Here is a 72,089-nt window from a genome sequence, read left to right as displayed (position 1 = left end):
TTTCAAGTGTGGGATATGCAGAGCTTTCTTCCTTCCTACTTCATCCATTTATTAATTCTTCAAGTGAAATAATTTACATTTTTAAGTTTTAAATTAATGTACATAAAACTGATCTTTTTGGTCTACAGTTCTATAAGTTTTAACACATGCATAGATTCCTGTAATCACACCCAGAATGGAGACAGTGTGTGTGATCCTCAGGTGTCATATTTGTCCAGGTGTAAATCCTAGCTCTGTCACTCAGCTGCTGTGCAAACTTGGAAAAGCCCCCTCAGGATCCTGAGTTCATCTGTAAAATGTGAATAATTAAAGAATCTTCCTCACAGGGATATTGAGAGGATTACATGTAATCATGTTTAAGAAGTACTGAGCACAGAGGCTGCCGCATTGTAGGTGCAAAACAAAGGCAACTATTTATGTTATTAATAATACTCAATGTTCAACTAATCATGTCCAAAATTTTCAGGAGTAGAAAAAATTACTGCAAAGATAGAATGAAACCCATGAATCTATTACCAGATATAGCCGACTGTTAATATTTTACTATAACTCCTTTGCAGCATATTTCTTGGATACACAAACACATAAAAACACACACACATGCACAAATGCCTACACAGAAGCAAAATAGAAACATATATTTCATTTTACTTTGTAACCTACTCTTCTTCACTTCACAAGCTAGCACTCACATATTTGCATATAAATGAATCAAATTTACATAAACCTTGCAAATCATGTTATATTCCAAGGCATCAATTGGTGTGTCATGGTTTATTAATTTAATCCCTATTTTTGAAATTTTATATTATTTCCATTTTTAATTGCAACAAGTAATACTTCTTTAAGCATTATGATATATACATATTTGCACACTTCTAAGATTATCTCCTTAAGATAATTACCAAGAAGTGAAATTCCTTAGCATATGATAAGGCTAGATATTTAAAATAATATTAATAATGAAGTGGGGATATAAAGGAAATCTAAAAGAAAAATAGCAAGTCCTGCCTTTCACTCATTCATTCATTCCGTCAACAAGTGTTTATTACACATTTCCGAGAGTCTGTTCTATGTATATGGATAAGTAATAAAGAAGTTAATGTGCCTGAAATCAAAATAATTCCAGTTGGGGTGGAGACAAGGATATAGACAACAAGCATGTAAATAAATCAACAAACAAACCCTCAAACCCTGCGGTGGGCTATCAGGGGAACTGAGGACGAAAGGTACACAGACAGTGCTGGTCTCTTTGTCCTTGATGAGGAATTTGAACATCCTTCAGGAAAAGCGTTCCCAAAGGGGCTGATCATGGCACCTACATCACAGGAAGAGTCACCGTGCTCTGGAAGCTGGTGTCACCATCACCAAGGCCCCTCACTGCTCGTGGTGTCAGCTCCTCATCTGGGAAATGGGAAGAATCTCCCCCACCATGTGGTGACATGAGTTGGGGGATCGAGTGAGAGGAGAGCCGCGAGGCAGAAGACTGGCTGAGTGCATCCTGGATGCTGAATAACACAATCTCCTCCACCTTTCTCTTTACCAACACAGGGGATCCCACAGCTCTTGGAACATCCAGAGACCTTGCTCTGTTCCCACCGTGCTCCTTTCCCTGGCAAAGCAAATCTGCATGTGTCCTTTACCAAGTTCTGCAACTCCTAGGAATTCATCTTACAGATATGATAGCGTGTAAAATGAGAGATCAACAGGACTAGTTTCAAACACGTTTTAAAAATATAAGTACTAGGTTATGTTCTAGAAGATGGAAAACTATCTCAATGTCTGTAAATGTGGGACAGGGTAAAAAAAAAACTATGATCCATCCATAACACAGAATACTATGCGGAAAGGAAAAGAATAAGGCAGCTTTTTATACTGATATACCTAGATTTCTAATATGTTGCTAGATGAAAAGGAAAGGAGAGTGAGTTTGGTGGCGGTAGAAGGATAGGGGCAGTGAGTATGCTGCAGTGCGGGAGAGAACAGTGGGCCGGCTGCAATTGTTTTTTAAATGGGGAAGAATATGTGTGTATATGTTTATCTCCTCCTTTGACCTGACACCCAAATTGAATGCTGTCATTTGAAGGGATGAGAGAGGACAGGTGTGTAACTAGGATGAGACAGCACCACATGGGAACACTATCGTATCTGCCTGGCACTAGTAGGAATTTGAGTTTCTGACATGAATGAAAGGGACCGTGCCCTAATCTGAGGGTAAAGAATGCTTCCCAAGAAAGTGATTGAAGAGTGTTGGAAGAAAAAAATGACCGTATTAGCATGGACAAGAGAGAGAAGGAAGAGCATGCGAGGCAGTGGGAACAGGTTGGACGGATGGGTGGGTGGAAGGATAGATGGTGGATGAAAGTATGGGATGATGGATGGATGGATGCATGGATGGATGGATGGAATTTTGGATGGTGGATGGACGGAAGGATGGATGAAGAGATAAAGCTGTATCAGGTGGAACATCCTCTCTTGACTCTTCTCCCATACCCAGCCAACACCTGGAACCAGAAGGGTCTAATCCAGGAACTTCACCCCTTCCTTCCATGAAGAGACCACAGACAAACAGGATCCATGCTGCTCTCGAACTTAGGGGAGAAGAAGAAAGTAACTCCTAGGAGCCCATGTACAAAGCCTTGGATCCCAGCACTTGCTCAAGCAGTATCGCTGAGAACAAGGACGTCCCATCTCCCTCTCTCTGTATCTTCCCTTTCAGTCGCCAACACAGTCTCCTGAAAGTCCAGGGGGAATGGATGGAGCTGAGGCAGGGGAAGAACTGAGGAAGCGGAGAAGCTGAGTAATTGGAAGCCCCTTCCCCTTGCAGTCTCTGGAGCTTCCTGGGCACCACCTGGGGCATCGTCGCTCGTTAGCAGAAGATTGAACGGGGATGTTGGAAAAAAGAAAACTTTCTGGATCCCTCAGAATCATTAGAGGAAAAGTTTGGTGTCGGGGGTTCCTCCATTCCTCCAGAATCTGTGACACTGTGAGTGTGGCGGTGACTGCCAATGGAAACTCACAGCCTGGACGTGTGGATGTGATCCCAGCTACACCACGGATTGGTTACATGGCCTTTCTGAGAGTCGCACTCCTTTTATGTGAAATGGACAGAGGATCTCACTTGTTGTGGCCCCAGGAGGACTCTCAGACTTGGAGTGAGAACACTGTGGGCAACTTTGATCTGAGAGAGAGAAGCAGCCTTGGACACACAGGGGCTGGCCTGGCACTCACAGCTAGGCCTTGGTGTTCTCCTGTGGAACATCCACAATTTCACAGCATGCTGACATCACACAAGGCTATTCTGTGACCGTGACAGGGTGAGACACAAGCAAGACCACCCTGTGAACACACAGACAACAACGTGCATTGGCCAAACATAACCAAGGCCTCTCCAACTGTTATGGAGACTGATGCATCCCGGTTTTCCCAAGCCTGTCCAGATTTTAGCATTGCAAGTCCCTTGTCTCAGAAACTTCTAGGTGCTGGGCAAACCAGGAGGTTGGTCAGCCTACCTGGGACCTTGAGACGGCACATCGCTGTCCTTGAGCTTCAGTTTGTCCAAAGCAATTGAGGGGCTTGGACTCTATGACTGGTTTTCAAAATCCCTTTTGGTAGAAAGTAGGTTTCTGTTTGGTTGTTTGTCAACCACAAAGAAACAAAGGCAAAGTTTTCTGGGGAGGGCCGGCCCGGTGGTGTAGCGGTTAAGTTCGTGTCTTCCGCTTCAGTGGCCTGGGTTTCAGAAGTTCAAATCCTGGGTGCAGACCTACTCACCACATGTCAAGCCATGCTGTGGCGGCGTCCCACATAGAAGAGCTGCAACTCCACAACTATGCTACACCACTGTGTACTGGGGCTTTGGGGAGAAAAAAAGAGGAAAAATGGCAACAGATGTTAGTGCAGGACCAATCTTCCTCAAAAAAAAAAAAAAGCTTTCTGGGGCAACCACACAATCTCACTTATATATGGAATATAAAACAGTGAAATACATAGAAGCAGAGAGTGGATGGTATGACCAGGGGCGGGAGGTGGGGGAGGGGGAGATGTTGGTCACAGGGCTCAAAGCTGCAGTCACGTGGATGAAGAAGTCTTGAGATCTAATGTGCAGCTTGATGACTACAGTTAATAACACTGTGGAGAATCCCAGAAACGTGCTGAGAGAGTAGATTTCAGGTGCTCTCATCACACGCAAAAAAATGGCAAGTATGTGAGATGGTATGATAATTAGCTTGACTGTAGGAATCATATTGCTATATATATATATGTATATATATATACGAAATCATCCTGCTGTACACCTTAAATACAATTTTTATTAAAATTTAAATTTTTATTAAAAATTAAGAATTTAAAGAGGACCTACATAAATGGAAGCATGTTAGGAATTTGAATAGTCAATCATTCTAAGTTTTCGTTTTTAACGAAATAATACTAACGTATTAGTTTACAGATTTTTTGTCATCCCAGTCATTGTGTCATCCCAGTCAAAATCCCGTGTGTGTGTGTTTTCAGGTGTGTGTGTGTGTGTGTGTGTGTGTGTGAAACCAAACTGAATCTAAAATTTATGTGGGAACATAAAGGACCAACTCTAATGGAAGGCAATGCTTATCTCAAAGCTACAAAAATTAACAGTAAGGAAATATGACCCATGAACCAACCAAGAGGGCAAATAACAACGCACACAGATTTACTTTATTTATAGCAAATAATGGCATTGCCTAGAGGTGAAGAAAGAACAGTGTCTTCAATAAACGGCTGTAGTCCAAGCCACCAGTAATTAAGGAGAAAACATGAAATTTTCTCAAACTCTTCTTAGAATTAGTTTCCCTCTAAAGAAAAAGGTAAAACTAAAGTAAAATACAATAAATGTCTTAGAGGATAGTATGAGACACACTGCTCTGGAGAATGGTTACACTTCTAAACCAGGGCAATTGGTAACATCGACTATATTAAAACTAAGCACTCTATTTATCAAAAAACATAGGGCCGGCCCCGTGGCTTAGCGGTTAAGTGCGGGCGCTCCACTATTGGCGGCCTGGGTTCGGATCCCAGGCGCGCACAGACGCACTGCTTCTCCGGCCATGCTGAGGCCGCGTCCCACATGCAGCAACTAGAAGGATGTGCAGCTGTGACATACAACTATCTACTGGGGCTTGGGGGGGGGGGGGGACATGAGAGTCAAGATACAGTGTGGGAAATTATTTGCAAAATATATATTTGAAAAGAGCTCATATCCGAACACAGAAATAGCTCCTATAAAGCAAAGAGAGAAAAACAACTTCAGTAAAAAAACGTTGGGGAAGAAATTTAAACTAACACATCAGAAAAGAGAATATGAACGGCCGGCCATTCAGTACATGAAAAAATCCACAAGCTCGATAGCAACCAGGAAAATGCAAAAGAAAACGCCGTGAGATAGCACTGCAAACCCGCGGACAGCTAACATCAAAACGCCGCGAACTGCTGAGCTTTGGGATGGAAGATCTATGGCGATGTTCATTCACTATTGCTGGAACGGTGAGTGGTCAACTCTGGCAATAAATTTGGCAGTATTTACTAAAGGTTAACATATAAAAGTCTATGGCAGCAATTTCGCTCCCACGCGTGCATTTAACGGTAGTGCGCGGACCTGAGCGCTGAGGCAGGTGCAAGAGCGTTTACAGCAGCGTCACACCAGGAGCCTCGCAAATGTCCATTAACATGAGAGCTTGTGGAACATTGGACCAAAAAGAAGCAATAAAAATGACCTACATGCAACAACATAGTTAAATCTCACAAACGTGTTGAACAAGAAACCCAGGAATCTCTAGTGTAGGAATTCATGTGTATCAAGTCCAAAAACAGCTAACACGGAATGAGACTGTCAGACGCCGGGATTGCGCCCACGTTTCGGGGGAAGAGCGAGGGTGCTGATGGAGAGAAGCATGAAAGAGTCTTTGAAATACTAAAATACATCATTTTACTAGACGTGGGTACGGTTGTATATGATTACTGTTGAATAAGTCAGTGCACTGTCAAATATCTTCCTGCGCACTTTTTCTATACGTGTTATATTTCACGATAGAAAAGTTTGAATTAAAAAAAAAAAAGACATGACCATTTACTTTTCCGTGACTCAAGAGCGCCACCTAGGGACCGTACAGGTACTGGATGAACTCGGAGGCATTCCCCCAAATTAGAACAGAGAAAAGAAATGAGGTAATTTTATACTGAATATGTTCATCTTTGCTTGGGATTTTTTTAATAAGATTTTTTTCCCAAATTACGACCTTTGCTCACAGGTCCAGGGAAGGCTGCAGGACTCTGGACACGTCAGTTCATGTTCTGGTGGGATTCCTGCAGCCCCAGTGGGGACACAGCTTGGTGAGCCTGCGACACCAGATGTCACATCCGCTCATCTCCTGGAAGGGAGCCTTAAGAGCAGAGTGAAAAGTGCACAGACACACCCAGACCCTGTCTGTGAGAGAGGTCCTAGGAGGGTCTGCACTTGAGTGATGGGAACACTGGGCTCAGAGAGGGGAGTCTCCTGGTTCTCTAGCCCTGAGCCCACGTCTCCCTCATCAGCACCCCGTCCTCTCTCTATGAACATCCAAGGAATGGTGTCCAGGGCCACCTCCCAGAGGGGACATTCCAGACCCGGCTTCTATCTCCTCCCCTGACTTGAGTATTTGGGGTTTGGGTAGGGTCCTAATAAAGCAGATATGGCCCAGGGAGAGGGGCTGAGACTCAGATTTGGTTGTCCATGGAGTAATCTCCAAACTCCCCTTCAACCACACACACACACACACACACACACATACACATACACACATAGACACACACACATACACACGGATGAAGAGGTGTCTCTGAGTTCTCAGGGGCTTGCACAAATGGGCTTCATAATTGCATTAATCTCACAGTTTCACTCACACTCATGTGGAGTCAATGAATTTCTCACATCATCTCCAAAGTAGGCACATTTTCACAGGCAAACACACTGTTATGGGCTGAACTGTGTTCCCCCTAATATATTATGTTGATGCCCTAACCCCTAGACTTAAGGATGTGGCTGTATTTAGAAATAGGTCCTTAGAGAGGTAACCAAGTTAAAATGAGGTCACTAGTGCGGGCCCTAGACCAATCTGACTGGTGTCCTTAAGAAGAGAAGTTTGGACACAAAACTTGATCCCACACAGAGGAAAGACCGTGTGAAGACACAGCAAGAACACAGCCATCCACAAGCCAATGAGAGAGGTCTCGGGAGAACCCAGACCTGCTGACAGGGGAAGGGTAAAGGGAACAGCAGCTTCAAAGGTCCTGAGGTCAGCTATTTGAGGGGCAAAGAATGACCAGTGTGGCCGCAGCCCAGTGACTAAGGAGGAGACAGTCAGCAAGGGCTTGAAGACCTCATCAGGGCCTGGCAGACAACAGAAGAATTTTTGTTTATTCTGACAGAAAATGGAAGCCAGTCTGGATTTTCATCAGGAGTATGCCTAACTTCATACACTCTGGAAGGTTTCCTCTGGCTGCTGAGTGGAGCACTGAAAGGGACTGAAGGACAGAGGAGGGAGCAGGAGACAAGGGAAGAACCTGTGGCCACTCAGGTGAGAGATGGAGGCACTTGGATGAGGTCATTCTGAAGGTGGAAACCCCAAGAAATCACTGTGTGAGGATCCTCCTTTCTCATTTCCCGGATCCTTTCTCCGTCAGGAGTCTGCTTCTCTGCTGCAGGTTCCCATGGCAACCAGACCTTCGCCTTCCTGACACTCTATCCAATTTGAAAGATGTGATTCCTCCACTTATATCGTCATCTGGAAAACACAAAACTACAGGGATGGGGAACATTTTGGAGGTTGATGGGGAGAAGGAGAGAGGGATGCTGTGACTATAATTGGGAGGCATGAGGGAGCGTGATGTGGTGGCGGAAATGTCCTGTATCCTGATCATGGGGGTGGCGGCTACACAAATCTAGAAACGTGTTAAAATTCACAGAACTGTGCAAAGAAGTTAAGTAAACATTCTTATAAGCACTGTTTCAATGATAGCCAACCATTGAAAACTATATTGTACTGGAAGACATAATGACAAAAAATGCTTGCTATGTGTTGTTAAAGGGAAAAAGCAAGATTCCCAACCCTGTCCTTGGTATAATCTCTTTCATGCCTAGAAGATAAACTTAGGAAGAGCACATCCCCGCGGTTCCCAGACACTGTGCTGAGACACCCTGGCTGTTTGGAATCTGCGAGAAGCAGACATCTGTGGACACCACACAGACAACCGGGTCCAGCGCTCACACTTTCGGCATGAGGTCTCCCTACAGTCCAGTCAAGGACCTCCTCCTGTGTTTGTGGAGCTTGTTTTCAGTGACTGCTGTAAGGAATCAAGTACCATATGCAAATCCACCTGGAATTGGAAATGAAGGGGCCATCCAGTCTGATTCCCAGGTGTGAGAGGTTGTCCAGTGCCCAACATGCACGCACAGCATTATGTGAGCATCACCTGCCACCACATCCCTGTTCCTGCCTCAGTTTCCTTTCTTTGTCTCTCTGACACACGTGGTCACTCCCTGCATCTCTCTAGGTTTCCTCCACTCCCTTTCTCTCTCTGATTTTATCTATTTCCTCCTATTTGTTTCTCTCCCAGAATCTCCTTCTATCTGAATGCCTTGTTCTCCCTCTCTTTCAATTTGTCTTCATCCCTATTTTCTCTCTCCTTCTGCCATAGTGTCCTCTGTCTTCTTTTCTCCTTATCTATCCTTCCACAGAGTAAGGTTGTTATCAGAGTCTCAGGAAGCCAGTTATTTAGCAATCAACACCCATTATGCACAGGCACTGCTCTAGAGCACTGGGGAAACAAGCATATGATCATTGTGATAATCAGTTAATTACCGACAGACACCCCACAGACTGGAAGGCATTTTGGATTCAGGGATCACACATCCATTATCTGCATGTTCTCATTCTCTACACGCTCTGTTCCCTCAGCAGCCAGCGTGGCTCCTCCCATGTGCATATGCTAAGTGACCACGGAGTGATGGGATGAATACACACCCAGACTTTGTGTGTGGCTGAAGGCACATCATGTCCCCAGTTGGGGCCTTTCATTCTTCTTTACAAAACAATGGAGCTTGACCTCACTTTATCTCATAAATATGTTTTGAGGTCATCTTTGCACAAGTTAGTTAGCATCACCTGCCTCCCTTAGCCGTCGCTGAGTCCACAAGCTCAGTGTGATTTCAGAACCACGGACAGATCTCAGACAATGGGGGTGCTGGGCAGATTATGTCAAAGGCTTAACCAGGGAAATACGTGCCTGCTGTATGGGTGCAAAGTTAGATATTATCTAACTTATAGATAAAGAAACAATGCAAATAAAGTAATTTGGAGAGTTTGGTACACAGCAGTAGTTGAACAGCCTATCTATGATTATGATTTTCACAATCCTCTGCAAAGTGGAGAAGTATGACACCTCTCTCACAGGGGAAGGTCTAGGTCAGCCAGGCCAGGATAGAAGGGAACCACAGCCAGCTGATGACTTAATATCCAGCCTTTTCCTTGCCATATTTTCAGCATTGATGTGATGCAAGGGGGCATCACATCAGATGAACTAGTTTCCATCTTGCCTGTACCAGTGTCTAGTGGTGGGTCTTGGGCTAGACACCATTACTCTATGTGTTTCAATTTTCTGCTTCTACCAAATGGGACCACACTAGAGAGCACTAGAGAGGGAAGAGAAAGTGTTGGGAGAAGCAATCATCACTGGGTCCTGAGTGTCCATGCACCTTCTTTCTGGGTATTCCAGGACTGCAAACCTGATGACTCCTTACCAAAGACACTTCTCAGGGTTGTGTTTGCAGTGAGAAACCTTGAAGCATGACAGAAGATCTTCTACACAGAGAAAGATCAGACTTGCTTCCACTAACCATAAAAGCAGCGAATCCTCCAAGTTCAGTGTTTCTCTCTTGTACACAACCAACTGTATTGATGGCATCCATCACAGGCCATTTAGGTCACCCCTATGGGACTTGGAGGACATTGAGAAGTGAAACAGACTAACATGAAGTGTTGGCTACTACTAAACCCATTAGTAATAAAGTCATTTGTCTCTGACTGGGAGTTTTCTTGTCTTCTGCCAGCATCCATGTAACAGGCTAGTTTGTATGTAGAGTGAAATCCCAGATCTTTCACAGTTCTTCACAGGGAGACACTACCCAGGCAGGAAAGTACAAGCTGGCAGAGACCACTAAGACAGCAATGCCAGTGCCTCTGCAACACACACGCCATTTGTGGCTTCTTATGCTGAGCTTGAGGCAGCAGATGAGGCTACAGTCAGTTCTTGCTAGAGGCTGTACACTGAGGTCTGAAATCACATGTAAGAGGAGTAGGTCAACATGTGAAGGGGACCTCTATGGATGTCTTTCTCCCCTCCGACTACAGAGAACTTCTGAGGTGCACCCACACACACTGGACATGAGGCTCCTTCTTCTTCTAGCTGCCTGCTTCTTCCTTTGTACTACTGTTTGTTCTTCCTGGTAGAGGCAGTAGCATAGAACCACTATTTTAAAATGTGGGGTAGTGTGTGTATGAATAACTCACCTTCCATACAATTGTTGCAAAGAAATAATTCACAATTCCAAGTGCTAAGTAGACCCTGTAGCAACCACAGTTTATTTCATTTCCCCTCATCATCATACCTTAAAGGTCAATCTTTTTCTCCAGGATTGATTTTATTATCAGGATTTTAACTGGAGTGTCCCTCCGAAGACTTAAGACCCTCCTAACGCCCCTTTCATGTCCTTGTTTCACAGGCTATAGATGAGGGGTTTCATCATGGTAGTGAGGATGCCATAGGATATGGAGATGTTCTTCTCCCAGTTACGGATGGTCTTGCCCTGAGGCATCATATACATGGAGATGGCGGAGGAAGCCAGCTTAAACCAAAGCTATGGATCTCTGAGACCTCCTTCCCCTAATCTCTGTGGAATTAAAGAACAGATGGGAAAGACTTTTTTCTGAGTCTCAACTGGGCTTGAGGGAAGAGGGTAAAGGCATCCCTAATTAGGAATCCATCTTTAGGCCATGTCAGTAAGCATTCATTGATAACCTACAGTGTTCTACAATATGTTTTGTATGCTAGGAACACAAAAATAAATCAGACTTCCCTTCTGCTTCCCAGGTCTGTGGTAAAGGCGCATATTGAACTACATGAGGGCCAGAAACTGGGGAAGCAGAGAGGAAGAGACTAGCCTAGTATGGGGACTTACAAGAGACTTTCAGGAGAATGTGGTAACAGAATTGAAGGTTCAGGAAGACTTCTAAGATTATCTCCACTCAGCACAGTCAGGAAAGACTCTGTATGTACAGCAGACACATATTAGGTCATACGCAAGATATTTTTAAAGCCCTCTCTTCTTTGTATTCTGTATGAACTAAAAATTTCTTAGTGTGATATTTCAGGCCCTACGTTGTGTGTACCCAAGCAAATTTTCCTGCCACATTTGCCATGATTCTCCACTGTCTCTGACTCCTCCCCATGCCTGGAGCACCTAGTTCCCTTTCATATTTCTCCATCTTGGCTTATTCTGATCCCTCTGCCTGGGGTCCCCTCTCCTGTCTCCTTTTCTCCTGTAGAAATATGATTCATCCTTTGAGGTTGAATTATTTTGAAAAGCTATCACCAGCCTCCTTTATCACTGATCCCAACCCCCTCTTTTTTTCTTTATGGACTTTTTAATTGGTAAAATACACTTAACATAAAGTTTACCATTTTAACCAGGTTTATAAGTGTCCAGATCAGTGACATTAAGTACATTCACATTGTGTAATCATCACTGCCATCCATCTCCAGAACTCTTGTCATCTTGCAGAAGAGAAACAGACTAACATGAAGTGTTGGCTACTTCGGAACTCTGCACCTATTAAACACTAACTACTGGCTCCCCCTTCTTCCTTCCCCTCGAACCCACCATTCTACTTTCTGTCTGTATGAATTTAATGACTCTAGGTACCTCATATGAATGGAATCATACAGTATTTGCCCTTTTGTGTCTGGCTTATTTCGTTTAGCATAGTGTCCTCAAGGTTCACCAACATTGTGACATATGTCAGAATTCCTTTCCTTTTCAAGGCTTACTAATATTCCATTGTGTGTATACATCACATTTTGTTTATCTGTTCATCCGTCAATAGACACATGAGCCCATCTCTTAGCTATTGTGAATAATGCTGCTGTGAACATGGGTGTACAAATATCTCTTTGAGACCCAACTTTCAAGTCTTTTGTGACCCCAACCACCTTTTGTTCAATGCTGCCTGGGGCTAGTTGGATGTCTTTAAATCAGGGGCCTATAGGGCTGGACCCAGATCTAGTTAGAGCTCATGGACACGAGACTGGCTTCCAACACCTGATGAGTTCTGATGAGGGGAATTATGGTGCCTGTTACTATTCAAAGAAGCTCAGCTCAGCAATTTGGGTGAATAAAATGGGTATTCTTAGGGCAAACCACATCTAAGTCAGGTAAGCATAAGAGTGAGAGTCTTAAGGCTTTACGTCCATAAGGCTTTGGAGAGAGACTCAGGTTAAAATCCTGATAATGCCAGATACTAGTTGTGGGAAAATATTTCCCCTATAACTATATCTTTTGTGTTAAATTTAGTTGATATCTTCATGCTTTAGTAGTTGAGGGCTTGGCATGAATTTTCTACCAATATAAAAAAATTGAATAGGTGTCCACATACTTGGATGAAGTTTATAATTGTTAAAATTATGAAACAATTATTTGCTTTTTATAAGAAGTTTGAATCTTATGAAAGTAAATACTCCATTTCCAATTTCAAATCAGATTTTCATAGGTAATATAAGAAACAGTTGTTACATATCTTTCCAAAAAATTTTCTATACACATATAGATATAGATAGATAGATAGATAGATAGATAGGTAGATAGATAGATAGATATGCTTCTGTTTTTCACAAATGGGATCATACTATGCATACTCTTTTACAATTTCTTTGTTTAACCCTATATCATGGCTCATCTTTCTATATCAATATATATAGGTCTCCATCCTCATTTTTAACAGTTGTATAGTATTCCTTTATATATTAGGCACCATAACTTATTTTATCAATCCCAATGGTATAAATTTAGGTTTGTTCACATATTTTACCATTATAGACAACTCTAAATGAAAATTCATGTACAAAAATCTCTATGTATTGGTACAAGTGAAGTTGTAAGGTAAATTCCTATATGTGGCATTTTTGGATAAAAAGAAATATAAAATATAATTGTTGAAGGATACTACCAAATTGCTCCCTAGAAATTTGTTCTGGTGTACCCTCTTATCAATAGTGAATGAAAAAAGAGAATATTCTTAATAAAGACTTATTAGAGAAGCAGCAGATAAGGAATTTAGTACTACACTGTAAGATCCTTGAAGACAGGATGTGGTCTTATTCATCTTTCGTCCAATGTGTGCAGTACTGGGACCACTACATAAATACTTGCAGAAAAGAAAGAAGGAAGGAAGTTATTCTGAGAGCAATGTGGAGCAGAGTGAGCAGGACTTTCAGTATCATGACATGGATTTGAAGGATGAACACCAATTCCAAACTCTAGCTGTGCCCAGCTGAGAACAGGCCGTGAGCTGGGGCTATCGTAAAGGGCAGGGAGGAGGATGAGTCAGGCATTCGCTGAATTCAGGACTCGGATAGCTTATTTGATATCTTGCCTCTTTCAGTTGCAAGCAAAAAAATCAAACTCAAAATTGATTGAGATCAAAAAGTGGAACTTATTGACTCATGAACTGAACATCCAGGGTAACATGGCACAGAGAAGTTCAGATACTATAACAGTGATGTCAGGATTCAGTGTCTTCCTCCAGATTATGAATCTTCTTGCTTTTATATGCGTTTTAGTCCATACTCCTTCTAGGTGCTTCTTGGCAAGTCCAGGTCTACATCCCCCCAGTTTCAAGTACAAGACAAAGAGAGCCTGTCTTGCCTCAGTGGGAGCAGCACAATTATTGAGACTTATTTTGACTGGACTGAGTTGAGTCCTGTGCTAATCTCAGAAAGAAAAATCACTCGGGTAAAATACAATAGTGGCTCCAGGGAGGGGTCAATGCCAACTGAAGCAGCTAGAGTGGGGAGCAATGGCAGCCCCCTAAAACTGGTCAGGAGAAGGGGAAGTGGGTGATGGCACACATCGCTGCAGGTGTCTTCCCCCTCAGCTGTCTTAGGGCATCACATCAGTGCTTGCCGTCCTGTTGACACTCTGGAGGGAGACTACAGGCCTTTCAAAGAGATAAAGTCCTGAGCAGCCTATCTGAATATCATTCATTCTTTATTCATTCTTTCAGCAAACATTTAATGAGTGACTATGTGTCAGACATGGCGCCAGGTGTTGAGGATTAAATAATGAGTAGAATCAGACACCATCAACTTACAGTCTAGTAGGGAAATGACAGATATTAACCAAGTCATCACACAGATACAATTAAAATTGGAGCTGAGTAGACATGTTTCCAAAGAAGACACACAAATGGCAGACAGGTGCATGAAAAGGTGTTCGACATCACATTACCAGGGAAATGCAAATCAAACCACAATGAGATATCACCTCGCACCTATTAGAATGGCTATCATCAAGCAGATAAGAGATAAATGCTGGAGAAGATGTGGAAAAAAGGGAACCCTTGTGCACTGTTGTTGGGAATGTAAATTGGTGCAGCCACTTTGGAAAACAGTATGGAGGTTCCTCAAGACATTAAACATAGAACTACCACGTGATCCTGCAATCCCACTTCTCAATATATACCCAAAGGAAATGAAAACAGGATATCAACAGCCAAGACATGAAAACACCCTAAGTGCTCATTAACAGATGAATGGATAAAGAAGATATGGTATATAAAGAAGACGTGGTATAGATACACAATGGAATATTATTCAGCCATGAGAAAGAAGGACATACTTATACTCAAAAATAATTGGAAGAAATATTGCATGTGACATACTTAGACTCAAAAATTATTGTTTATCTGAAATTCAAATTTAACTGAGTGTCCTGCATCTATATTTGCTAAAGCTGGCAACACCACTTCCACAGGAACTGTGCTATCGCCACGCTTTTAAACACGGATACAGCTCATGCTCCGCTACCAGACACAGAACCCTAACATGCTCAACAAACTGAGTGTGCCTGAATGACGGCTGGATTCAAGACACCCATTAGGGAAGTGTTGGTGCCATTTTCAAAAGAGGGAATCATAGGAGGAGAATCAGCAAGAATTCAGTTTAGTGCACACTGAGGCACCTAAAGGCCCCTCCAGGTAAGGGAGTCAGGAAATGGCTGGATGAATGGTTCTGGAATCACGAGGAGGTCATGGAATATGGGATCCTCGTCTTTGAACACACACGCGCCCCAGGGCAGCCTTCACCTCCTTGTTCCGAAGGCTGTAGATGAGAGGGTTGAGCATGGGGGTCACCAGGGTGTAGGAGAGGGACACCACCTGCTTGCTCTCTGGGGAGTAGCTGGCCTTGGGTCGCAAGTGGATGACCCCCGTTGTGCCATAAAACAGAACCACCACCATGAGGTGGGAGGCACAGGTGGACAGGGCCTTGTGGCACCCTGTGGCCGATGGCATCTGCAGGACAGTGGCCAGAATCTTGGTGTAGGAAGCGACTATCAGACAGAAGGGAACAATCATAATCATCACTGTGGCCACCAACACGTTGGCCTCAAAGACCCTGGTGTCCACACACACCAGACTCAGCAGAGGGGAGACGTCACATAAGAAGTGGCGGATGACACGTGGCCCACAGAAGGGGAAGTGGAACAGCCAGATGGTGAAGACCAGCGACACGGGGACTCCACCTAGCCAGCACGTGGCGGCCAGCAGGCGGCAGAGCCGTGGGCTCACGATGGCGCCATAGCGCAGGGGCCTGCAGATGGCCACATAGCGGTCCCAGGCCATGGCGGTCAGGAGGAAGCACTCGGACGTGACACAGGACAGCAGGAGGAGCAGCTGCAGGGCGCAGCCCGCGGGTGACACGCCCCGCCCGGGCCGCAGCAGCGTCACCAGCAGCCGGGGCACGATGTCCAGCGAGAAGCAGATCTCCACCAGGGCCAAGTGGCGCAGGAGGAAGTACACGGGCGCGCGCAGGGCCGGGTCCAGGGCGGTCAGCAGCACGACGAGCGCGTTGCCCAGCAGCGCGAGCAGGAACACGGCCAGGAAGAGCGCGGCCAGCAGCGGCCGCAGCGCGGGCACGTGCGCGGAGCCCAGCGGGACGAACTCGCGGCCGGAGCTCTGGTTGGCCCAGGGCGGGGCTGCGGGGGCGCCCGGGGAGCCCAGGGCCACCGGCATGGACCTAGGGGGGACGTGGGGACCGCGCCCGGGGGGGCGAAGAGCCTGGGGGAGGGGAGGAGGTAAGAGAAGCCGTGAAGAGCAGAATCGCGCCTGCCTCGCCTGTGTCCCCCACAGCGCACGCTGCACAGAGCAGCGGAGGGGTCCTATTAAAAGGCAAATCAGATCACACCACACGCGGGACCCTCCTTGCACGCCCAGTGAACGTGGAGTGAGAGCCAACGGCCTTACCAAGGCCCACGAGGCCCTGGCGGGCCCCGCCCACCTCTGTGACCTCGTCTCCACTGGGCTCCGTCCACGATGCCTTGTCCTCCCTCAGGACCTTTGCACTGGCCCGTCCCTTCCCTTTAGAGGCTCTTTCCCCGGATGTTTGTATCACTGTTTCTCCTTTACAACAGTGATACCAGCCTGTGTGGAGTGGCTACCTCCCCATCCCCGTCTCTTTCTGATCCTCTCGCTCACTAAATCCAGCTTCAAAGACTTCGTTTTCCGTGATATCTGCCATTTCTTTCCCACCTCAGGGCCCTCCGCTTCAGACGCTTCTCCCCGGGTGTTTGTATAACTGTTTCCTTCTCCTCCTACAAATATCAGCTAAGATGCCCATCCCCCTGAGAGAGTCCTTTCCCAGGGACCTGCCCCCCAACTGTCCACACACTGGTCACTCTCTGTGATATCATCTCTCCCCTGAAAGCGCATTGGAAGTGGCCTGGGTCATCTGCTTACTTGTTTATCATCTGTCTGCCCCACTAAGAGTGTCACGTCCATGAGGGCTTTTCTGCCTGGTTCACTGCTGTGTTTGTGGCACGCAAGAGTGCCGGGCACACATTAGGTGCTCAATGAAGTTCAGTCCATTAAATGGTTGAGTCTGTTTTCCAGTAGACAACAGACAAAATATGTACTTTCTCCCCACACGCTGTTTTCTGTTCTGTTTGGTTAAAATCTATTCTGTCTCATTTTAAATGTTGGTTTTGACCATCTAAATCAGTGGTTCTCAACTGGGGATAATTTCGCCCCCAGGGGACATTTGGCAGTGTGTGGTAACATTTTGGATTGGTACAACTGAGATGCTGGGGGCATCTAGTGGTTAGAAGACAGGGATGCCGTTAAACATCCTACAGTGCACAGGACAGCACCCCCTCTCACACCCAAAATGATTCTAAGAACTGAGGCTGAGAAACTCTGATATAAATTGATTTCAGGATCCACTAATGGGTCATGACCTGCAGTTTGAAAAGAAAAACACCAGGCTAGCAGGAGATGCTTGGCCAGTAAATGAGAAAGTACGATACAGTGATTTTAGGAGGCAGGAGAGGGTCTTGAGTGATAGAAAACTCAGGCTTCTTCCCAGCCCTGCCACGCGAGAGCTGGGTAAATTCAGACAGGTGTCATCACCTCCAAACCTGTTTTCTTATCTGTGAAGTGGTGACAGCAGGATTTCCTCCACTTTCATTGCATGAAAGAATCCTACTAAAGCACCTAGCGCTTCATCTAAAAACACGAAGGCAGCCCAGGTGATCCTTTTTAAAAATAAATAAATAAATCAGATTATGCCATGCTCCTCTTCAGAATGATGGCCATGATGAGAGATTTGGATCTTATTTATTTTATTCTAAGTGCAGTGGGAAGTTATTTGAAGGTGGTGGAATTATGGCAGATCTACATGGAATATTACGCAGCTGTTAAAAAGGAATGCTGTAAAAGTCAAGGGGAACTTTAGACTTTTCCTTATTAAGTTTTGTTAAGAGAATGTATTCATTAATTACTGCAAAATTAAACACTATCAAGTCTGATCTCATCAACTCTTTATGAAATTGACCCACAGGGCTGGATTCAAAGACATGTGGAGCAAGGAGACCCCATCTTCCTTAAATCCACGTTCACCTCTCGGCACTTGCTGGGCCTGCCCAGGTTCAAGGATGCATTTATGCAGCAAGTTTTAATCATAATTTGCTTTGCCAGCTGGACTCACTAAACTAAGAACAGGTTGCACATCAGGGCACATTGCTGCTTCACGCTATGCTTTCTCACGCCTTAAATTTCCTGACACCCGGAGAACACAGATCCTTTCTGTGCCACAGAACAGTCCTTTCCAAAATGCGAGTTTTGACCCACTAGTGGATCATTAAATAAGTTTAGTAGGATGTGACTGACATTCTTTTAATGAGTAGAGTAGATTTTTTTTAATGAGATCGTGGTATACAATAAGGGTGAGAATGTTTTATGAAACTTTCATTTCAGTTGTGTGTGTGCTTATCCAGAAAGTAAACTGTATTTCTTCCTAGTTATCATTGTCAAAAGAAATTTGAGAAACACCACTATGGACATTGCTTTTTATTGAAGAAGAAATGCGCACTAGGACCTCCTTTTGTTTGAGCTACATTTAAGGATGAGAAACGTTGTTTTACAACATTGCAAAAAGTAACAAAACACTGGAGGGTGAGAAAAATCTATGGCAGCTCATAAATTGTATCAGTTTGTTTAAAGGACTCAGCAGTTTATCAAATTCCTGTCTGGGGGCGCTACCTCTCAGATCTATAGAAAGCTCCAATAACTCTTGGAGGGAAAGCAGGGCAGTGCCATCGGATCCTCTTCCTGCTGCAACTGGACTCTTGGTTTTCTTTTTAATACAATAATGCCTGACAGTTTTAGTTTAACCTTCACATATCTTTTTAGAAATTCTCTTCCTCCTGTAGTGGGTAGAAGACAGGAAGGCTGCTGACAGCCTACAGTGCACAGGATAGCCCCCCAAGAGCACAGAATGATTCTACCCCCAACGTCAGCAGAACCGAGGCTGAGAAACCCTGGGATAAATTGATTTCAGGATTCACTAATGGGTCACCTCCTGGACCATTTCTGCAGCCTCCCCATCAGCCTTCCCATCTCCACTCTCTGCCCAGCATTTATTGTATCCACACTCTCCTCCCATGAAATCCCTGCCATTTTCTTTGCCCTCTTGGGAATGACACAGATAAATGATCGGGCTAGCAGTCATGCCCAGGGAGGGAAAGAGAGGGACTCAATCTTATACATGTCAAGCGCTTACACAGGACTTATTTTGTACCAGGCATTGTTTCAAGCATGTTACTAATGCACTGACTCCTCGCCACAGTCTTAGGTACTGTCATCACCAGGTAACAGTGCTGGGAACCGAGACTCGAAAGTTAAGTAATTTGCCCCGGGCCCTGTAGCTCGTACAGGGAACATGTCAACCAATGTCCAAACCTTGGCCAAAATGATTCACTGTTGTTTCCCAGGAGGCTGTCCATGCCCTCGGTCTTATATTCAAGGGCTTCCCTGGCCATGTTAGGGATGACCTGAGCATATGATGCAGAATGACAACCACCTCCATTAATGACCCAGCACCTTCCATGCAGCCCTAGACCCATGTAGGGTGCTCTGGACAGGAAAAGAACCATCTGCCTTGAAATTACTCTCCTAAACAGAGGTTTAGTGCAAACAGCATTAATGGTGGAATGCTTGCTATGGGGAATGGAGTTAGAGCTCAACTATCCCACCAAATACTGGGGTGAGAATAGCCCAGAGTGAGAGCTCAGAGCAGCTGTGCAACCCTGGGAAAGGGGCTTAACCTTGATGAGGTCTCCATTCCCTCATCTGCAAAAGAGACATAACAATACCTATGATTCAGGGCTGGTGGGAGGAGAAAGGCTTGGCAAAGGGCAGGCGCCCCCAAATATGTCAGGGAGCCGCCTTAAAGCCCAGCAGATGGAAACTTAAACCCAAACTCTACCACCTACTAGCGTGTGACTTAATAAACCTCTCTGAGCCTCTGTTTCCTTGCCTGCAAACTGATGATAATAATGGTGTCTGTTCCATAAGACTGCTGTGAGAATTCATTGAGATCATGTACAAGCCTTGGGACACAGTAAGCATTCAGTTACTGTTAGCAATAATCACCAACCTCATCACCACCGTCTCATCACTACTCCCACCACCACCAGCTTCATCACCATTACCACCATCATCACCACCATAATCAACATTTTCATCGCCATCATCACCATCATCATCAACACCACCACCATCATCATCACCGTCAAAGAATGACAACACCATGACCCACTGTTACAAATTATCATCATTGTCTCGAGAGGGGCTGTGGCCATCCCAGCATCACACAGTCAGACAGAACCCCAGACTCCTCTTCCCCTCACATCCTGGAGCCCTTCCCCTTCATGAAGGACCCACTTACCTTCTCCTTGTTCTTTCTGGAGACAAGGACAAAGCTCTGACTACTCCCTTGATCCAGGAGCTCCCAGAGCTGACTGGGATCACAGGAACAAGATATTTGAGTCTTTGCTTCTAGTCACAGGATGAGAGCCCTGAGGACTCAACCCACAGAGAATTCCATTCATTAGCAACTCTGTGCCTGTGTACCCACATGAGGGCAGAGGGAGCTGGGGAGTGTGGAGCCTCTGCTTCCCTGGAGGCTGTGGTGCCCACCACATTCCTTCTTTCTGGGCTTCTCCATCCCATAGTCCTTCTGACCTCCTGCCTCCAAGGTGTCCCAGAGGGGCTGGATTCTGTCTGCTCCTATCACCACATAAAGAAATCCACAATCTTCACCCTGGGATTCCAGGGCCCCTGAAGTTTACCTCTGCCCACCTCCCCATCCTCACCACACTTTGCCACACCCCATGCCTGCTGGTTATGTCAGGGGAGCTGAAATAAGCTCTGTGCTTATGATTTGTGCTCTTTCCTCCATGACTGCCATGCTTCAATCACAAAGGTAAAAATAGCCATTTTAAGCCCCTTATTGTAGAAAATGAAAAAACTAGCTGTTGACGACAGGGGTTGGATGTCTGCGCTCCGCAATTTTTCCCCACTTGCTTGCTTGGACAAAGGGTTTGAACACCATGAGCTGCAGTTTTCTCTTCTGTAAATGTGGCATAAAATAGTACCTACCTCCTAATGTTGTGTGTGCGTGTGATGATCAAAATAAATCATGCTTCTATGTGATTAGCACAATGCCCGGTTCTTTCCATGCCATGAATAAACGCTCACTAGAACCACTATTACCACATCCTTAACCACCTCTCCAGGGACTTCAATAGTTCTCCTCATGTTGCAAATGCTCAATATGTGTTTGTAGAATGAATGAATTAGTAAGCTAATGACCATTGCCACTTGTTGAATGCCTATTGTATGCCAGATACCTGCTTAAGTGTTTTACAAAGTGTGAATCAGTTTAGTAAGTCACAAACAGCATTAAAAATGGAATAGAGCAGAGAATATCACCATCTCGGGACATAAGGATAAATGAAGTTCCACCCATGTCTGTGTCTGTGTCTATACCTCCACCTATGTCCCTTTCTCTCTACTTATATCCATATCCATTTCTATATCTATATGTACGTCACATCCATGTTGAAGTTGATGTTGATGTATCTGTATGTCTATCTCTATGTCCATGTCCCTATCCATATTAATTTTAGAATCCACATATAAGTGAGATCTTACAGCATTTGTCTTTGTCTGGCTTATTTCACTTAGCATAATGCCCTCCAGGTCCATCTATGTTGTTGCAAATGGCTCTGGAACCTGACTGCCTGCACTTGACTATCACTCATCACTCACTAGCCATATGTGTTACCTCATTTATTTTTGCCTTTGTTTTTCTCACCCGTTAAACTTGTCGAATGAGAATCACAATACTATCAACCTCATAAGTTATTCTGCAGCTTGAGTTACAGCACATAAAGGCCTTATAAAGATGCTTGGCACATACAAACTCAATATAAAGTGCAACCTATTGTATCTGGGTGCCAACGAATATCTTACACTGGATTGGGGGCCAAAAAAACTGAGAAAGCCCATGCCTGGCATATCTTTTTTATTTTATCCTGACAATGATTCTGTTGGGTCAGTCTTTTGTCCTACACCAGGGGTCGGTGAACTATGGCCCTTTGCCCATTGCCTATGGCCCTCAAGCTAAAAACAGTTTTCATGTTATTAAATGGTTGAAAAGAAAACCAAAAGAAGAATATGTTGTGACATGTGAGCATTACATAAAATTTAAATTTCAGTGTACCTAAATAAAGGGTTTCTTTGGAGCACAGCCACGCTCACTCATTCATGTATCATCTATGACTGCTTCCCGGCTACAATGGCCGAGCTGAGCAGTTGCAACAGAGAGCACATAGCTGGAAAGCTGAAAATAGTTACTATCTGCCCTTTATAAAAAATGCTGGCGGCCCCTGACCTCTGCACAGAGATTCAGGGAGACAGAAGGCACTAAAAGGTGCACGGGGATTCAGAGAGCTAAAGGGATGTGTACAAGATCACAGGGCTAAGTGTCAGAGCCGGGCGGGAGCTTCCAGCTGTGTTTCCAGCTCCCCGGGTCAGCTCAGCACAGCGCGCCACCCTCGGAACCGGGCAAGGGCGTGGCGGGCCGCCGCATGCACCTCGCGGTTCCGAAGGCTGTGGATGAGCGGGTTCAGGACGGGCGTGATGACGAGATAGAAAACAGCCACCAGCTTGTGGCGCTTGGCGGGGAGGGCGCTGGAGCCCCGGGGGCGCAGGTACGTGGCGGTCACCGTGCGGTAGAAGAGACCCACCACGGCCAGGTGCGAGCTGCAGGTGGACAGTGCCTTCAGGCGGCTCTTGGCAGAAGGCAGCTGGCCCACGGCCGCCAGAATCAAGGCGTAGGAGGCGAGGATGAAGGCCAAGGGCACCAGGAGGATGGGCGTGCCCAAGCCGGAGACCAGCACGTGATCGGCGGTGGTGTCTGCACACACCGTCCTCAGCACCGCGGGCAGCTCGCAGGGGAAGTGGTCGACCGGGGGCCTCCGGCGGCAGAAGGGCAGGCGCAGCGCAGCCGCGGCGTTGGGCACCGACAACAGGAAGCCCAGCGCCCACGCGGTGGTGGCCAGGATGGCACAACGCGCGGGCGTCATGATCGCCGCGGAGCGCAGGGGCTGGCACACGGCCAGGCAGCGGTCCAGCGCCATGGCAGCCAGGAGAATGGCCTCGCAGCTGCCCAGGGAGATCCCCAGGTGGATCTGGGCTCCGCAGCGCGCCGGGGAGAGGGTGGCTCGGCGCGCCGTCACGTGCACCAGCACCTGTGAGAGCGTGGTGCTCACATACGCGGTGTCCAGCAGCGCCAGGTGGGCGAGCAGGGGGTACATGGGCCGGTGCAGCCGCTGGTCCAGTGCGATCAGCCCCACCAGGGTGCCGTTGCCCAGTACTGTGGCCAGATACGCCGCCAGGAGGGCCGCCCATAGCAGGGGCCGCAGGGGTGGCGGGGCCCACAGCCCCAGCAGCAGGAAGTCAGAGGTCCCCGTCTCATTCCAGGTGGCCGGGTCCATCCTGGGGAAGAAACGCAGCTGTGAGGCTCCACTCACAGAGGTAGCCACTTCTGGGGCTGGGGGTGTTGGCACTGATTGTTTTCCTCTGTCTCTTTGCTTTCTCACCTCTCCCTTCTCCCTCCTTCTTCTCTCCCTTTCTCTTTGTCTCTCTGTTTCTCTTTCTCTCTCTCTCCCTCTCTCTCTCTCTTTCTCTCTCTTTCTCTGCCTCTCCCTCTCTTCCTTCCTCTCTCTCTCCCTCCCTCACACCCTCTCATCTCTCTAGTCCTTCCAAATTCTCTGTTCTCTTTCCTTTTCCTTTTGCAATATGTTTTTCCTCTAGCACTCCCTTCCTCTCTCTCAACTTTGTCTTTACTGCTTGCCAGCCATGTGACTTTGGGGAGGTAACTCTTGACCTTTCTAAACCTGAATTTTCTCTCTTTTAAAATGACAATCAGTGTATGCTGGTGGGAATGCAAACTGGTGCAGGCACTATGGAAAACAGTATGGAGATTTCTCAAAAAATTAAAGATAGAACTACAGTATTATCCAGCTATTCCACTTCTGGGTATTTATCCAAAGAACATGAAATCACTAATTTGAAAAGATCTATGCACCCCTATGTTCATTCCAGCATTATTCACAATAACCAAGACTTGGAAGCAACCCAAGTGCCCATCAATGGGTGAATGGGTAAAGAAGATGTGGTATACTACTCAGCCATAACAAAGATGAAATCGAGCCATTTGCGACAACGTGCATGGCCCTTGAGAATATTATGCCAAGTGAAATAAGTCAGACAGAAAAAGACACATACCCAATGATTTCACTCGTATGTGGACGATAAACAAACACATAGATATGGAGAACAGATTGGTGGTTACCAGATGGGAAGGAGGTGGCGGGAGGGTGAAAGGGGTAAAGGGGCACATGTGTATGGTGATTGTTGGAAACTAGATATTTTGTGTGTGTGTGTGAGGAAGATCAGCCCTGAGCTAACATCTGCCAATCCTCCTCTATTTTTGCTGAGGAAGACTGGCCCTGGGCTAACATCCATACCCATCTTCCTCTACTTTATATGGGACGCCACCACAGCATGCCCTTGACAAGCAGTGTGTAGGTGTACGCCCGGGATCCAAACTGGCGAACCCCGGGCCGCTGCAGCGAAGCACACGCACTTAACCACTTGCACCACTGGGCCAGCCCCGGAAACTAGACTTTTGATGATGCAGTCTGTACAGAAATTGATATATACTAATGTGCACCTGAAATTTACACAGTGTTATAAACCAATGTGACCTCAATAAAATAATTTAAAAAATAAATAAAATAATGATCACAAAACTCATCTCACAGGATTGGGAAGGTTGCATGAGTGGATACACCCAGCACAGTGCCTTGTGCACGTTATCATGTTTTTATTCCTCTCCTCTCTCTGATTTCTCCATCTGTCTTCCCACACCCTTCACCCTACCTGGTCTTCCTGTCATTTCTAATGTTCCTGGCTTCCTCTCTTCTCCGCCTCTTATCTCATATTTCTCTGTCTCCACATCTTGATTTCTGTTTCACAGTGATAATACCAGCAGCTACCATTGTTTGAGCACCATGTGTGGGCCAGACATTCCTCTAAGCACTGTGTACACATTAACTCATTTATTCCCAGCAAAAGTCGTATTATTATTTTTCCCATTTTACACACGAGGAAACAAATTCTGAGACATATCTTTTGTTAAAGTCAAACAGAGGAAGAAATAAGCAAAACACCAAACCAAGCCATGCCTGACTGCTAGCCTAGGCTTTTAACTATTACATCCAACTTATTCTTCCCTCCTTCTCTCTCTGCCTTTTGAATCCATGTTCCTCTCATTTCCTTGTCTTGTCTTATTGCATTGGCTGAGAACTCGAGGACAGTGTTGAATGGTGGCGATGATAGCAGGCATTCGTGCCTTACTCCTGACCTTCATAAGGATTCAGTTAATGTTTCCTGGTGCCTTTTCTTTACACTCTTTGTCAGGTTAAAGAAAGTCACCTTTTCTTCTAATTTATTAAGATATTTGTTTATTTGAATCATGAGTAAATGCTGTATTATATCTAATACTTTTCTGTCATTAATTGTTTTTAATTATCACACATCTTTCTTCATTCTGTTAATGTGAATTACAGTCATGCACCACATGATGTTTTCGTCAAAACAGACCACATATACTATGGTGGTCCCATAAGATTAGTACCATACAGCCTAGGTGTGTAGTAGGCTAGCCCATCTACGTTTGTGTAAGTGCACTCTATGATGTTCATACAATGACCAAATCACCTAACAACACACTTCTCAGAATGTATCTCCATCATTAAGTGACACAGGGCTGTACACTGATTTACATTCTAACAATTATATCTAACAATTTTTCAGCACCAATTATGTCCTAGGAAATACTTTAAGAGCTTTTATATGGATGAATAAATTTCATTCTCACAAATACTCTGTGAGGTAAGTTTTCTTCTTAGTGTTTTTATGATATTATTATTATTTTCCTCTTATTACTACCTTATATATGAGAAAACTGAGGTAAAGATAGGTCAACTAATTTGCCCAAGTTAATATAACCATATAAGCAATCAGATTGGGGTTCAAACCTAGACATTCTCACTTTGGAACCAGTAATCTTCCTCTCTGTGTCATTCCAGTTATAGTCAATATTTCTTCTTTGCATTCCTGAAATAAACTTTCATTGTCTCATGCTGCATAAATATTTTGATAGAATGATGGATTTGTTTAATTAAAAGTTTATTTAGATTTTTTGTTTCATATTCATTATACTTTTAGAGTATGTTTATTATACTATTTTCTACCAGTTATCAGATCAAACTTATCCATGCCTGATAAAAGTTAGATCAACTATCAATCTTTTGCCCAGCTATCAATCAAAGTTATCCGTGCCTGAAATAAGCTAGATAGGATTCTCTCTTTTTCTATTATCTGTAACGTCTTGTATATAAGAATTGCTTCATCAATTACTTGGGAGATTTGGTAAAAGCTCATTCTGTTCTCTCTCCATTTCTCTCTCTCTCTCCTATTTTAGTTCCTTTCTTTTCCCTTATCCATTCCCCTGCATTTCTGTCTTCCTCTCTCTTCCTAGTCTCTATCACTCCCTCTCTCTCACCCTGTGGCAGGGGTTTGTGTGTGTACACGGGGGCCACAGGAGCCCATTCTCCCCAGTGGATCATGACCCCCATCAGCAACATAAGCCCTGGGGTTGTTTACACACCACCCAGTCCACCCATTCTGCCAGCTTCTTTTCACCTCTTCTGCTCTCCCTTCATTTCTTTCTCCACTCTCCTCTCATCTTCCTCCCTTTCTGAAAGCTCCTTCTTCCACACCATGGACGAAGCACTGTTACTCTGAGGTCCATGGCTGTGCTTCAGGAGTCTGCAAACCCCCAACATTAAATCATGAGTTGTGTTTGTCCATTTTGCTGGGAGGAGAGCGAATTTCTCCAAGAGCTTCATCACCCACACAAGGGTAGGGTCACAGTCAGCACCTCCTCTGTCTCTCTCCTCCCAGCTCCTCTTTCCCTCCCCACTATGGGGTTGTCTTCTTCCCTGACCAATGTTTCCTCTGGGTCTGTCACAATCCATTCATTCTCTCTCTCTCTCTCTCTCTCTCTCTCTCTCTCTCTCTCTCTCTCTCTCTCCTTTCCTCTCCCTATCTCTCTGCTTCTGCATCCCAGAGTTTGTTTCCATTTCTATTTATTCTGTGTCTTATTTTCTCTGTTTAGTCCCACATCTCATGCTATGGATCCTCCAATTGGGTCTTTCATTTTCCCTCTCACTCTCTCTTCCTTCCTTTCCTTCCTTAGTCTCTATTTCTCTTTTCCCCTTTTCTTCCTTCTTTCCAGCTGTATTTGTCTCTATGTCTTTCTCCTTATTTTCGCTCTGCTTTTCCCTTATTTTCATGCATCCATCTTGTCTCTTCTCTCTTTTCCTTCCGTCCCTCCCTACCACTCTCACGGTTCCCTGCAGTCTCAATTTCCCCCTCTCCCTACAGATTTTTCTTTCTCTGATAGTCTCTTTCTTCACTTCCCCTCATGCTGTCCTTCTGCCTCATCATTCTTCCTCTCATCTTCCTGCTTTTCTCTCTCCTTCATCCCTCAACACCCTTCCCAACTTTTTCTCTGGCTTACCCCTCCTCCCTTTCCCTCCTTCTCTGCCTCTTCTCCCACCTTAGTACCAGTGGCTGATGTCAGTTCGTTGTGGGGACAGCCAAGCTCAGGACTCTGGTCTCCACTCCTCCTCTCTCAGCACCAGGGCCTGGAATGGACAAGCACAGGGCAGGCCGTGAACACATGAGAAATCTGGCCTGTTCCTCCACCAGAGGAAGACCACTCCTGGGAAGTCAATAGAGGGCACCCGTCCTCCAAGAGTCACAGGGACCTTGTTGGTCTTGTTCTCAGCTGATCACATCCCCAGGGCTGACCCCAGAGCCTTCATTGAAGAGGTGTCCATATATATTTGTTTAAAAAAATGGAGGATAGTAGTTGAGAGTGTGAGTCTCTGTAATTGATTTGTTCTGTAAATATTCTGCCTTGTTCGTGGAGTACTGATGTAGACTCTCTGTGCCTCAGTTTCCTCATTTTTAAGTGAACACAGGTCTTATGTATACACAGCTGTGCTCACAATTTGGTGAATGTAATGAACCTGAAGTTAAGAATCCTTGCTCTGCAAATACTCCAATACATTTTGGAAGGCAACCTGATCTCTTGAACTTATTGGTTTTTAGGGCTTTGGGAGGGGGGCAAAAAAAATAGTATGTCCAATAGGCAGTTATATGTGTGACTCTGGGGCTCAGGAGAGGGATGATGGATGGAGACTGGGATTTGAGATGATCAAAATCCTCAGCATTTAAAAACCAACTGAAGTCATGGGTGCAGGTGAGGCCATGCAGGAGAGGTGCATGCAGAACTGGTGTGTGCCTTTTGGATCATTAAGGTCTTTGAGGAGAAAAATCACCCTCATAAACACAGTCACACACAAGTAATTTTGTACATTGGGATCTCTGATACACAAAACTGTCTCCATGTGGGTCTCCCCAAGAATCCATGACACGCCACAGACTCACCTCCACCCAGAAATCTCCTGCTTCCTCCTTCACCACAACACAGCTTCAAAGCCCCACATCCCCATAGCAGGACAGTCAGATGGTTCCCCAAGACCAGGGGTGGGCAGTATGTCTGAGATTCCTGGTGCCGGGGCTCAGGAGCCGAGAGGGTGGCAAGATGTCCCAACTGGCCTCATCACAGGAAGAGTTAAAGTGTTCTAAGTGGTTCCTTGGAGAGCCTTGTCACAAGGGACTGGAGGAAGCAACTGCCAGTCTCCCTGCTCTGAACACGCGCCCCAGGCCAAGGCTTTGGGCACCACCCTTGGCTGCCACAAGGAACCCTAATTGGCCATCACTAATGAGGTTTTGGTGGGGAGACCTTGGCACAAGAGCACAGACTGTCTTGGGCTCCTCTGGGACCCCTGCCTACCCTCTCTGGATGTGAGAATTGAAGGCAGACTGGGAGGAAAGCTTGCTTATTTCTTTGTCTTTTGTAATTGCCTCCCTCTGTCCTTCTCTTCTGTCTTTTCCTTTTTCCCAGATCTCTTTAAATATCTCTCAATCCATTTCTCTGAAGTTCTCTCTCTGCCTGCCCCCTTCTCAGTTTCTCATCCCTCTTTGTTTCTGTATCTCTGTCTTTTTTACTTAGTCTTTGTCTGTTGTAGTCTTTCCAAATGTCTTTGTCTCCCTGCTACCAGCTTTCTGTCCCTCACTCTGTTTCATTTCTCATTGTCTCTCTGACTCACTTCCGTGGTATCTGTGTCTCTCTAGGTTTCTTCTACTCTCGGTCTCTCTCTGACTTTCTCTATGTGCTTCTCCCTTTCTCTCCCAGAATCTCCTTCAATCTGAAAGTACTTTTTGCCCACTCTTTCACTTTCTCTCCCACCAGAGTTTCTCACTCTTTCTCCCCTATTGTCCTTTTTCCTCCTTTATCTCATCTGTCCTTCAAAATAGTATGATTTTTTTTTCAGGATCATCAAAGCCAATTTGTCAACAATCAACACAATTTTATATACAGGCACGGCTCTGAAATTAAGGAAACAGGCATGTGAATGTTGGAATCATCAGCATGGTACCTACACACACACCATAGAGCCATAGACATACCATGGACTGTAATGTGCTTTGAATTCAGGAATCACAGATGCCTTATCTACATGTTCTCATTCTCTACACGCTCTATTCCCACAGCACCCAGCATGGGTCCTATCACTGCATATGTTAAGTGACCATGGAGTGATGGGATAAATACATACCCAGACATTACGTGTGTCTGAAGACACATCATGCCCCCAGTTAGGGCCTTTTCTTCTTCTTTATAAAACAGTGGGACTTGACCTCACTTGATCCCATAAATTTGCTCTGAGGTCACATTTGCACAAGTTACTTGACATCACCTGCCTCCCTCAGCTGTCATTGAGTACACAATCTTAGTGTGATTTCAGAACCATGGACAGATCTCAGACAATGGTGGGGCTGGGCAAGTCAAGTCAAAGGCTGAACCAGGGAAATTTTTGCCTGCATTTTGGGTGCAAAGTACCAATCTTTGCTATAGACATAATACCTAACTTATGGATAAGGAATAAATGGAAGCAAAGTAAATTGGAGAGTTTGGTACACAGCAGTAGTTAAACATGCTAGCTATGATTACGATTTTCACAATCCTCTGCAAAATGGAAAACTATGACACCTCTCTCGTAGGGGATGGTCTACAGTCATCCAAGTCAGGACAGAAGGGAACCACCGCCAGATGATGACTTAATATCCAGCCTTTTCCTTGCAATATGCAGCAATGAAAGGCTGCAAAGGGGCATCACATCAGTTGAACTGGTTTCCATCTTGGCTGCCTCAGTGTCTACTGGTGGGTCTTGGGCTAGTCAGTCACTCTACATGCTTCAATATTCTGCTTTTAGCAAATAGGGCCACTCTAGAGAGCACTGCAGAGGAAAGGGAGGGTGTTGGGAGAAGTAATCATCACTGGGTCCTGAACATCCCTGCACATTCTTGAAGGGAATGCTAGGACTGCAAACCCGACTACTCTTTGCCAAGAAGAATTCTCAGCCTTGTGTTTGCAGTGAGCAACCCTGCAGCATGAAGGCACATCTTCTACACAGAGAAAGAGCAGACTAGCTTCCACTGACTATCAAAGAGGTAAATTCTCCAAACTCAGTGTGCCTCTCCTGCAATGCAACCCATTGTTGCAGTTATCCATCATAAGCTCTTTGCAGTCATCCCTCTAGGACTTGGATGGCATGGGGAACTGATACAAAAAAAACCATGAAGACGTCAGCATCATGGCGGAGTGAGCTTTCCCGTGAATTCTTCCCCCACAAAATACAACAAAAGTAACAGCCACAGACAAACAACGGAATCCCAGACAGTCAAAAGCTGGAGCGGAGGGATCCACACTGCCGCACATCTGAGAGCGGAACGTGCTGGGCCCCCGGAGGAAGTGGGGAGAGGTAAGGAGAACTCCGCTCCCTCCCCATCAGATCAGCGATCCGGTCCGCGCGGCTCCCAGAGAGGGGGGAGGGGCGGCCCTCGGCGGGAAACTGCAGCTCTTCGGGCGCTCTCAACCAGTGGGAAACTCCCGCACAGAGGGCTCAGAGGAGCCACAGGGCTACCATCAACATCTGAGCAACCCAGAGAGCGGATAAAGAGGGGCAAACGAGAAGCCTCCCACGTCAGGGACCCAGAGGGCAAAAGAGAGAGCTCCCCCGTCCCCACAACCCGGAGTCTGCAGCTCGACCAGATCTAGCGGTCCGAGGCAGACCTGAATAAATTGGACTGGACCCGTGGATCGCAGTGGGGAAAAGAAACAAAACAAAACAAAACAAAACTGCGGATCGCAGCAGAAAAACTGAGGCAGAGCGCAGGGGGCTTAGACTACACAGCCCTTCACCACCACACAGTGGCGGCAGGTGGAAAGTGCAACCAGAGACTTCCAGGATGAGGAAAACCAAAACCAACACAGGAACCACAATGCAAAAATATATGAAATCACCAGACCAGAAACAAAATGACAAGCAACCAGAAATCAACCCCGAAGACACAGAAATCCATAAACTAAATGACAGAGATTTCAAAATAGCTATCATAAAAACACTCAACGAAATACGAGACAACACAGACAAACAATTCAATGAGATTAGGAGTTTCTTCACAAAAGAGATTGAAATCATAAAGAAAAACCTATCAGGGCTGATGGAGATGAAGAACACAATGGAGGAGATAAAGGAGAATCTGGAATCTTTAAAGAACAGAGCTGACAATATGGAGGAAAGAATTAGTACTTTAGAGGATAGGAATACAGATATACTCCAGATGGAAGAAGAGAGAGAACTAAGACTAAAAAGAAATGAAGAAAGACTCCGAGAAATATCGGACTCTATTAGAAAATGTAACATAAGAATTATAGGTATTCCTGAGGGAGAGGAGAGGGAAAGAGGAACAGAGAGCCTATTCAAGGAAATAATAGCTGAAAATTTCCCAAATCTGGGGAAGGAGCAGGAAATACCAGTAAGCGAAGCCAACAGGACTCCTATATATATTAACAGACAAAGGCCTTCACCACGACACCTAGTGGTAAGGCTAGCCAGGGTCAACGACAAAGAAACAATATTAAGGGCAGCTAGACAAAAACAAAAAATAACGTACTAAGGAACTCCCATCAGGCTCTCAGCGGATTTCTCAACAGAAACTTTTCAGGCTAGAAGAGACTGGAATGATATATTCAAAATACTAAAAGACAAAAACTTTCAGCCAAGAATACTCTATCCAGCAAAAATATCCTTCAAATATGATGGAGAAATAGTAACTCTCCCAGATAAACAAAAGCTAAGGGAGTTCATGGCCACGAGACCGCCACTACAAGAAATACTCAAGAAGGCCCTCAGGCCCGAAAACAAGAAGAGAAAGGGAACACAAAGCTTGGAGTAAGGAGAAAAGTAGGCAGACAAAATCAGAGAAATAGTAGATCTTTACCGGAATAGGTTAGCAACCACTTAAATACTAAACTCAAAGATCAAAGGAAGAAATTCACCAAAAATAAATTTAACCTCATCACTGTAAACACACAGCCACAACACAAGATAGAATAAGGTATAACAAGAGCAACTTAGAAGGGGAAGAGGAAAGTGACTGAATTGACTTAGTATAAGGAAATAGGAGGCTATCAGATAATGGACTATCTCATACAGAAGATTTTTTGCCCAAACCTCAAGGTAACCACTAAACAAATAATCAAATTAAAACCACATATGATAAACAAAGAGAAAACTAGAAGAATCATAAGACAGAACAACCAAACTGAATTGGCAGTCCAAAACAAATGGGACAAGAAACAAAGGAAATGCAAAAGAACCAGAAAATAAGTGACAAAACAGCAACATTCAACCCTCATATTTCAATAATTACCCTAAATGTAAATGGATTGAACTCTCCAATCAAAAGATACAGAGTGGCAGGATGGATTAAAAAGCAAGACCCAACAATATGCTGCCTTCAGGAAACACATCTTAGCACTAAAGACAAGCACAGGCTCAGAGTGAAAGGATGGAAGACAATACTCCAAGCTAATGGCAAACAAAAGAAAGCAGGTGTTGCCATACTCATATCAGACAAAGTAGACTTCAAGATAAAACAGGTTAAGAAAGACAAAGAAGGGAAATATATAATGATAAAAGGGACACTCCATCAAGAAGACATATCACTTATAAATATATATGCACCCAACATAGGAGCACCAATGTACATAAAACAACTATTAACAAACCTAAAAGGAGAAATCAACAACAACACAATAATAGTAGGGGATCTTAACACCCCACTTACAGCAATGGATAGATCATCCAGACAAAAAGTTAATAAAGAAATATTAGACTTAAATGAAAAACTGGACGAGATGGACCTAGTAGACATATACAGAGCACTCCACCCAAAAACAGCTGACTACACATTCTTCTCAAGCGCGCATGGAACATTCTCTAGGATAGACCATATGTTGGGAAACAAAGCAAGCCTCAATAAATTTAAGAGGATTGAAATCATAACAAGCATCTTTTCAGACCATAAGGCTATGAAACTGGAAATGAACCAGGAAAAAAAAGCTGGGAAAGTGACAAAAATGTGGAGATTAAACAACATGCTACTGAACAACCAATGGATCATTGATGAAATTAAAGGAGAAATCAAAAACTATCTGGAAACAAACGAAAATGATAACATGCCATATCAAACCATATGGGATGCAGCAAAAGCGGTCCTGAGAGGGAAACTCATAGCGATACAAGCCCACCTTAACAAACAAGAAAAATCCCTAATAGGCAACCTTAAATTACACCTAACAGAACTAGAAAAAGAAGAACAAACAAAGCCCAAAGCCAGCAGAAGGAGAGAAATAATAAAAATCAGAGCAGAAATAAATGATATTGAGACCAAAAAAACAGTAGAAAGGATTAATGAAACAAAGAGTTGGTTCTTCGAGAAGATAAACAAAATAGACAAACCCTTAGCCAGGCTAACTAAGAAAAAAAGAGAAAAGACTCAAGTAAATAAAATTAGAAATGAAAGAGGAGAAATTACAACGGATACCATGGAAATACAGAGGATTATAAGAGAATACTATGAGAAATTATATGCCAACAAATCGGACAATCTAGAAGAAATGGATAAATTCTTGGACTTATACAACCTCCCAAAATTGAACCAAGAAGAAGTGGAGAATCTGAATAGACCAATCACAAGTAAAGAGATTGAAATAGTAATCAAAAACCTCCCAAAAAATAAAAGTCCAGGACCAGATGGCTTCTCCAGTGAATTTTACCAAACATTCAAAGAAGATTTAATACCCATCCTCCTCAAACTATTCCAAAAAATAGAGGAAGATGGAACACTTCCTGAATCATTCTACGAGGCCAACATCACCCTGATACCGAAACCAGACAAAGACAATACAAAGAAAGAAAATTACAGGCCAATATCGCTGATGAACATTGATGCAAAAATCCTCAACAAAATATTGGCAAACCGAATACAACAATATATTAAAAAGATCATACACCATGATCAAGTGGGATTTATACCAGAGACGCAGGGATGGTTCAACATCCGCAAATCAATCAACGTGATACATCACATCAACAAAACAAAGAATAAAAACCACATGATCATCTCAATAGACGCAGAGAAGGCATTTGACAAGATACAACATCCATTTATGATAAAAACTCTCAATAAATTGGGAATAGAAGGAAAGTACCTCAACATAATAAAGGCCATATATGACAAACCCACAGCTAACATCATACTCAACGGGGAAAGACTGAAAGCCATTCCTCTGAGAACAGGAACGAGGCAGGGCTGCCCACTCTCACCACTCCTGTTCAACATAGTACTGGAGGTTTTGGCCAGAGCAATTAGGCAAGAAAAAGGAATAAAAGGAATCCAAATAGGTAACGAAGAAGTGAAACTCTCACTATTTGCAGATGACATGATTGTATATATAGAAAACCCTAAAGAATCTGTTGGAAAACTGTTAGAAACAATCAACAACTACAGCAAAGTTGCAGGGTACAAAATCAATCTACAAAAATCAGTTGCATTTCTATATGCTAATAATGAACTAACAGAAAGAGAGCTCAAAAAGATAATACCATTTACAATTGCATCAAAAAGAATAAAATACCTAGGAATAAATCTTACCAAGGAGGTGAAGGACCTATACAATGAGAACTACAAGACATTATTGAGGGAAATCAACGATGACATAAAGAAATGGAAAGATATCCCATGCACGTGGATTGGAAGAATAAACATAGTTAAAATGTCTATATTACCTAAAGCAATCTACAGATTCAATGCAATCCCAATCAGAATCCCAATGACATTCTTCACAGAAATAGAAAAAAGAATACTAAAATTTATATGGGGCAACAAAAGACCCCGAATAGCTAAAGAAATCCTAAAGAAAAAGAACAAAGCAGGAGGCATCACAATTCCTGACTTCAAAACATACTACAAAGCAATAGTAATCAAAACAGCATGGTACTGGTACAAAAACAGACACACAGATCAATGGAACAGAATTGAAAGCCCAGAAATAAAACCACACATATACGGACAGCTAATTTTCGACAAAGGTGCTAAGGACATGCAATGGAGAAAGGAAAGTCTCTTCAATAAATGGTGTTGGGAAAACTGGACATCCACATGCAAAAGAATGAAAGTGGACCATGTGCTATCGCCATACACAAAAATTAACTCAAAATGGATCAAAGACCTGAAGGTGAGACCTGAAACTATAAAACTCATAGAAGAAAATATAGGCAACACACTATTTGACATTGGGTTTAAAGGAATCTTTTCGGATGACATGCCTACCCAGACTAGGGAAACTAAAGAAAAAATAAACAAGTGGGACTTTATCAGACTAAAGAGCTTTTATAAGACAAATGAAATCAGAATCAAGATGAACAAACAACCAACCAGCTGGGAGAGAATATTTGCAAAACATACATCTGACAAGGGGTTGATCTCCATAATATATAAAGAACTCACACAATTGAACAACAAAAAAACAAACAACCCGATCAAAAAATGGGCAGAGGAAATGAACAGACACTTCTCCAAGGAAGATATACAGATGGCCAATAGGCACATGAAAAGATGCTCAACATCACTAATCATCAGGGAAATGCAAATCAAAACAACACTAAGATACCACCTCACGCCCGTTAGAATGGCTATAATCACCAAGACAAAAAACAACAAATGTTGGAGAGGATGTGGAGAAACAGGAACCCTCATACACAGCTGGTGGGAATGCAAATTGGTGCAGCCTCTATGGAAAACGGTATGGAGATTCCTCAAAGAATTAAAAATAGAGATGCCCTATGATCCAGCCATCCCACTACTGGGAATCTATCCAACGCACCTGAAATCAACAATCCAAAGAGGCTTATGCACCCCTATGTTCATTGCAGCATTATTCACCATAGCCAAGAAGTGGAAGCAACCTAAGTGTCCCTCGACTGACGATTGGATTAAGAAAATGTGGTATATATATACAATGGAATACTACTCAGCCATAAAAAAAGACAAAATCGTCCCATTTGCAACAACATGGATGGGCCTGGAGCGTATTATGTTAAGTGAAATAAGCCAGAAAGAGAAAGACAAACACTGTATGATCTCACTCATATGTGGAATATAAACAAACACATGGACAGAGAAAACTGGACTGTGGTTACCCGGGAAGTGGGGGTGGGGGGTGGGGGGTGGGCACAAGGGGTGAAGGGAGTCATATATGGGGTGAAGGACAAACAAAAATGTACAACCCAAAATCTCACAATGTTAGAAACCATTAAAATATCAATAAAAATGTAAAAAAGAAAAAAAAAAAAAAAAAATCAAATCTCATATCCAGAACAAGTGAATCCACAGAGACAGGATGCAGACTGGTGGTGTTATGGGCTGAATTGTGTCCCTAAAAAGATATGCTGAAGTCCAAACACCCAGTGCGTAAAAAATGTGACCTTATTTGGAGATAGGGTCTTTGTAGATGTACTGAATTAGTGTAGCCCCTAATCCAATGACTGGTGTCCTTATAAAAAGAGAAGAAGAGGTGCAGAGGGAAGGCAGCCCCATGAAGATGGAGGTAGGCAGAGATTGGAGTGAGGCTGCCACAAACCAAGGAATGCCTGCAGCTACCAAAAGCTGGAAAAGGCAAGGAAGAATTCTCCCCTAGAACCTTTGAAGGGATCATGGCTCTGCTAACACTTTAATTTCAGACTCCTGGCCTTCAGAACTGTGAGAGGATAAATTTCTGCTGTTTTAAGCCATCTAGTTTATGGTACTCTGTTACAGCAGTCATAGGAAACTAATGCAGCTGGTTACCAGTGACAAGAGATTTTCACATATTGAGGTATACGGGGTAGCTATTCTGGTCCAAATCTCATTTGGCTTGAACTAAAGAAGCCTGACTTATGGCCTATCAAACATAGATTGTACATCTGCTTTAACCATTAAAGTAAAGAATGCATTAAACATTATCTCAAAGTAAAAGAATGTACTCTTTGCTGATAAGGATGCATAGTTCCCCTCCTACGCCCACCAGTATTCGTGACACCCGTATCAGTGCTCCTGAAGACAAGTTCCCCTTCCTGGACATCAGGGTCATGTTGACCTGCTAATTTGCAACTGAATAGCTCTTTGAAACTTTGATGAATATGTAACTTGGATGTGTTTAACGTATGTTCTTTGTTCTAAAAAGTATAAAACTGCACTGAAAACCAAAAAAAAAAAAAAAAAAAAAAAAAAAAAAAAACCATGAAGCACTATATACTTCTTTAGCCAGAGTACTAAAGTCCTTTGTCTCTGACCCAGAAGTCTCTTGCCTTCTACCAGCATGCCTTCTACCATTTACATCTAGAGTGAAATCCCAGGTCTTTCTTAGCTCTTGAGAGAGATACACTGCCCAGGCAGAAAAGCACAAACTGTCAGGGGCAACTAATGAAGCAATACCAGTGCTTTTAAAATGCACACACCATTTGTGGCTTCCCAGAGTGAGCTACTGAGGCAGCAGATGAGGCTACAGTCAGTTCTTGCTGGGGGCTGGCCTCTGTGTCCTGAAACTAGGTGTAATAGTAGGTCAACATGTGAAGGACACTATCTATTGATCCCTTTTCCCCTTAAGTCTTTGAGAATTTCTGTGACAGTCTCCTTCTTGTCCACGTTCTCTCTCCTTCTCTCTCTCTCTCTCTCTCTCTCTCTCTCTCTCTCTCACTCACTCACACACACACACACACACACACACACACACACACACTGCCCTTGCTTCATTTCCTCAGAGGAAATAGTGTAGAACTAGTTTTTAAAATATGAGTTTTTGTGTGTTTGTGTGTAAGTGTGCATAACACATCCTCCATAGAACTATGGCAAAGAAATAATACAGAACATAACCTAGAGGAGGCGATCCAGAATACTAATTTACTTCTTCTCCCCTCAACACCACTCTTAGAGGTCAATCTTTTTCCCCACGAGCCTTGTGAAGGCCCCTTTCATGTCCTTGTTTCTCAGGCTGTAGATGAGGGGGTTCATCATGGGGGTGAGGACGCTATTGGAGATGGAGATGATCTTGTCTCGGTCATGGATGGTCTTGTCCTGAGGCATCATATACATGGAGATGGCCATGCTGTAGACAAGGGCCACCACTGTGAGGCGTGATCCACACGTGGAAATGGCCTTGCCACAGCCCTCCATGGACCGCATCCTCAACACAGCCACCAGGATCCTTCCATAGGAGCCCAGGATGAAAGCAAAAGGAGCCGGCAGTGTCAGGGCACTGGTGCCCAGCATGAGCGACTCGTAGAACCTCAGGTCAGAGCAGGCAAGCTTGAGCAGGGCCAGGAGCTCACATGAGAAGTGATTGATGACATGGTGACCACAGAACTCCAATGGCATGGTCAATACCAGGACCACAGTCAGCAGGAAGGCTGCAGTCCATGAGGTCTCAGCCAACAGGACACAAAGCTGGGGCCTCATGTGCACAGAGTAGTGCAGAGGGTCAACAATGGCCACATAGCGATCATAGGCCATGGTGGCCAGCAGAAGACATTCCGCAACACCCAGATAAAGTCCTACAGCCATCTGGGCAAAACACTGTCCTAGTGAGATGACAGAGATGGTCACCAAGCAATTGATGAGCATCTGGGGCACACTGGACGTGGTGTAGCACATGTCCAGGAAGGATAGGTTGCTGAGGAAGAAGTACATGGGCATGTGGAGCCAGGGATCGTAGTAGACCAGGAGCAGGATGAGGCTGTTCCCAAAAACGGTGATGACATAGGACATGAGGAGCAGGCGGAAGTTGATGGTCTGAGCCCGTGGGTACTGGGAGAGCCCGAGTAGAATGAAGGTGATCCCCTCTGTGCCGTTCTGGCTGTCCATGCTCCTTCTGAGACTCTACCTGGGTGGAAAAACATGGATCATCTTGAGGGGTTGTTCAGAAACTGGCAGCTTCATATAGATAAGGTTTGACTCTTTCAAGGACCAACGTTAGTGTGTTCCTGGGTGCTGCTGCCCAGATTCTTACTCCTTTACCCTGCATTGCTATGTCCTGTGCTGGGAATGTTGCTTAATATAGTCTACCATTCAGCAGCACTCAATGACTCATTCAATTAGATAATCATTCACTGATTCATGGATTGACGGATTGTTGGATGGATTGGGTCATTCATTCTGATTCTTTTAAATATTGGTTAATGGCTTCTTTCATTCATTCATTTATTATTGAGTCATTCAAAATGAACCCATTTATGGATGGAGTCATTCATTGCTTCTTTAGTGAATTCATTCACTCATTCAACAAACATTTTTGAGCAGCTACTAACTAGGTCCATACTATCCCAGGCAATGGAATTACAACAGAGAACAAGGGAAACAGGCTCTGCCCTCATGGAGTTGACAGCGTAAAGGAAAATTGGGAAAGTAACACTAGTATGTTAAGTGTGGCTCACATTTGTGCTTGTTGGGCTTGCTTATTAGCAATAAAAACATTTAGAATCATTTAGAGATTGGGATGGGGACCTGCCTTTTTCAGATGAGGATTCTCTCCAGCTTACTTACCACAGTCTCTGGGACATTGAAGACTTGTGTCAGCCAGTTGTTGTCTTACTGAAGCTGTGGAAGTGTTTCTCTTGTTCTACTTCACCCATTGATATACCCAGCTGGTCTGCATAGATATTTGAGTTTATAAGTAATGATCTCATAGTAGTCTTCTTTTCTCTTTCCTCTAAAGTGTGGGGTATGCAGATGGCCCCTTCCTTCCTCCCTTCATTTATTAATCCTTCAGATCAATGACTTAAGTTTTAACTTTTAAATTAATGCATATAATGCGGGATTTTTTTGGTCTACACTCTATGCACCTCAAGGCCCATCACCTTAATTACACCTGCAAAGTCCCTTTGCCGTATAAGGTAACATATTCACAGGTCTGGAGAGGAGGCTGTGGACATCTTTAGGGCTCTTATCCTGCCAACCACGCTTTCCCTTCTAAGCTCCTTCACCAGGATTGCTTCTTCTCTCCTTCCAGAACTGGGAGCTCTGCCTGCTCCTGAATGCCTGATCTACTCCTATAATAGGAGTTATGTGACTCATTTGTTCACACCACGATATCCAGGTCATGGTAGCTTTTGTCCTCCTCATGCCTGTATCCACTTTCTCCACGTCCCTAAGTGTAGATTTCCTGCTTCATGTTTCAAAGGTGGTTTCCCAGACACATCTGGACAGGACAGGGGGTGAGTCCATCCTGACCAGTAGAATCTAGCCCCCTTTAAAAACATCAAACTAATGATCAGTAGGCATGTGAAAAGATGCTCAACATCATTAATCGTTAAGGATGCAAATCAAACCTGCAATTAGATATGACCTCACACTCATTAAGATGGCCTCTGTGAAAAAAAGGAAGAAAGAAAATAACAAGTGTTTGTGAAGATTTGGGGAAGAAGTGAAGAAATTGGAACCCTTGTGTGTTGTTTGGTGTGTAGCTCTGTAGAAAACAGAATGGCATTTCCTTACAGAATTAAAAATAGAATTAGCTTGTGATCCAGCAGTCGAAAGCAGGGTACATACCCCACAGAGTCGAAAGCAGGGTCTCAAAAGACAGTTGCACCCCATGTTCATAGCAGCACTATTCACAAGAGCCAAAGAAGGAAACAGCTCAAGTGTCCATCAGCAGATGAGTAGATGAGCACAATGTGCTCTAGACATGCAGTGGAATATGACTCAGCCTTAAAAAGGAAGGACATTCTGACACGGGCTACGACATGGATGAAGCTTCAGAACATTATGCCAAGTGAAACATGTCAGTCATCAAAGGACAAAGAGTGCCAGGGGTTGAAAGGAGAGGAATGGGGACTTTTTATTTAATGGTCTAAAGTGTCCGTTGGTGTGATTGAAATGTTCTAGAGATGGATGGTGATGTTTGGGGCAAAACAATGTGAATATACCTAATACCACTGAACTGAATACTTAGAAAGTGGTTAAAATGGTAAGGTTTATGTTATGTATCTTTTACCACATTTAAAAAAATAATTTAAAAAGTAAACTTATTCTCATAGATTGATATTCATTAAAAATGCTTAAAATGGTAAATTTTACATTTTAGCACAATTAAAAGTAAAGAACCTAAATATATTTTTTCAAAAAAATACCTGCTTAGTTTTCTATGATTCAAGAGTGCCATCTATGGATGCCAAAAGGCACTAGATAATCTCATCGTCATTGCCTCAAATTAGAAGAGGGAAAAAATGAATACTTTTTAAATTTGTATTTATTTGTGGGTCATTTGTTGTTGTTTAATTAGATTTCCCCCCTGATTATAATCAGTGTGCACACAGCCAGGGAAGGCTGCAGGACTGTGGACATGTCAGTGCATACTCTGGTGGATTCCTGCAGCCCTGGAGGGGACACAGTGTGGTGAGACAGTGAGGCTGGATGTCACATCCACTCATCTCCTGGACAGGTGCCTAAGAGCAGAGTGAAATGTGCCCAGACTCTGGCTATGAGTGAGGTCCTAGGAAGGTGTGCATTTGACAGATGAGAACGCTGGGCTCAGAGAGGGGAGGTCTCTTGGCTGTCTGACCCTGAGCGCATGTCACCCTCATCGGCACCCCATCTTGTTTCTAAACATCCAAGGAATGGTGTCCTGGGCCACCATCCAGAGGGGGATTCCAGACCTGGCTTCTCTCTCAGCCCCTAGCTTGAGCATTTGGGGTTTGGGCAGGGTCCCCAATAAGGTGGAGAAGGGGCAGGGAAAGTGGCTGAGAATCCAGTTTGGTTGTCCATGGAGTAATCTCGAAACTCCCTTTTAACCACACACACACACACACGCACACACATACACAGATGTGTCTGGGTTCTCATGGGGCTCACACAAATGGGGTTCATAATTGTGTTAATCTCACGGTTTCACACACACTAATGTGGAGTCCATGACTGTCACATCGTCTCCCAAATAGACACATATCCACAGACAAACAGATTATTACAGGTGAATTGTGTTCCCCCCCAAATTATTATGTAAAAGCCCTAAGCCCCGGACTTCAGAATGTGGCTGTATTTGGAAATAGGTCCTTAGGGAGGTGACCAAGTAAAACTGAGGCCATTAGGGTGGGCCCTACACCAGTCTGACTAGTGTCCTCATGAGAAGAGGAATTTTGGACACAAATCTTGACCTCACAGAGAGGAAAGACCCTGTGAGGACACAGCAAGAAGACACCATCCACAAGCCAATGAGAGAGGCCTCAGGAGAACCCAAACCTGCTGATGCTTGACCTCAGACTTCAGGCCTCCAGGACCATAAGATGTAAATTCCTGTTGTTTTGGCAGCCCCAGTGAACTAACACTCTCTCCTCCACACACACTCAGGTGACACTCCCAGATACACGTAACCAGCCCATGCCTCATATTTACTAACTCACACACAGTAGCTTCATCCCACGTAGGGTCACCCTCATGCTTGGGCCCATTTGAGACTCATACACAACCGACATGTAACACAACCACTCAAGACACACAGTCATGAAGCACCTCCTCATATCAAACACAGACACACTCACACAGGAAGACCTGAAAACACACATAGCGCAGGCTCATCAGGCTAAGATACAAACATTCATGAGGACAGTCACACAGAATCACAGACGGACACGGAGAGTCAGGAACAATCACATGTGCAGTACCAGACACACTTGACCACTCAGAGTCCTAAAGAACACAACCATGCAGAGTCACACACACAGAGGGACACACAATGCATTACAGCAAGGACACCCTGTCACACAGACAGGGAGATGTGCTGTCACAGGATCTCAAGGGAAACTGTCACTTCCTCATTGATTTAAAATACAATGCATTCATGGAAAATCTGAGGTACAGTGAGGCCAATAGGTCAGGGAACAACTGTCATTGAAGAGACAGTTTGTCATTCACAGTCCCCAAGAGAAGGGCACATGTCATGCCCCAGGGGCCCCACGGGGAAGCAGCAGGGTAAGTCAGGAGGCAGAGGGAGGTGGGGGAATGTGGTCGAGGGCCTTTATTGTGGTTTCCACACCAAGAGGTGGGCAAGACAGGATGCGCAGGCTGAGATTGGCTGATTTGAATGATTCAGTGGGCTCAAGGGTATAGGCACAGTGCCTAGGTGTCAGATACCTGGCACAAGGTGATTAGGGCAGGTGGATTGTACCCCTGAGTGTGAGAGCCCCTTACAGGAGGTGGTGGAGGGTGAGGGCTCTGGATTGGATGGTTGACACGTGAAGGCACACCTTCAGGTGAGTGGTTTGCTCTCTCTAGGAATTGGCTGCCCTAGGAAGAGCCGTCCTCCAGGGTCAACAAGGCCCAGATGTCCTGTCATCAGAACACAGGAAATAAAGGCCCTGATTGGCACAGACATCTTAGTGAACACCCTTGACTCCTTGTAGATTTAACCTCTGTGGGTTTGGAGAGTCACCCTCACCAAAACCACTGCCTTCTAAATTCTAAGTGACCTTCCCATACATGTAGATCAGTACTTATAAACCAGGAGCGATTATGCCCCCTGGGGACATCTGGCAAAGTGTGGAGACTTTTTTGGCTGTCACAACTGGAGGAGGTGCTGCCAGCTCAGCTGGCTACAAACAGGGATGTTCTCAACACGCTACATGCACAGGGCAGCTGTCCTCTCACGGAAGAATGGTCCAGCCCAAAACTCAACACTGCTGAGGTGGAGCCATCATGATATCCATGATCCTCCTGACTATCCACATATTGACCTCCATCCCTCCAATGCTCTTGTCCAAATGCCCAGAGCCACCCACTCCCTTTGGCATTTTCATGACCAATAACCATCACTGCTCCATCACCTCAGTTCAAGCATCTCATCTCCAACGTCACCTCCTAAATTCCAGGTCCCTCTTTTCTTCTCCTCTGATGCAAAAATCCCTTCATTGCTGTGGGGCCAACACTCCATCGATTCAACCACTTTCCACTGACCTCAGCCCCTCCCAATATCACTTTCCAGGGTCAATTGCTTGAATCGATCTTCATCATACACTTGAATCTCTTTTTCATGTTCTGCTTAATGTTACTCGCCTGGACAAACCCCACCCTGCACAGTTCTAACTGCGTGCTCTCTACCTCACTCTGAGGATGCCTGTGCTGATGTGGACCATCCATTCCCCACTGACTATTCTCACACTAATTTCCTGGGGCCTCATCTCAGAGGACTCTGAGCTCTGCCTGGGAACCCAGCCAGCTCCTCACTCACACCCTCTCCATCAGTATCTGCTGCACATCCACTATTCTATCCTCAAACACCCAACTCTCTCATCCCCATTGTCACTTGATTCCTGTTTCCTTGATAAAATAGCAACAAAAGAGAATATTTTAATAAATTTTCATAGGATATCATGAATAGTTGTTATCGTCTTTCTTTTGACTTTTTCAATTTCCAGCAAGAATTATGGCACCAGCAGAAACCCAGAATTATGGCACCAGCAGAAACTCCATTCTTTGTACCATACTCTCAGGAGTTTACACTTAATGGAGGGAGAGGCAGTAACAAAAAAAGCAAAAAAGAGAAGCATCAGCATCGTGATGGAAACAAGGCAGTGATGTGATTTGAGGGCCTCTGGGCATGGCAGTCAGGGAGGGCTGCCCAGAGGAGGTACCCTCTGATCAGAGCCCTGAAGGAACAGAGAAAAGGACTCTGTGAAACCAGGGTGGGGGTGGAGGTAACAGCACCTGCAAAGGCCCTGGGGTCAGATATTTGAGGGGCAGAAAAAGACCAGTGTGGCTGAAGCCCAGTGACCAAGGGGGAGACAGAATCAGCAAGGGCTTGACGATCTCATCAGGGCCTGGCAGACCACAGAAGAATTTTTAATTTATTCTGAGGGAAGAGGGAAACCATTAGGGCTTTCAAACAGGACTGTGTCTAATTCCATATACTCTGGAAGGTTTCCTGTGGCTGCTTTGTGGAGCACTGAAAGAGACTGAAGGACAGTGGAGAGAGCAGGAGACAAAGGAAGAACCTGTGGCCACTCAGGTGAGAGATGGAGGCACCTGGATGAGGTCATTCTGAAGGTGGAAACCCCAAGAAATCACTGTGTGAGGATTTTCCTTCCTCATTTCCCAGAGCCTTTCTCTGTCTGAGTCTGCCTTTCTGCTGCAGGTTCCCATGGCAACCAGACCTTTGCCTTCCTGATACCATATCATATTTGAAAGACGTGATTCATCCACTTATATGATTATCTGGAAGATGCAAAACAATGGGGATGGGGACCATTTTGGAGGTTGATGGGAAAAGGGGAGAGAGAGGCTGTGACTATAATAAGAGGCATGAGGGAGCTAGCTGGAATGGTGGAAATGTCCTGTATCCTGATCGTGGTGGTAGTAGCTACACAGATCTAGAAATGTGTTAAAATTCATAGACCTGTACAACAAAATTAAATAAACGTTACTAAAGGGACTGTTTCAGTACTAGCCAGCCATTGACAATTATATTGGAGAAGAAGACATAATGAGAAAAAAAGGAAAAAAGCAAGATTACCAAACCTACCCTCAATATCTCTTTCATGCCTAACAGATAAACTCAGGAAAGGTCCAACCCCGTGGTTCCCAGACTCTGTGCCAAGACACCCTGGCTATTATGAATCTGTGAGAAGCAGACATCTGTGGACACACACAGACCAACCGGGTCCAGGGCTCACACTTTCAGCGTGAGGTCTCCCTACAGTCCAGTCAAGGACGTCCTCCTGTGTTTGTGGAGCTGTGTTTTAAGTGACCGCTGTAAGGAATCAAGTACCATACACAAATCTACATGGAATTAAAAATGAAGAGGTTGTCCAGTCTGATTCCCAGGTGTGAGAGGTTGTCCAGTGCCCAACATGCACACAAGCATTATGTGAGCATCACCTGCCACCACATCCCTGTCCCTGCCTCAGTTTCCTTTCTCCGTCTCTGTGACACACGTGGTCACTTCATGCATCTCTCTAGATTTCCTCTACACCCTTTCTCTTTCTGATTTTATCTATTTTTTTCTATTTATTTCTCTCCTAGAATCTCCTTCTATCTAAGTGTCTTCTTCTCCCCCTCTTTGAATTTGTCTCCCTCCTATTTTCACTCTCCTTCTGCCGTATTGTCCTCTGTCTTCTTTTCTTATCTATCCTTCCACAGAGTAAGATTTTTATCAGAGTTTACAGAAAGCTCATTTGTTTAGCAATCAACACACATTATGCACAGGCACTGCTCTAGACCACCGGGGAAACAAGCGTATGATCATTGTGATAATCACTTGATTACCGACAGACACCCCACAGACTGGAAGGCATTGTGAATTCAGGCATCACACATCCATTATCTGCATGTTCTCATTCTCTACACGCTCTGTTCCCTCAGCAGCCAGCGTGGCTCCTCCCATGTGCATATGCTAAGTGACCACGGAGTGATGGGATGAATACACACCCAGACTTTACGTGTGGCTGAAGGCACATCATGTCCCCAGTTGGGGCCTTTTATTCTTCTTTATAAAACAATGGAGCGTGACCTGATTTTATTTCATAAATATGCTTGGAGGTCATCTTTGCACAAGTTAGTTAACATCACCTGCCTCCCTTCGCTGTCATTAAGTCCAGAATCTCGGTGTGATTTCAGCACCATGCACAGATCTCAGACAATGGTTAAGTTGGGCAGATTAAGTCAAGGGCTTAACCAAGGAAATATTTGCCTGCTTTTTCGGTACAAAGTACCAATCTTCGCTATAAAGATAATATCTAAATTGTGGGTAAGGAAACAATGCACATAAATTAATTTGGAGAGTCTGGTACACAGCAGTAGTTGAACATGCTAGCTATGATTATGATTTTCACAATCCTCTGCAAAAAGTGGAAAAGTGTGACATCTCTCTCATAGGGGAAGGTCTAAGTCAGCCAGGCCAGGACAGAAGGGAACCACAGCCAGCTGATGACTTAATATCCAGCCTTTTCCTTGCAATATTTTCAGCGTTGCCCACTTGCATCACATCACATGAACTGGTTTCCATCTTGCTTGAGCCAGTGTCCAGTGGTGGGTCTTGGGCTAGTCACTGTTACTCTATGTGCTTCAGTTTTCCCCATTTACCAAATGGGACCAAACAAGAGAGCACTGGAGGGGGAAGGGACAGTCTTTGGAAAAGCAATTATCACTGGGTCCTGAGTGTCCGTGCATTTATTTCTGGGTATGGCAGGGCTGCAAACCTGACTACTCTTTCCCAAGGACAATTTTCAGACTCGCATTTGCAGTAAGAAACCTTGCAGCATGAAGGAACATCTCTCTACCAGACAAGGAGTATCTTTTCTTCCACTGAATATAAGAGCAGTGAATCCTCCAAGTTCACTGTTCCTCTCTTATACATAACCAACTGCATTGCTAGCATCCATCACGGGCCCTTTGGGTCACCCCTATGGGACTTGGAGGACATGGAGAAGTAATGTAGACTAACATGACTTGTTGGCTACTTCTTAGCCCATTAGTAGTCGAGTCTTTTGTCTCTGACTCAAATGTCTCTTGTTTTCTACCAGCATCCACATAACAGGGTAGTTTGCACGTAGAGTGAAATCCCAGATCTTTCAGAGTCCTTCACAGAGAGACATTACCCAGGCAGGAGAGTACAAGCTGGTAGAGACCACTAAGGCAGCAGTGCTAGTGCCCCTGCAATACACACACCATTTGTGGCTTCTTACAGTGAGTTTGAGGCAGCAAATGAGGCTACAGTCAGTTCTTGCTGGAGGCCTGAAATCAGCTGTAAGAGGAGGAGGTCAACATGTGAAGGGGACCTCTATTTACACACAACACACATACACACACATACACACACACACACACAGAGGACATGAAGCTCCTTCTTTTTACAGCCTCCTACTTCACCCTTTGTTCTACTGTCTGTTCTTCCTGGTAGAGACAGTAGCATAGAACCACTTTTGAAAAATGTGAGTTAGTATGCGTGTGTCTATGAATAACACACTCTCCATAGAATTGTTGCAAAGAACTAATTCAAAATTCCCAGTGAGGCCGGCCCCGTGGCTTAGCGGTTAAGTGCGCGCGCTCTGCTGCTGGCGGCCCGGGTTTGGATCCCGGGCGCGCACCTACGCACCGCTTCTCTGGCCATGCTGAGGCCGCGTCCCACGTACAGCAACTAGAAGGATGTGCAGCTATGACATACAACTATATACTGGGGCTTTGGGGGGATAAATAAATAAATAAATAAATAAATAAATAAATAAATAAAATCTTTAAAAAAAAATTCCCAGTGAGATGTGGACACTTTAGAAATAATAATTTGTTTCTTTCCCACTTCACATCATACCCTGAGGTCAATCTTTTTCCCCATGAGCCTCCCAAAGGCCCCTTTCACCTCCTTGTTCTGCAGGCTGTAGATGAGAGGGTTCATCATGGGGGTGAGGATGCCATAGGAGATGGAGATGATCTTATCTCAGTCATGGATGGTCTTGTTCTGAGGCATCAGGTACACAGAGATGGCTGTGCCGTAGAAGAGGACCACCACTGTGAGGTGTGATCCACATGTGGAAAAGGCCCTGCCTTGGCCCTCCGTGGACCTCATCCTCAGCACGGCCACCAGGATTCTTCCATAGGAGCCCAGGATGAAGGCAAAAGGAGCCAGCAGGGTCAGGACACTGATGCCCAGCATGAGTGACTCGTAGAAACTCAGGTCAGAGCAGGCAAGCATGAGCAGGGCCAGGACCTCACATGAGAAGTGATTGATGACATGGTGACCACAGAACTCCAACGGCATGGTCAGTACGAGGACCACAGTCAGCAGGAAGGCTGCAGTCCATGATGTCCTGGCCAACAGGACACAAAGCTGGGGCCTCATGTGCACAGAATAGCGCAGGGGGTCAACAATTGCCACACGGCGATCATAGGCCATGGTGGCCAGCAGAAGACACTCCACATCACCCAGATAAAGTCCTGTGGCCATCTGGGCCAAACACTGTCCTAACGAGGTGACAGGGATGGTCACCCAGCAGTTGATGAGCATCTGGGGCACACTGGGTGTGGTGTAGTACATGTCTAGGAAGGACAGGTTGCTGAGGAAGAAGTATATGGGCATTTGGAACTGGGGATCACAGTCGATCAGGAGCAGGATGAGGCTGTGCACAAAAAGGGTGATGACATAGGACACAAGGAGCAGGCAGAAGAAGATGGTCTGAGCCCGTGGGTACTGGGAGAGCCCCAGTAGAATGAAGGTGATCTCCTCTATGCTGTTCTGGCTGTCCATGTTCCTTCTGAAACTCTACCTGGGTGGAAAAACATGGATCATCTTGAGAGTTTTTTCAGAAACTGGCAGCTTATGTAGATAAAGTTTGACTCTTTCAAAGACCATCATTCATGTGTTCCTGGGCACTGCTGCCCGATTCTTACCCCTTCACCCTGCATAGCTGTGTCCCGTGCTGAAAACGTCGCTTAATATATTCTACCATTCAGCAGCACTCAATGACTCGTTCAATTTTATAATTCTTCACTGCTTCATGAATTGATGGTTTGTTGGATGGATTGGGTCATTCATTCATTGATTCTTTTACATATTGGTTAATGGATTTTTCATTCATTCGTTTATACTTGAATCATTCACTCATGAATCCATTTGTGGATGGATTAACTCATTGTTTCTTTAATGGATTCATTCATTCATTCAACAATCATTTTTGAGTGGCTACTAACTAAGTCCAGACTCTATCTCCAGCAATAGAATAACAGTGGAGAAAAAGAAAAACAGTATCTGCCCTCATGGTGTTGACAGCCTAAAGGAAAATTGGAAAAGTAACACTAGCGTAGTAACTTTGGCTCACATTTGTTCTTTAATTGTGTCATGTTTAGAAATGAAAACATTTAAAATAACTTAGAGATGGGGATGTGGACCTGCCATCTTCAGATGCGGATTCTCTCCAGCTTACTTATCACAGTCTCTGGGACACTGAATCCATGTGTCAGCCGCCATTTATCATCTTACTGAGGCTGTAGTACATTTCCTTCTGGTATGATTCACCTATTGATATGTCTGGTTGGTGTCATATTTGTGTTTATCAGTCACGATCTAACAGAACTCCTCTTCTCCTTCCTCTCAAGTGTGGGATATGCAGAGCTTTCTTCCTTCCTACTTCATCCATTTATTAATACTTTAAGTGAAATAATTTACATTTTTAAATTTTAAATTAATATACATAAAACTGATTTTTTTGGTCTACAGTTCTATGAGTTTTAACACATGTATAGATTTTTGTAATCACACCCAGAATGGAGACAGTGTTGTGTGATTCTCAGGTGGAACTTTTGTCCAGGTGTAAATCCTAGCTCTGTCACTTAGCTGCTGTGCAAACTTGGAATGGCCCCCTCAGGATCCTGAGTTCATCTGTAAAATGGGAATAATTAAATGATCTTCCTCACAGGGATATTGAGAGGATTACATGCAATCATGTTTAAGAAGTACTGAGCACAGAGGCTGCCACATTGTACGTGCAAAACAAAGGCGGCTATTTATGTTATTAATTATCCTCAACATTAAATTACTCATGTCTAAAGTTTTCAGCAGTAGAAAAACTTACAGCAAAGGTAGAATGAAACCCATGAATCCATTACCAGATACAGCCAACTGTTAATATTTACTATAACTCATTGGTAGCATATTTCTTGGATACACAAAAAGATAGAAACTCACACACATGCACAAATGCATACACAGAAGCAAAACAGAAATATATATTTCATTTTACTTTGTAATCTACTCTTCACTTAACGAGCTGGCATTGATGTATTTCCATATAAAAGAATCAGATTTACATAATCCATGCAAATCGTATTATATTCCCAGGCATCAATTGGTGTGTCATGGTTTATGAATTTAATCCTTTTTTTTGAAATTTTAGATTATTTCCATTTTTAATTACAACAAGTAATACTTCTTGAAGCATTATTATACATACATATTTACACACTTGTAAGATTATTTCCTTAAGATAGTTACCAAGAAGTGAAATCTCTTAGCATATGATAAGCCTAGATATTTAAAATAATATTAATAATGAAGTGGAGATATAAGGAAATCTAAAAGAAAAATAGCAAGCCTTGTATTTATTCATTCATTACTTCAACAAGTGTTTAATGCCCATTTCCGAGAGTCTGTTCTAGGTATATGGATAAGTAATAAAGAAGTTAATGTGCCTGAAATCAAAATCATTCCAGTTGGGGTGGAGACAAGGATATAGACAACAAGCGTGTAAATAAATCAACAAACAAACCCTCGAACCCTGTGGTGGGCTATCAGGGGAACTGAGGACGAAAAGTATACAGACAGTGCTGGTCTTTTTGTCCTCGATGAGAAATTTGAACGTCCTTCAGGAAAAGGGGCTGATCATCGCACCTACCTCACAGGGAGACTCACCGTGCTCTGGAAGCTGGTGTCACCATCACCAAGTCCCCTCGCTGCTCATTGTCTCAGCTTCTCATCTGGGAAATGGGAAGAATCGCCCCCAGCACGTGGAGACATGAGTTAGGGGATTGAGTGAGAGGAGAGCCGCGAGGCAGAAGACTGGCCGAGTCCATCCTGGACACTGAATAAACACAATCTCCTCCACCTTTCCCTTTACCAACACAGGGGCTCCCATGGCTCTTGGAACGTGCAGAGACCTTGCTCTGTTCCCACCATGCTCCCTTCCCTAGCAAAGCAAATCTGCATGTGTCTTTTACCAAGTTCTGCAACTCCTAGGAATTCATCAAACAGACATGATCACATGTGTCAAAGGAGAGATAAACAGGACTAGTTTCAAACGCATGTTTTAAAAATATAAGTACTAGGTTATATTCCAGAAGATGGAAAACTATCTCAATATCTGTAAATATGGGACTGCGAAAAAAAAAATTATGATCCATCCACAACACAGACTACTATGCAGAAAGGAAAAGAATAAGGCAGCTTTTTATACTGATCTAAATAGATTTCTAATATGTTGTTCAATGAAAAGGAAGGGAGAGTGAGTTTGGTGGAGGCAGTAAGATGGGGGCAGTGAGTATGCTGCAGTGAGGGAGATAACAGTGGGCCGGCTGCAATTGTTTTCTAAATGGGGGAGAAAATATGCGTATACATTTATCTCCTCCTTTGACCTGACACCCAAACTGAATGCTGTCATTTGAAGGGCATGAGAGACAGGTGTGTAACTAGGATGAAACACCACAATGGGAACACTATCGTATCTGCCTGGCACTTGTAGCAATTTGAGTTTCTGACATGAATGAAAGAGACACTGCCCTCTAATCTGAGGGTAAGGAATGCTTCCCAAGGAAGTGATTGAAGAGTGTTGGGAGAAAAGAATGACCCTATTAGCATGGCCAAGAGAGAGAAGGAAGAGCATGCCAGGCATAGGAACAGGATGGATGGATGGGAGGATGGAAGGGGGATGGGTGGATGTAAGGATGGATGGTGGATAGAAGGATGGGATGATGGATGGATGGATGGACGGATGGACAGACGGATGGACGAAAGTTTGGATGGTGGATGGACGGAAGGATGGATGAAGAGATAAGACTGTTTCAGGTGGAACATCCTCTCTTGACTCTTCTCCCATACCCAGCCACACACGTGGAATCAGAAGGGTCTAATCCAGGAACTTCACCCCTTCCTTCCGTGAAGAGACCACACACAAACAGGATCCACGCTGCTCTCGAACTTAGGGGAGGAGAAGAAAGTAATTCCTAGGAGCCCATGTACATAGTCTTGGGTCCCAGCACTTGCTCAAGCAGCATCCCTGAGAATAAAGACATCCCATCTCCCTCTTTCTGTATCTTCCCCTTCAGTCACCCACACAGTCTCCTGACACTCCACTGGGAATGGATGGAGCTGAGGCAGGGGAAGAACTGAGGAAGCAGAGAAGCTGAGTAATTGGAAGCTCCTTCCCCTTGCAGTCTCTGGAGGTTCCTGGGCAGCACCTGGGGAACCAATGCTTGTTAGCAGAAGATTGGACTGGGAAGATGGAAAAAGGACAACTTTCAGGATCCCTCAGAGGCATTCAAGGAAAAGTTTTGTGTGAGTGGGTTCCTCCCTCCCATCAGAATCTGTGCTGCTGTGAGTGTGCAGGCGACTGCAGATGGAAACTCACAGTCTGGACATGTGGATGTGATCCCAGCTACACCACTGATGGGTTACGGGGCCTTTCTGAGAGTCGCACTCCTTTTGTGTGAAATGGACAGAGAAATTCCAGTTGTTGTCCTCCTCCCCCGCCCAGGAGGACTCTCAGACTTGGAGTGAGAACACTGTGGGTGACTTTGAGCTGAGAAAGAGAGAAGCAGCCTTGGACACACAGGGGCTGGCCTGGCACCTACAGCTAGGCCTTGGTGTTCTCCTGTGGAACATCCACAATGTCACAGCATGCTGACATCACACAAGGCCTTTCTGTGACCGTGACAGGGTGAGACACAAGCAAGATGACCCTGTAATCCAGCGTGAACATAGACAACAACGTGCATTGGTCAAACATAACCAACGCCTCTTCAGCTTTTAGGGGGACCAACACGTCTTGGTTTTCCCAAGACTGTCCAGGTTTTAGCATTGCAAGTCCCGTGTCTCAGAAACTTCTTGGTGCTGGGCAAACCAGGAGGTCGGTCAGTCTACCTGGGACCTTGAGACGGCACGTTGCTGTCCTTGAGCTTCAGTTTGTCCAAATCAATTGAGGGGTTTGGACTCTATGACTGGTTTTCAAAATCCCTTTTGGTAGAAAGTAGGTTTCTGTTTGGTTGTTTGTCGGCCCCAAAGAAACAAAGGCAAAGCTTTCTGGGGAGGGCCGGCCGGGTGGTGTAGCAGTTGAGTTCGTGCCTTCCGCTTCAGTGGCCTGGGTTTCGCCGGTTCGGATCCTGGGCACAGACCTACTCACCACACGTCAAGCCATGCTGAGGCAGCGTCCCACATAGAAGAGCTGCAACTCCACAACTATGCTACACAACTGTGTACTGGGGCTGTGGGGGAAAAAGAGGAAGAATGGCCACAGACGTTACTGCAGGGCCAATCTTCCTCAAAAAAAAAAAAAAAGCTTTCTGGGGCAACCACACAATCTCACTTACATATGGAATCCAAAACAGTCAAATACATAGAAGCAGAGAGTGGATGGTGTCACCAGGGCCAGGAGGTGGGGGAGGGGGAGATGCTGGTCACAGGGCACAAAGCCGCAGTCACGTGGATGAAGAAGTCTTGAGGTCTAATGTACAGCGTGATGACTACAGTTAATAACACTGTGGAGAACATCAGAAACGTGCTGAGATAGTGGATTCCAGGTGCTCTCATCACACGCACAAAGTGGCAAGTATGTGAGAAGTTACGTTAATTAGCTTAACTGTAGGAATCATATCACTATACACACACACACACACACACACACACACACACAAAATCAGCCTGCTGTACACCTTAAATACAAACAATTTTTATTTAAAAATTAAAAAGAAGAATTTAAAGAGGACCTACATAAATGGAAGCATGTTCAGAATTTGAATAGTCAATCATTGTAAGTTTTCATTTTACCTATATTAGTTTATAGATTTTTTTGTCATCCCACTCATTCTGTCAGGCCAGTCAAAATCCCACATGGTTCTGTTTTCAGGTATAACTGTGTGTGCGTGTGTGTGTGCGCGCGCGCATGTGTGTGTGTGTGTGTGAAACCAAACTGAATCTAAAGTTTATGTGGGAACATAAAGGACCAACTCTAATGGAAGGCAATGCTTATCTCAAAGCTACAAAAATTAACAGTAAGGAGATATGACCCATGAACCAGCCAAGAAGGCAAAGAAACAACACATACAGATTTACTTAATCTATAGGAAAAAATGGCATTGCCGCCAGGTGAAGAAAGAACAGTGTTTTCGATAAATGACTGTAGTCCAATGAACTACTATTAAGGAGAAAACATGAAATTTTCTCAGTCTCAAACTCTTCTTAAAATTAGTTCCCTTATAAAGAAAAAGGTAAAACTAAAGTAAAACACAATAAATGTCTTAGAAGATAATATGAGACACACTGCTCTGGAGAATGGTTGCACTTCTAAACCAGTGCAATTGGTAAAATCGACCATATTAAAACTAAGCACTCTATTTATCAAAAAAAATATGTCAAGATACCATGTGGGAAATTATTTGCAGCACATATATTTGAAAAGAGCTCATATCCTGAACACAAACATAACTCCTATAAAGCAAAGAGAGAAAAACAACTTCAGTAAAAAAAACATTAGGGAAAAAATTTAAACTAACACATCAGAAGAGAGAATATGAATGGTCGGCCATTCAGTGTATGAAAAATGCACAAACTCGGTAGCAACCAGGAAAAGGCAAAAGAAAAACGCCATGAGATAGCACTACAAACCCACACGCACAGCTAATATCAAAACGCGTGAACTCTGGGAAGGAAGATAAACAGCGATATTCATTCAGTATTGCTGGGATGTTAAGTGGTCAACTCTGGCAATAAATTTGGCAGTATTTGCTAAAGGTTAACATATAAAAGTCTATGGCAGCAATTTCCCTCCCACGCGTGCATTTAACGGTAGTGCGCGGACCTGAGCGCTGAGGCAGGTGCAAGAGCGTTTACAGCAGCGTCACACCAGGAGCCTCGCAAATGTCCATAACATGAGAGCTTGCGGAACATTGGACCAAAAAGAAGCAATAAAAATGACCAAATGACACCTACATGCAACAACATAGTTAAATCTCACAAACGTGTTGAACAAGAAACCGAGGAACGTCAAGTGTAGGAATTCATGTGTATCAAGTCCAAAAACAGCTGACACGGAATGAGACCGTCAGACGCCGGGATTGCGCCCACGTTTCGGGGGAAGAGCGAGGGTGCTGATGGAGAGAAGCATGAAAGAGTCTTTGAAATACTAAAACACATCATTTTACTAGACGTGGGTACGGTTGTATATGATTACTGTTGAATAAGTCAGTGCACTGTCAGATTTTTTCCTGTGCACTTTTTCTATACGTGTTATATTTCACAATAAACAAGTTTGAATTAAAAAAAAAGAGAAGCGACTGCTCACTGTTCCGTGACTCAAGAGCGCCACCTAGGGACCGCACGGGCACTGGATGAACTCGGAGGCGTTCCCTCAACTAGAACAGAGCAAAGAAATGAGGTACTTTTATACTGAATATGTTTACATCTGTTTGGGATTTTTTTAAATAAGATTTTTATCCCAAATTACGATCATTGTGAACATGGCCGAGGAAGACTGAGGGACTGTGGACGTGTCAGTCCATGCTCTGGTGGATTCCTGCAGCTCTAGTGGGGGGACACACCTCGGTGAAACAGCGACGCCGATGTCACATCCGCTCCTCTCCTGGACGGGCGCATAAGAGCAGAGTGAAAGGTGCACAGACATGCCCAGACCCTGCTATAAGCGAGGTCCCAGGAGGGTCTGCACTTGACAGATGGGAACACTGGGCTCAGAAAGGGGAGTCTTCTGGCTGTCTGGCCCCGAGCCCATGTCTCTCTCATCAGCACCCCATGCTCTCTCTGTGAACATCCAAGGAATGGTGTCCTGGGCCACCTCCCAGAGGGGGCACTCCAGACATGGCCTCTCTCTCCTCCCCTGGCTTGAGTATTTGGGGTTTGGGCAGGGTCCTAATAAGGCAGCTATGGAGCAGGGAGAGTGGCTGAGACTCTGATTTGGTTGTCCATGGAGTAATCTCCAAACTCCCATCAACCATATACACACACAGACACACACACAAGTACACAAGGATGAAGTGATGTGTCTGGGTTCTCAGGGGCTCGCACAATTGGGGTTCCTTTTTGCATTAATCTCACAGTTTCACACACACTCACGCAGACTCAATGAATTTCTCACATCGTCTCCAAAGTAGGCACATTTCCACAGGCAAACAGACTGTTATGGGCTGAACTGAGTTACCCCAAATATATTATGTTGATGCCCTAACCCCTAGACTTAAGGATGTGGCTGTATTTGGAAATAGGTCCTTAGAGAGGTAACCGAGTTAAAATGACGTCATTAGAGTGGGTCCTAGACCAATTCATCTGGTGTCCTTAAAAGAGAAATCTGGACACGAAACTTGAACCCACACAGAGGAAAGACCGTGTGAGGACACAGCAAGAACACAGCCATCCATAAACCAATGAGAGAGTCCTCAGGAGAATCCAAACTTGCTGATGGGGGGAGGGGTAAAGGGAACAGCACGTAGAAAGGTCCTGAGGTCAGCTATTTGAGGGGCAGAGAAGGACCAGTGTGGCTGCAGCCCAGTGACTAGAGGGAGACAGAGTCAGCAAGGGCTTGAAGATCTCATCAGGGCCTGGCAGACCACAGAAGAATTTTTGTTTATTCTGACAGAAAATGAAAACCACTTGGGATTTTCATCAGAAGTATGCCTAACTTCATACACTCTGGAAGGTTTCCTCTGGCTGCTGAGTGGAGCACTGAAAGGGACTGAAGGACAGAGGAGGGAGCAGGAGACAAGGGAAGAACCTGTGGCCACTCAGGTGAGAGATGGAGGCACCTGGATGAGGTCATTCTGAAAGTGGAAACCCCAAGAAATCACTGCGTGAGGATCTTCCTTTCTCATTTCCCGGATCCTTTCTCTGTCTGAGTCTGCCTTTCTGCTGCAGGTTCCCATGGCAACCAGACCTTCGCCTTCCTGACACTCTATCCTATTTGAAAGATGTGATTCATCCACTTATATGAACATCCGGAAGATGCAAAACTACGGGGATAGGGAACATTTTGGGGGTTGATGGGGAAAAGGGGAGACGGAGGCTGTGACTATAAAAGGGAGGTGTGAGGTGAGTGCTGGGATGGTGGAAATGTCCTGTATCCTGGTCGTGGTGGTGGTGGCTACACAAATCTAGAAATGTGTTCAAGTTCATAGAACTGTAGAATGAAATTAAGTAAACATGATTAAAAGTACAGTCTCAACACTAGTCAGCCATTGAAAATTATATTGCAGAAGAAGATATAATGAAAAAAAAATGTTTGTTATGTGTTGTTAAAGGAAAAAAGCAAGATTCCCAAACCCTGTCCTTGGTATAATCTCTTTTATGCCTAGAAGATAAAGTTAGGAAGAGCACATCCCCGCGGTTCCCAAATCTGTGCTGAGACGCCTTGGATATTTTGAATCTGCGAGAAGCAGACATCTGTGGACGCACACAGACAACCAGGTCCAGGGCTCACAATTTCAGCATGAGGTCTCCCTACAGTCCAGTCAAGGATGTCCTCCTGTATTTGTGGAGCTGTGGTTTCAGTGACTACTATAAGGAATCAAGTACCATATGCAAATCCACATGGAATTGGAAATGAAGGGGCTGTCCAGTCTGTTTCCCAGGTGTGAGAGGTTGTCCACTGCACACAGCATTATATGAGCATCACCTGCCGCCACACCCCTCTCTGCCTCAGTGTGCTTTCTTTGTCTCTCTGACACACGTGGTCACTTCCTCATCTCTCTAGATTTCCCCCACATCCTTTCTCTCTCTGATTTTATCTATTTCCTCCCATTTATTTCTCTCCCAGAATCTCCTTCTATCTGAATGTACTGTTCTCCCTCTCTTTGAATTTGTCTCCATCCATATTTTCTCTCTCCTTCTGCTGTATTGTCCTCTTATTTTCTTCTCATTTATCCTTCCACAGAGTAATATTTTTATCAGAGTCTCAGGAAGCTCATTTATTTAGCAATCAACACCCATTATGCACAGGCACTGCTCTAGAGCACTGGGGAAACAAGCGTATGATCATTGTGATAATCACTTGATTACCGACAGACACCCCACAGACTGGAAGGCATTGTGAATTCAGGCATCACACATCCATTATCTACATGTTCTCATTCTCTACATGCTCTGTTCCCTCAGCAGCCAGCCTGGCTCCTCCCATGTGCATATGCTAAGTGACCACGGAGTGAGGGGATGAATACACACCCAGACTTTGTGTGTGGCTGAAGGCACATTATGTCTCCAGTTGGGGCCTTTCATTCTTCTTTATAAAACAATGGAGCTTGACCTCACTTTGTCTCTTCAATATTCTTTGAGGTCACCTTTGCACAAGTTACTTAGCATCACCTGACTCGACTCCCTTATTGATTATTGAGTCCAGAATCTCAGTGTGATTTCAGCACCAGGGACAGATCTCAGACGATGTTGGGGCTGGTGGGTTTAACCAGGGAAATATTTGCCTGCTTTATGGGTGCAAAGTACCAATCTTGGCTTTGCAAGATTGCTATCTTTGCAAGATAACATCTAACTTATAGATAAGGAAACAATGCACATAAAGTAATTTGGAGAGTTTGGTACACAGCAGTAGTTGAACATCCTAGCTATCATTATGGTTTTCACAATCCTCAGCAAAGTGGAAAAGTATGACACCTTTCTCGTAGGAGAGGGTCTAAGTCAGCCAGGCCAGGACAGAAGGGAACCACAGCCAGCTGATGATTTACTGTCCTGTCTTTTCCTTGCAATATTTTCAGTGTTGATGTCATGCAAGGGAGCGTCACATCAGACGAACTGGTTTCCATCTTGCCTGTGCCAGTGTCTAGTGGTCGGTCTTGGGCTTGACGTTGTCACTCTATGTGCTTCAATATTCCCTTTTTACAAAATAAGGCCATACTAGAGAGCACTGCAGAGGGAACCGAGGATGTTGGGAGAAGCAATCATCACTGGTCCTGACTATCCCTGCACCTTATTTCTGGGTATGCCAGGACTGCAAACCTGACTACTCTTTACTAAGGACAATTCTCAGACTCACGTTTGCAATGAGAAACCTTGCAGCATGAGGGAACATCTCTCTATCACACAAGGAGCCTCTTTGCTTCCACTGAATATAAAGAGCAGCGAATCCTGCAAGTTCAGTGTTCCTCTCTTATATACAACCAACTGCATTGCTGGCATCCATTACAGACCCTTTGGGTCACCCCTATGGGACTTAGGGACATGGACAAGTGATGAGGACTGACATGACTTGTTGGCTACTACTTAACCCATTAGTAGTAAAGTCCTTTGTCTCTGACCCAAAAGTCTCTTGTCTTCTACCAGCATCCATATAACAGGCTAGTTTGCATGTAGAGTGAAATCCCAGATCTTGAACAGTTCTGCACAGAGAGACACTACCCAGGCAGGAAAGTACAAGCTGCACAGACCACTAAGACAGCAATGCCAGAGCTTCTGCGATACACACACCATTTGTAGCTTCTTATGCTGAGCTTGAGGCAGCAGATGAGGCTACAGTCAGTTCTTGCTGAGGCCTGAAATCAGCTGTAAGAAGAGTAGGTCAACATGTGAAGGGAACCTCTATTTATGTCTTTCTACCCTCCAAATACAGAGAACTTCTGAGGTACACACACACACACACACACACACACACACACACAGAGTACATCAGGTTCCTTCTGTTTTTAGCTGCCTACTTCATCCTTTGTTCTACTGTCTGTTCTTCCTGGTGGAGACAGTAGCATAGAACACTTTTAAAAAATGTGAGTTAGTATGTGTGTGTCTATGAATAACACACTTTCCAGGAATTGTTGCAAATAACTAATTAACAATTTCCAGTGAAAAGTAGACACTTTAGAAATAATAATTTGTTTCTTTTCCCCTCAACATCGTACCTTAAGGTCAATCTTTTTCCCCATGAGCCTCCTAAAGGCCCCTTTCACCTCCTTGTTCCGCAAGCTGTAGATGAGGGGGTTCATCATGGGGGTGAGGACGCCATATGAAATGGAGATGATCTTGTCTCGCTCATGGATGGTCTTGTCCTGTGGCATCATATACATGGAGATGGCTGTGCCATAGAAGAGGACCACCACTGTGAGGTGTGATGCACATGTGGAAAAGGCCTTGCCCTGGCCCTCCATGGACCGCATCCTCAGCACGGCCACCAGGATCCTTCCATAGGAGCCCACAATGAAAGCAAAAGGAGCCAGCAGGCTCAGGGCACTGGTGCCCAGCATAAGCAACTCATAGAACCTCAGGTCAGAGCAGGCAAGCTTGAGCAGGGCCAGGAGCTCACATGAAAAGTGATTGATGACATGGTGACCACAAAACTCCAAGGTCATGGTCAGCACAGGGACCACAGTCAGCAGGAAGGCTGTGGTCCATGAGATCCCAGCCAACAGGACACAAAGCTGGGGCCTCATGTGCACAGAGTAGCGCAGGGGGTCAACAATGGCAACACAGCGATCATAGGCCATGGCGGCCAGCAGAAGACATTCCACCACACCCAGATAAAGTCCTGTGGCCATCTGGGCCACACACTGTCTTAGCGAGATGACGGGGATGGTCACCAAGCAGTTGATGAGCATCTGGGGCACACTGGACGTGGTGTAGCACATGTCCAAGAAGGACAGGTTGCTGAGGAAGAAGTACATGGGCATGTGGAGCCGGGGATCATAGTAGATCAGGAGCAGGATGAGGCTGTTCCCAAAAAGGGTGATGACGTAGGACACGAGGAGCAGGCAGAAGAAGATGGTCTGAGCCCATGGGTACTGGGAGAGCCCGAGTAGAATGAAGTAGATCTCCTCTGTGCCATTCTGGCTGTCCATGCTCCTTCTGAAACTCTACCTGGGTGGAAAAACATGGATCATCTTGAGAGTTTTTTCAGAAATGGGCAACTTCATATAGATAAGTTTTGACTCTTTCAAGGACCATCATTAATGTGTTCCTCGGCGCTGCTGCCACGATTCTTACCCCTTTACCCTGCATAGCTGTGTCCCATGCTGGGAACGTTGCCTAATATATTCTACCATTCAGCAGCACTCAATGACTCATTCAATTTTGTAATTCTTCACTGCTTCATGAATTGATGGCTTGTTGGATGGACTGGGTCATTCATTCATTGATTCTTTTACATATTGGTTAACGGATTTTTCATTTATTCATTTATCCATGAGTCATTCCCTCATGAATACATTTGTGGATGGATTCACTCATTGTTTCTTGAATGGATTCATTCACTCATTCAACAATCATTGTTGTGTGGCAACTAAGTCCAGACTCTATCCCCAGCAGTGGAATAACAATGGAGAACAAGAGAAACAGTATCTGCCCTCATGGAGTTGACAGCCTAAAGAAAACCTGGAAAAGTAACACTAGTGTAGTAAGTTTGGCTCATGTTTGTTCTTTAATTGTCTCACGTTTAGCAATGAAAACATGTAAAATCATGTAGAGATGGGGATGTGGACCTCCCGTCTTCAGATGAGCATTCTCTCCAGCTTACTTACCACAGTCTCTGGGACACTGAATCCATGTGTCAGCTGCCATTTATCATCTCACCGAAGCTGTAGAACGTTTCCTTCTGGCCTGATTCATCTATTGACATGTCTGATTGGTGTCATATTTGTGTTTATCAGTCATGATTTAACAGAACTCTTCTTTTCCTTCCTCTCAAGTGTGGGATATGCAGAGCTTTCTTCCTTCCTACATCATCCATTTACTAATTCTTTAAGTGAAATAATTTACATTTTTACGTTTTAAATTAATATAGATAAAACTGATCTTTTTGGTCTACAGTTCTACGAGTTATAACACATGCATAGATTCCTGTAATCACACTAAGAATGGAGACACTGTGTGTGATCCTCAGGTGTCACTTTTGTCCAGGTGTAAATCCTAGCTCTGTCACTCAGCTGCTGTGCAAACTTGGAATGGCCCCCTCAGGATCCTGAGTTCATCTGTAAAATGGGAATAATTAAAGGATCTTCCTCACAGGGATATTGAGAGGATTGCATGCAATCATGCTTAAGAAGTACTGAGCACAGACGCTGCCACACTGTAGGTGCAAAACAAAGGCGACTATTTATGTTATTAATTTTCCTCAATGTTCAATTAATCACGCCTAAAATTTTCAGAAGTGGAAAAAATTACTGCAAAGATAGAATGAAACCCATGTATCCTTTACCAGATACAGCCGACTGTTAATATTTTACTATAACTCCTTTGCAGCATATTTCTTGGATACACAAACACATAGAAACACACACACATGAACAAACGCATACACAGAAGCAAAACAGAAATATATATTTCAGTTTACTTTGTAACCTACTCTTCTTCACTTAACAAGCTAGCACTCACATATGTCCATATAAATGAATCAGATTTACAAAATCCTTGCAAATCATGTTATATTCTGAGGCATCAATTGGTGTGTCACAGTTTATGAATTTAATCCCTTTTTCTGAAATTTTAGATTATTTCCCTTTTTAATTACAGCAAGTAATACTTCTTGAAGCATTATTATACATACATATTTGCACACTTGTAAGATTATTTCCTTTAGATAATTACCAAGAAGTGAAATCCCTTAGCATACGATAAGCCTAGATATTTAAAATAATATTAATAATGAAGTGGAGATATAAGGAAATCTAAAAGAAAAATAGCAAGCCTTGTATTCATTCATTCATTACTTCAACAAGTGTTTATTGCCCATTTCCTAGAGTCTGTTCTAGGTATATGGATAAGTAATAAAGAAGTTAATGTGCCTGAAATCAAAATAATTCCAGTTGGGGTGGAGACAAGGTTATAGACAACAAGCATGTAAATAAATCAACAAACAAACCCTCAAACCCTGTGGTGGGCTATCAGGGGAACTGAGGACGAAAGGTACACACACAGTGCTGGTTTCTTTGTCCTTGATGAGGAATTTGAACATCCTTCAGGAAAAGGGGCTGATCATGGCACCTACCTCACAGGAAGAGTCACCGTGCTCTGGAAGCTGGTGTCACCATCACCAAGTCCCCTCACTGCTCATGGTCTCAGCTTCTCATCTGGGAAATGGGAAGAATCGCCCCCACCATGTGCAGAAATGAGTTGGGGGATTGAGCGAGAGGAGAGCTGCGAGGCAGAAGACTGGCCGAGTCCATCCTGGACGCTGAATAAACACAATCTCCTCCGCCTTTCCATTCTCGAACCCAGGGGCTCCCCTGGCTCTTGGAACGTCCAGAGACTTTGTTCTGTCCCCACCGTGCTCCCCTCCAAGACAAACTATATCTGCATGTGTCCTTTACCAAGTTCTGCAGCTTCTAGGAATTCATCGTACAGATATGATCACATGTGTCAAAGGAGAGATCAACAGGACTAGTTTCAAACACGTTTTAAAAATATAAGTACTAGGTTATATTCCAGAAGATGGAAAACTATCTCAATATCTGTAAACATGGGACTGCATAAAAAAAATTATGATCCATGCATAACACAAAATACTATGCAGAAAGGAAAAGAATAAGGCAGCTTTTTATACTGATCTAAATACATTTCTAATATGTTGTTCAATGAAAAGGAAGGGAGAGTGAGTTTGGTGGAGGCAGTAAGATAGGGGCAGTGAGTACGCTACAGTGAGGGATAGAACAGTGGGCCAGTTGCAATTTTTTTAAATAGGGAAGAAAATGTGTGTAGACCTTTATATCCTCCTTTGACATGACACCTAAATTGAATGCTGTCATTTGAAGGGGATGAGAGAGAACATATGTGTAACTAGGATGAGACACCACAATGGGAACACTATCCTATCTAGCACTACCTGGCACTGGTAGGAATTTGAGTTTCTGACATGAATGAAAGAGATCCTGCTCTAATCTGAGGGTAAAAAATGCTTCCCACGGAAGTCATTGAAGAGTGTTGGGAGAGGGGCCAGCCCCGTGGCTTAGCAGTTAAGTGCGCGCGCTCTGCTACTGGCGGCCTGGCTTCGGATCCCCCAGGGCGCACACCCACGCACTGCTTGTCCGGCCATGCTGAGGCCTCGTCCCACATACAGCAACTAGAAGGATGTGCAACTATGACATACAACAATCTACTGGGGCTTTGGGGAAAAAAAGGAGGAGTATTGGCAATAGATGTTAGCTCACGGCCGGTCATCCTCAGCAAAAAGAGGAGGATTGGCATGGATGTTAGCTCAGGGCTGATCTTCCTCACAAAAAAGAAAAAAAAAAAGAGTGTTGGGAGAAAAACGTGACCCTATTAGCACGGCCAGGAGGGAGAAGGAAGAGCATGCCAGGCAAAGGGAACAGCATGGATGGATGAGTGGATGGAAGGGTGGATGGTGGATGGAAGGATGGGATGATGGATGGATGGAAGTTTGGATGGTGGATGGACGGAAGGATGGATGAAGAGATAAAGCTGTACCGGGTGGAACATCCTCTCCCCACTCTTCTCCCATACCCAGCCACACACCTGGAATCAGAAGGGTCTAATCCAGGAACTTCACCCCTTCCTTCCATGAAGAGACCACACACAAACAGGATCCACGCTGCTCTTGAACTTAGGGGAGAAGAAAGTAATTCCTAGGAGCCCATGTACAAAGTCTTGGATCCCAGCACTTGCTCAAGCAGCATCCCTGAGAACAAGGACGTCCCATCTCCCTCTCTCTGTATCTTCCCCTTCAGTCACCCACACAGTCTCCTGAGACTCCACTGGGAACGGATGGAGCTGAGGCAGGGGAAGAACTGAGGAAGCAGAGAAGCTGAATAATTGGAAGCCCCTTCCCCTTGCAGTCTCTGGAGGTTCCTGGGCACCACCTGGGGAATGGATGCTCGTTAGCAGAAGATTGAACGGGGATGTTGGAAACAAAGGAAACTTTCTGGATCCCTCAGAGTCATTAGAGGAAAAGTTTGGTGTGAGTGGGCTCCTCCCTCCCATCAGAATCTGTGCTGCTGTGAGTGTGGAGGCAACTAGATGGAAACGCACAGTCTGGACACGTGGATGTGATCCCAGCTACACCACTGATGGGTTACGGGGCCTTTCTGAGAGTCACACTCCTTTTGTGTGAAATGGACAGAGAAATTCCAGTTGTTGTCCTCCCCCCGCCCCAGGAGGACTCTCAGACTTTGAGTGAGAACACTGTGGGCGACTTTGAGCTGAGAAACAGAGAAGCAGCCTTGGACACACAGGGGCTGGCCTGGCACTCACCGCTGGGCCTTGGTGTTCTCCTGGGGAACATCCACAATTTCACAGCATGCTGACTTCACACAAGGCCTTTCTGTGACAGTGACAGGGTGAGACACAAGCAAGACCACCCCGTAATCTAGCATGAACACAGACAACAACGTGCCAATGCCAAACGTAACCAAGACCTCTTCAATTTTTAGGGGGACCAATGCATCCCGGTTTTACCAAGACTGTCCAGGTTTTAGCATTGAAAGTCCTGTGTCCCAGAAACTTGTGCAAACCAGGAGGTTGGTCAGCCTACCTGGGACCTTGAGACGACATGGTGCTATCCGTGGACTTCAGTTTGTCCAAAGCTATTGAGGGGCTTGGACTCTATCACTGGTTTTCAAAATCTCTCTTGGTAGAAAGTAGGTTTCTGTTGGGTTGTTTCTTGGCCCCAAAGAAAAAAAGGCAAAGCTTTCTGGGGAAAACCACATGATCTCACTTATATATGGAATCTAAACAAGTTGAATACATAGAAGCAGAGAGTGGATGGTGTGACCAGCGGCGGGAGGTGGGGGAGTGGGAGATGTTGGTCAAAGGGGCCAAAGCTGCAGTCACGTGGATGAAGACGTCTTGAGGTCTAATTTACAGCATGATGACTACAGTTATTAACACTGTGGAGAATCCCGGAAATGGCTGAGAGAGTGGATCTCAGGTGCTCTCATCACACACACAAAATGGGAACTTTGTGAGGAGGTGGGATGTTAATTTGCTTGGCTGTAGGAATCATTTCCATATACATATACGTATATCAAATCATCCTGCTGTACACCTTAAATATAGACAATTTTTATTTAAAAAGTAAATTAAAAAGAAGAAATTAAAGAGGACCTACATAAACGGAAGCATGTTATGCATTTGAATAGTCAATCATTGCAAGCTTTCACTTTTACCTGTATTAGTTTACAGATTTTGTGTCATCCCAGTCAAAATGCCACGTGTGTGTGCAGGTATAAGTGTGTGTCTGTGTGTATGTGTGTGAACCTAAAATTTACATGGTAATATAAAGGGCCAATTCTAATGTTTATCTCAAAGCCACAAAAATTAACAGTAAGGAAATCTGACCCATGAACCAGCCAAGAGAGCAAAGAAACTGACCAACACATTCAGGTTTACTTAGTTTGTGGGAAAAAACGGCATTGTTGAGAAGGGAAGAAAGAACAGTGTTTTCAATAAATGGCTTTAGTCCAAGTCAGTATTATTAAGAGAAAACGTGAAATTTTCTCAGTCTCAAACTATTCTTAAAACTAGGTTCCCTCTAAAGAAAAAGATTAAACTAAAGTCAAAACAATAAATATCTTAGAGGATAATATGAGACATTGCTCTGGAGAATGTTTACACTTCTAAACCAGTGCAATTGACAAAATCAACTATATTAAAACTAAGCACTCTATTTATCAAACAAATAAGTCAAGATACAGTGTGGAAAATTATTTGCAACATATGTATTTGAAAAGAGCTCGCATCCTGAACACAGAAATAGCTCCTATAAAGCAAAGAGAAAAAAAACTTCAGTAAAAAACGTTGGGGAAGAAATTGAAACTAACACATCAGAAAGGAGAAGATCAATGGCCATTCAGTGTATGAAAAATGCACAAACTCGATAGCAACCGGGAAAATGCGAAAGAAAAACGCCACGAGCTAGTAATACAAACCCACGAGCAGACCTAACATCAAAACGGCGCGAACTGCCAAGCTTTCGGATGGAAGACACATGGCGATGTTCATTCGCTGTTGCTGGGAATGTAACGGTCAACTCTGGCAATAAATTTGGCAGTATTTGCTAAAGGTTAACATATAAAAGTCGATGACAAAGCAATTTCGCTCCCACGCGTGCATTTAACGGTAGTGCGCGGACCTGAGCGCTGAGGCAGGTGCAAGAGCGTTTATAGCAGCGTCACACCAGGAGCCTCGCAAATGTCTGTTAACATGAGAGTGTGTGGAACATTGGACCAAAAAGAAGCAATAAAAATGACCAAATGACACCTACATGCAACAACATAGTTAAATCTCACAAACGTGTTGAACAAGAAACCGAGGAACGTCAAGTGTAGGAATTCATGTGTATCAAGTCCAAAAACAGCTGAAATGGAGTGAGACCGTCAGACGCCGGGATTGTGCCCATGTTTCGGGGAAGAGCGAGGGTGCTGTTGGAAGGAAGCACGAAAGAGTCTTTGAAATACTAAAATATATTATTTTCCTAGACGTGAGTACGGTTGTATGTAATTACTGTTGAATAAGTGCATTGTCAAATTTTTTCCTGTGCACTTTTTCTATACGTGTTATATTTCACAATAAAAACGTTTGCATTAAAAAAAAAGAGACATGGGGGCCAGCCCGGGGGCCTAGCGGTTAAGTGCGCGCGCTCTGCTTGGGCTGCCTGGGGTTTGGAACCCCGGCGGGCACCAAGGCACCGCTTGTCAAGCCATGCTGTGGCGGCCTCCCATATAAAGTGGAGGAGGATGGGCATGGATGTTAGCCCAGGGCCAGTCTTCCTCAGCAAAAAGAGGAGGATTGGCAGATGTTAGCTCAGGGCTGATCTTCCTCACAAAAAAAAACAGAGAGAGAGAGAAAGACATGACCATTTCCTTTTCCATGACTCAAGAGTGCCACCTAGGGACCGCACAGGCACTGGATGAACTTGGAGGGTTCCCTCAATTAGAATAGAGAAAAGAAATGAGGTACTTTTATACTGAGCGTGTTTATATTTGTTTGGGATTTTTTTTCCCCTGAATTACAATCATTGCGCACATGGCCAGGGAAGGCTGCAGGACTCTGGACGTGTCAGTCCCTGCTCTGGTGGATTCCTGCAGCCCCAGTGGGGACACAGCTTGGTGAGTCTGTGACATCGGATGTCACATCCGCTCCTTTCCTGGACGGACGCCTAAGAGCAGAGTGAAACGTGCACAGATACGCCCAGACCCTGCTGTGAGCAAGGTCCCAGGAGGGTCTGCACTTGACAGATGGGAACACTGGACTCAGAGAGGGGAGTCTCCCTCATCAGCACCCCATCCTGTCTGTAAACATTCAAGCAATGGTGTCCTGAGCCACCTCCTAGAGGGGGGATTCCAGACCTGGCTTCTCTCTCTGCCCTCTGATTGGGCATTTGGGGTTTGGGCAGGGTCCTAGTAAGGTGAAGATGGGGCAGGGAGAGTGGTAGAGACTCCAATTTGGTTGTTCATGAAGTTATCTCCAAACTCCCCTTCAACCCCCCCCACACACACACACACACTCACACATATACATACAGATGAAGAGATGCATCTGAGCTCTCCTGGGGCTCACACAAATGAGGTTCATAATTACACGAGTCACAAGGTTTCACACCCAACAGGTAAACAGATCTGGAAAGAACTGTCATTAAAAGGCAGTTTGTTACTCACATTCCCAAGAGGTGGGACCTGCCATGCCAAGAGGGGCCACATGGGGAAGCACTGGGTGGGTCACCAGGCAGAGCAAGGGGGTGGAAATGTGGGCAGGAGCCTTGATTGTGGAGTCCGTGGGAGGAACGGGCGAGGGCAGGTGAGCAGCCTTAGGATGGGCTGGTTTGTATCATTTCAGTGGGCTCTGGCGCGTAGGGACTGCCCCTGGCTGTCTGGTACCTGCCCTGGGGAATGAGGGCAGGAGGATAGCATCCAAGAGTGTGAGAAACCGCAGAGGAGGTGGTGGGGTGTGGGATCTGGGTGGGTTGGTTTGCATATGAAGGCACACTCGAGGGGAGTTTTTTCCTATCTCTAGGAATTGATTCGCCCTGGGAGGAGCAGTCCTCCAGGGTCAGCGAGGCCCCATATAAAAATCCATGATAAATACAGAAAATACACCTCCGGCCTCATGGTTCCCAAACTGCGCACCGAGGTACCCAGGACATTTTAACTTTGAGGAACGCACAGCGATATTCAACACCCATCTGACACCGCGTGAACCCAGCCCCCATGGTTCACATTTTCAATCATGAGGTCTCTCTACATTCCTTTCCCTGACATCAGATCTTCGTGAAGCTGGCTTGTCAGAGGTTGCTGTGAAGAAAAGCAGATATATATGAAAATCTGTGTGGAATGGGGAATGAGTGTGGAATTGTCCAGTCTGATTCCCAGGCTTGAGAAGTTGTGCAGTACCCAACAGGCACACACACACCATTATTAATTGTCATTGTTTAAGAATGACAATGTCACGATTCCTACAACACCCTGAACTTTCTAGGTCCTGACCTCCCCCTTCCAGCAATCTTGTCCTGTAAACTCCCTCAGCCACTCATTCCCTGGTCACCCCCTAGACCTTGACAAGCCCCTCTCTCTGTAACTTGATCCCAATAATCCTTTGATGCCACTGGTGCCTAAAATGCATTGGTCCCCTCACTTCTCTAGAGTTCTTCCCTGCTCTCATAGATCACTTCCTTTGTCACCGGTTTAAATCCACAACCAACCAATATGATAAATTCCTCATGTATACCCTAAGTCTCCTATTCCCCAAGACCTTCCCCTTTTTCTCCTGGAAAAATCCAATCCTGTTTCAAAACAGCTCCCCACCTTCTCTGTTCTCTCATTCAGGTAGCTGAATGTGGCTGTGCCAAAACCCCTAGATTCCATCCCCAAAAAGATATGTTGGAATCCTAACCCACAGTCCCTGTGAAGGTGACCTCACTTGGAAATAGGGTCTTTGCAGATGACCAAGTTAAGATGAGAACGTAGGGTGGGCTCTAAGCCCTAATGGTGCCCTTATAAAAAGGGGAAATTGGACACAGAGACGCACGCGCATAGGGAGAACGCCATACGAAGATGAAGGCAGAGATCGGGGAGATGCATCTACAAGCCAAGAAATGCCACAGATTGCCAGCGAACCACCAGAAGCTAGGAGGGAGACGTGGAACCGAAGGAACCAGCCCTGCCGACGCCTTGATCTCGCGCTTCTGGCCTCCAGAACTGCGAGAGAATGCACTTCTGTTGTTTAAGCCGCTCTGCGTGTGGGACTTGGCTACTGCAGCCCCAGGAAGCTAACGCACTGTCACTTTAAATTCACAATGACTCATCTCAAGTGGGTTCTGAGTGCTGCCTGGCAACCAGCCCATCCTGTCCTCTCCTCACCCTCCTGCTCTCTCTGATGGGCATCCATGCCCTCTCTGCCCCCCCACACACCCCCAAACACCTTCTCCCCATTCTCACTCTCCTCGGTGAGCTTGCCTTGTTATTCACTGAGAGAGCAGCAACCAGAAGACAATATGCTCACCGTCGCTTCTACCCACACATGACCGTCCGTCCTGTAAACCCCGCCTTCCACTTCTCTGAGCTCCCATACACAACCAGTTCTCCACTCACACTGTGGTTCCCATCCCTTCTCCCCAACCCCGGGGACACAGCTTT

General features: G+C 44.7%; 4 protein-coding genes and 1 pseudogene across 4 annotated transcripts; all 5 read right to left on the bottom strand.

The window, feature by feature from the left end:
- Window positions 1-15,365: 15,365 nt before the first annotated feature.
- LOC131397739 (olfactory receptor 10A7-like) lies at window positions 15,366-16,349 on the bottom strand. Its single transcript, XM_058530795.1, has one exon. It carries the CDS (start codon window positions 16,347-16,349, stop codon window positions 15,366-15,368), a length of 984 nt encoding a protein of 327 aa, XP_058386778.1.
- Window positions 16,350-22,708: 6,359 nt separating this feature from the next.
- On the bottom strand, window positions 22,709-23,674 carry LOC131397737 (olfactory receptor 2H2-like). Its single transcript, XM_058530794.1, has one exon. The coding sequence runs from the start codon at window positions 23,672-23,674 to the stop codon at window positions 22,709-22,711; it is 966 nt and encodes a 321-aa protein (XP_058386777.1).
- Window positions 23,675-38,759: 15,085 nt separating this feature from the next.
- Window positions 38,760-39,692, bottom strand: LOC131397483 (olfactory receptor 13H1-like). The gene has a single exon (XM_058530433.1). The coding sequence runs from the start codon at window positions 39,690-39,692 to the stop codon at window positions 38,760-38,762; it is 933 nt and encodes a 310-aa protein (XP_058386416.1).
- Window positions 39,693-49,116: 9,424 nt separating this feature from the next.
- LOC131397736 (olfactory receptor 13H1-like) lies at window positions 49,117-50,055 on the bottom strand (annotated as a pseudogene).
- An 11,348-nt stretch (window positions 50,056-61,403) lies between these two features.
- On the bottom strand, window positions 61,404-62,348 carry LOC131397735 (olfactory receptor 13H1-like). The gene has a single exon (XM_058530793.1). The coding sequence runs from the start codon at window positions 62,346-62,348 to the stop codon at window positions 61,404-61,406; it is 945 nt and encodes a 314-aa protein (XP_058386776.1).
- Between the last annotated feature and the right edge of the window lie 9,741 nt (window positions 62,349-72,089).

Source organism: Diceros bicornis, chromosome 34 (genome assembly GCF_020826845.1).
Source record: "Diceros bicornis minor isolate mBicDic1 chromosome 34, mDicBic1.mat.cur, whole genome shotgun sequence".
Classification (NCBI taxonomy): domain Eukaryota; kingdom Metazoa; phylum Chordata; class Mammalia; order Perissodactyla; family Rhinocerotidae; genus Diceros; species Diceros bicornis.
Note: the sequence above shows the minus strand (reverse complement) of the source record. Positions and strands in the feature narration are given on the sequence as shown.

What these genes read in the sequence shown, in the direction of transcription:
- LOC131397739 (XM_058530795.1), bottom strand. Translation starts at nt 16,349, where the DNA reads ATGCCGGTGGCCCTGGGCTCCCCGGGCGCCCCCGCAGCCCCGCCCTGG.
- LOC131397737 (XM_058530794.1), bottom strand. Translation starts at nt 23,674, where the DNA reads ATGGACCCGGCCACCTGGAATGAGACGGGGACCTCTGACTTCCTGCTG.
- LOC131397483 (XM_058530433.1), bottom strand. Translation starts at nt 39,692, where the DNA reads ATGGACAGCCAGAACGGCACAGAGGGGATCACCTTCATTCTACTCGGG.
- LOC131397735 (XM_058530793.1), bottom strand. Translation starts at nt 62,348, where the DNA reads ATGGACAGCCAGAATGGCACAGAGGAGATCTACTTCATTCTACTCGGG.